The following is a 72,089-nucleotide window of genomic DNA, read 5'->3' as shown; positions in this document are numbered from 1 at the left end:
TCACCTGTTATTGCACTGCATGTGCAAACATCTTTGTGAGTATTACTCTGAACTGTTAGTTTAGATTCATTTGTAGCCAAGGATCATCTGCACCAGAGCGCCTCTTCTTTTTTTGTTTCTTTATAGAACGCAAGTCATCTATTTAAAATAAATACAAATTTGCCTGTGGAATAAAAATAAAACCTAAGCTAGCTACAATATAACTATTAGTAATATTGTAGCTAGCTTAGGTTTTATTTTACAGGTAAGTATTTAGTTTTAAATAGGAATTATTTAGGTATTAATTGTAATATTTATTTAGATATATTTTCATTATATTAAAGTTAGGGGGTGTTAGAGTTAGACTTAGGGTTAGGTTTAGGGGTTAATAACTTTAGTATAGTGGCTGTGATTTTGGGGCCAGCAGATTAGGGGTTAATAACAGTAATGTAGGTTGTGGCGATGTTAGGGACAGCAGATTAGGGTTAATAATATTTAACTAGTGTTTACGATGCGGGAGAGCATCGGTTTAGGGGTTAATATGGTTATTATAGTGGTGGCGATGTCCAGAGTGGCATATTAGGGGTTAATAATTTTATTTTAGTGTTTGCGATGCGGAAGGGCCTCGGTTTAGGGGTTAATAAGTTTATGGGTGTTAGTGTACTTTTTAGCACTTTAGTTATGAGTTTTATGTTACGGCTTTGTAGTGTAACACCCATAACTACTGACTTTCAGTTTACGGTATGGATCTTGTAGTTTTAGGCTGTACCGCTCACTATTTGGCCTCCAAGGCAGACTTGTAATACCGGCGCTATGGAAGTCCCATTGAAAAAGGACTTTTTGAAAGCTGCAGTAGTTATGTTGCGTTACGACCAAAAAAGTGTGCGGTGCAGCTAAACCTGCAAGACTCGTAATACCAGCGATAGTGAAAAAGAGCCATAACGCTGCTTTTAAACTCATACCGCAAAACTCGTAATCTAGCCAATAGTCATTTACAAGATTAACAATGTCTACGCTGTATTTCTGATCAATTTTATTTTATTTTAAAGCATGAAAAAAAATTGCTATATTTAAAAAACAAGGACATTTTTATGTTTATGTACACTGTTTATGTACACTTCTGAGCCCTTTCCAGTAAAACACTTTGACATATACCATATTCCATTAAAACCATTTTTAAATATTTTTTCAGTAATAAACTTATACATGTATTAAATGTGTTTATATATGATTGTAATACTTTATTTAAATATATTTTACATGTGTTTTAAAAAACTTTTTTTGCAGCCCTTACACTTTATTCAGGTTTCACTAATTCTTCTAACGCTATTTTTGCTTTTATTCAAACGCAACACAAAACTTTGGAGTTTTATAATGTGAAGCCAGCTTGATAGCCGATTCAATGGGCTGGTTATAGGCCTGGGCATACTGGTGGCATGGTCAGGATTTTTTAACGTTTAGTCACTGTGGTGTTACCTGGTTGAGGAGTGGCATGGAGGTGTTAATTGTATTAATTATTTTTTTTCAGTTTAACATTGCGCAGCCCAATAAATTATTCACAATGACTCTTCAAATGAGTAAACATTGGGAAGAAAATGCAGCCAATTTAAAGTACCTCTAAAATTGGCAAACATTCCAGTGACACTAATCTCAGTGTACAAACCTGGATAGATTACTGTGGATATCAACATTTTGTGGATTACGCTATAAAACTGTGACTCTCAATTTACACACATTTATAAGTTTATATTGCTTTTTCTGTCCCCATTTGTGTAATTATTATTTACATAAAGTGGTCATGTGGGAAATATCAACATATCTTTTGTGTTTAGATCAGAAAGGTATTTAATACGTCTAATACACATGGTGATCAAACATTACTTGGGTTACACTTAATAAAGCTCTTTCATGACAAGAAATCCTATTCTTAATATTTCTTAATTGTATTATTATCTTTTATTTTTAGATTCTGCAGATATTTCTGTGCCACTATATAAGGGAATGGAACAGAAGAATATTTGCTTTTTTTTTAGGGAAAAATAATCCTTTCATATGAACATTCAGTGTATCTAATAATATTTGTTGATTCAAAGCAGAAACATTTTAATGATGTTTTCAAGTGTAATGTAAAATATCTAAAACTGTGTCTTAAAAAATATGACAAACTTAATCCTCCTCACAATCGTACTGAATCCTGAAATTATACATACACAATAAACATGCCATGAGAAATTGTACCTTGTATTGTGGACACATTTTGTATTTATATCACTATGTAAATGCTATATTTATGAGTTATCAGGATGGAACTTCAAGCATTTTTGGAAGGACGCTAAAATTCTTTGTGTTAAAAATTACTAAACATTTCCAAAGACGTAATGATACATATATATTAATACTGTATATATAAAATTATACATGCTGTACATACTGTAAAACTATTTTTGGTCATAACTGAATATCGTGTCTTATAGTATTCTATCCCATAATAATACTAAATGTAGCTAGACCAATATTTTATTTGATGTTAAGTAGTCATTAGAATAAGACTGCTGGCATAGCTTCTAGAGAGCAAGCTATTTCTTCTCGTGTAGAATATTTTTTTTTTAGCATTTGCCAAATACTGCATTAAACATACAGGACTAGATTTCAAGGGAAAAACAAAAATATTAGCGCTACAGTGAGTTAACATCACTTGGGTGCAATTAATAATGCTTCTATGTTTGCGCTCAAATTACTAACCCAGTTATTTTGTATTGCACAAGCGAAAGTCCAGGGTGTGCTAACACCTGCATGTTGAATAGCTTGTGTGCGCTAAATTCTTCACATTAGAGACCTCTATGGAAGCATGCAGTAAAATTCATGTTAAATATCAAGCAGAGGGTGCGTAATGCCAATGATGTTAGACTATTAATTATAATCGTTTACTTCAGATCTTAAAAAATGCCAAATTTTACATCAGTATTTTGTTTTCAGCTCGAGAACAACACTTAAAGGGTGTAATGCTTGTGGGATATTTCCCTTTTAGACCAAACTTGGCCAGTAGTCTTCTTATCCCGGCGTCAAGTGGAAGGATAAGGAAATATCCCAGAACAAGAGAATAAATAAGTAAATGAGGTAACAGTACTCACGGTAGAGGGGCTATCTGCACTACAGGGAATAACTGGAGAGTAGTAAGGCAAGCAGAGTTCGGCAACAATGAGGCAACCCACAGTAACAGCAGTTCTGGGGTTAATCAGAAGAGTGGTCAGTGGCAAGCAGAGTTCAGCAGTAGTAAGGCAATTCGGCAGTTCAGGGGTTAAACAACAGAGTGGTCAGACAGGCAGAGTTTAGTAACAATTAGGCAATCCAGCAATTAAGGGTTTAAACAGGCAGAGTGGTCAGACAGGCAGAGTTCAGTAACAATTAGGCAACAGCGGTTCAGTAAAATATAAGCACCAAGGAGTACACACAGTATCACCTATATTTGGGCAAAGATGAGAGCAACTGAGGTACTTACATAGGAGGCAGGATTCGCGCCAACGTGAGCACAGGTGAGATCCGGACCAGCATCAGGAAAGACAGGGCATGCAGTGATGACATCATCGCCATGCACCTGAAGCAACTGCTGCGTCCATGGCAACGGCCATGACAATGAATCGGCGACTGGAACCGGAGACAGAGGAGCGGCGTGACAAAAGGACAGCCTACCCCAGAATTTTTATTGTTTTATAAAATAGATAATCCCTTTATTACCCATTCCCCAGATTTGCATAACCAACACTGTTATATTAATATACTTTTTACCTCTGTGATTACCTTGTATCTAAGTAGTATCTAAAAAGTTATCTCTGCTTGAAATGCTTGGGTTAAAAATTTTCACCATTCACGTGTTATACTAGGTTGTGTGGTACTCTTTGTGCAAAGTCACTCAAAAGATAACAAAACAGTGCTCCAATTGTATTCTAGCCTACAGTATAATACATATATTTATATATGTAATTATACTATTATATATATAATAAGTACTGTAACGCATATATCCTAAATCAAAATAATACAACATAGTTGAATTAGTTATTGTGATATTAAATATAACATGGCAAGACAATGAGAACACATGTGAGAACGAGTGGCGAGCTGAAACAAAACCGGCATCCGCATAGTCAGCTAAACTGTAATAGCCTGTAGTCATGGCAATTTTCAACAAAGAACTTGCTTGGCCAATCAAAGAACCCAACATATTCAGCGAGTGCCAAAGCATCAGGACTATTAGAAAAGCTGTCAATAACAAAATAATACAATAGTAGAGAACATAACAAGATGGATTGTGTAATGTAGTACATTACATACGCATAGAAACATAAAATGGGATAAGTGTTCGTAGTACAGAAAGAGCATAACATATAACTATTGGATGCGCAACACAGTTAGGGCAATAAACACAACTCATATCAAAGACTGCATATCTCACAGCAGCCAATCAAAGGAGGCCAGAGTATGTGTCAATAATAAACAACAACAGCACATTGAGTAGTCAGTAAGTGTAATTGTGTAACCAAGACTCTCCACTCTTTTTGCTTGTTATCGCAACCAGTGATACACCTACCCCGTTAACCTCTGATGACTTCACTGGTTGAGGACAGATGAGAGCAGAGGGATACTCTGAATGAAGACGCCACAAGAGGTGAAGACACTACAGTCTAACATTGCCCGGCGCAGAAAGGCAAAGGTATCCAGCTCTTTAGTCATAGCTCCTGGTGTTTGGAGGATCGAGATATTATCTTCTTTTTCCACTTACATTTGCACCTGAGGGGTGGGTCTGTCCCATTTGGTGATCACTGTGTGTGTGATGCACTGGAGGTGCATGTGCAGCTGGTACGGGACTTTCTCTTTTGTTACTTTAAGTATGTATCCCACATTATGTTTCTTGTATTACCCGGTCCAAGCTGTGTTTAGGGTATACTTTATTGGCCATATTATTTACATATTATGCATTTATTACTGATGAAATAGTGTTGAACACTGAGAAACGCGTTGCTGTTGTTTTTAATTTGGAATAAATTTTATTACATTTTAACTCTCTATCTGCCGCATCATTTTTGGCCTAAGCCAATTTTATACCATTACCATCCATATGGTTTTTTTGGGACTTTCTGGTATGAACCATATTGGATACTAACTTGCTCCCATCACACCACTTTTGATTTCCCTGGACTCTCCCTGGTGAGACGAGGAATCCCACTTGACGACATCTCTTGAAAGAGGTCTACCGGACGACGTGTGGTTCCGGACTGCGAATACTGCACATTAGTGCTCTATACTGTGTCAGTAGGATTCTTGTGATCCATTTGCTGTTGTTTTTATTTATTTTTTGATCTGCACCATGTGGCGCCCTCTATCCTTCCTTTCCTAGATATATCCCACATTATGTTTCATGTATTACCCGGTCCAAGCTGTGTTTAGGGTATACTTTATTGGCCATATTATTTACATATTATGCATTTATTACTTTAACGCCGTGGGTACCTGGATCTATCATAGCTCTGATGATTACTGCATTGGCTTATTTGTCTATGTGCTCTTTATTGGTTACGCAGTTACACTTACTGGCTACGCAATGTGCTGTTGTTGTTTATTATTGACACATACTCTGGCCTCCTTTGATTGGCTGCTGTGAGATATGCCGTCTTTGATATGAGTTGTGTTTATAGCCCTAACTGTGTTGTGCATTCAATAGTTATATTTTATGCTCTTTCTGTACTACGAACACTTATCCCATTTTATGTTTCTATGCGTATACTAATGTACTACATTGCACGATCCATCTTGTTATGTTCTCTACTATTGTATTGTATTATTTTGTTATTGACAGCTTTTCTAATAGTCCTGATGCTTTGGCACTCGCTGAATATATTGGGTTCTTTGATTGGCCAAGCAAGTTCTTTGTTGAAAATTGCCATGACTACAGGCTATTACAGTTTAGCTGACTATGCGGTTGCCGGTTCCGTTTCAGCACACCACTCATTCTCACATGTGTTCTCATTTTCTTGCCATGTTATATTTAATATCACAATAACTAATTGTACTATTTTGTATTTATTTGATTTAGGATATATGCGTTACAGTACTTATTATATTTTGTCCGGGATGGTGACGTCACGTGATGGCGGTTACACATATAACTGGGTGTTTGGTGTTGGGGTAAGTTATACTGTCTTTTTGTATGTCTGAGGAAGGGGCTAAACCCCCCGAAAATGTTCACATCTATGGAATAAATTTGTTAATAAGTCCTGGTGAGTGCACTCTCTTTATTGGTCCGCACAGTTTTCTGTCCAGCTCACTAGATATAAATATATGTATTATACTGTAGGCTAGAATACAATTGGAGCACAGTTTTGCTATCTTTTTAGTGACTTTGCACAAAGAGTACCACACAACCTAGTATAACACGTGAATGGTGAAAATTTTAACAAAAGCATTTCAAGCAGAGATAACTTTTTAGAGCAGCCTATGTTTTTAATGGATAGCACAGAGAATGCTATTGGTGCACCCGTGCCAATATTAAGTGACTAAACCCCAGAAAACATTCACACTTTTGGAATAAATTTGTTAATAAGTCCTGGTGAGTGCATGCTCTTTAATCTACTGTGCTTACTTTGTGTTGCACCCCGGGCAATTTCTACTGGAATCCGGTGTGCTTGTCTGTTTGGTTATATATATATATACAGTATATATATATATATATATATATATATATATATATGTATATATATATATATATATATATATATATATATATATATATATATATATATATATATATATATATATATATATATATATACATATATATTCCAATCAGGGACTGCACTCGCTGGATTTGGATCAAAACTTTATTGATTAATACATTATGGTGACGTTTCGAGGTACACAGATCCCTTCCTCAGACCAGACAACTGTGCAAATGAACACAGTGAAATATAAAGGAGCTAAGCCCCACCCATCAACCTAAGAATTGCGCCAAAATTAGGCAGTCATGGCAACACCATGGTTGCTAAGTAACAATATCAACACACATACGGCTAGATTATGAGTTTGGCGTTAGCCTTAAAAAGCAGCGTTGAGAGGTCCCAACGCTGCTTTTTAACGCCCGCTGGTATTACGAGTCTGGCAGGTACAGGTGTACCGCTCACTTTTCTACCGCGACTTTTGGCTACCGCAAATCCCCTTACGTCAATTGCGTATCCTATCTTTTTAATGGGATTTGCCTAACGCTGGTATTACGAGTCTTGGAAGAAGTGAGCGGTAGACCCTCTCCTGTCAAGACTTCTACCCCATTTAAAAGTCAGTAGTTAAGAGTTTTATGGGCTAACACCGGAACATAAAACTCTTAACTAAATTGCTACAAAGTACAATAACACCCATAAACTACCTATGAACCCCTAAACCGAGCCCCCCCCCTCCACATTGCAAACCCTAAAATAAAATTATTTAACCCCTAATCTGCCGACCGGACATCGCCGCCAGTTTAATTAATGTATTAACCCCTAAACCGCTGCACTACCGCCTCGCAAACACTAGTTAAATTTTATTAACCCCTAATCTGCCGTCCCTAACATCGCCGACACCTATCTACATTTATTAACCCCTAATCTTCCAACCCCAATGTCGCCGCTACTATAATAAATTTATTAACCCCTAAACCTAAGTCTAACCCTAAGTCTAACCTCCCCTAACTTAAATATAATTTAAATTAAACAAAATAAATTTACTACAATTAAATAAATTAATCCTATTTAAAACTAAATACTTACCGATAAAATAAACCCTAACCGTTAGATTTGGAGTTTTGTCGGTAACGACCCGAAAAACTTACGCTGGCTTTTTTCTGGCCGCACCATAAAAATAACTCTGGTATTGAGAGTCCACATAAAGGCTGCGTTAGGCTCCAAAAAAGGAACATTTTTAACGCAGCTTCAACTCTCAATACCAGCGGTGCTTACGGACGCGGCCAGCCTCAAAAACGTGTTCGTGCATGATTCCCCCATAGGAAACAATGGGGCTGTTTGAGCTGAAAAAAAACCTAACACCTGCAAAAAAGCCGTGTTCAGCTCTTAACGCAGCCCCATTGTTTGCTATGGGGAAACACTTCCTACGTCTGCACCTAACACTCTAACATGTACCCCGAGTCTAAACACCCCTAACCTTACACTTATTAACCCCTAATCTGCCGCCCCCACTATCGCTGACACCTGCATTTTATTTTTAACCCCTAATCTGCCGCTCCGTAAACCGCCGCTACTTACATTATCCCTATGTACCCCTAATCTGCTGCCCCTAACACCGCCGACCCCTATATTATATTTATTAATCCCTAATCTGCCCCCCACAACGTCGCCTCCACCTGCCTACACTTATTAACCCCTAATCTGCCGACCGGAGCTCACCGCTATTCTAATAAATGTATTAACCCCTAAAGCTAAGTCTAACCCTAACACTAACACCCCCCTAAGTTAAATATAATTTACATCTAACGAAATTAATTAACTCTTATTAAATAAATTATTCCTATTTAAAGATAAATACTTACCTGTAAAATAAATCCTAATATAGCTACAATATAAATTATAATTATATTGTAGCTATTTTAGGATTAATATTTATTTTACAGGCAACTTTGTAATTATTTTAACCAGGTACAATAGCTATTAAATAGTTAAGAACTGTTTAATAGCTAAAATAGTTAAAATAATTACAAAATTACCTGTAAAATAAATCCTAACCTAAGTTACAATTAAACCTAACACTACACTATCAATAAATTAATTAAATAAACTACCTACAATTACCTACAATTAACCTAACACTACACTATCAATAAATGAATTAAATACAATTCCTACAAATAAATACAATTAAATAAACTAGCTAAAGTACAAAAAATAAAAAAGAACTAAGTTACAAAAAATAAAAAAATATTTACAAACATAAGAAAAATATTACAACAATTTTAAACTAATTACACCTACTCTAAGCCCCCTAATAAAACAACAAAGCCCCCCAAAATAAAAAATGCCCTACCCTATTCTAAATTACTAAAGTTAAAAGCTCTTTTACCTTACCAGCCCTGAACAGGGCCCTTTGCAGGACATGCCCCAAGAAGTTCAGCTCTTTTGCCTGTAAAAAAAAACATACAATACCCCCCCAACATTACAACCCACCACCCACATACCCCTAATCTAACCCAAACCCCCCTTAAATAAACCTAACACTAAGCCCCTGAAGATCATCCTACCTTGTCTTCACCTCACCGGGTATCACCGATCGGTCCTGGCTCCGATATCTTCATCCAACCCAAGCGGGGGCTAGACATCCACTGAAGAAGTCCAGAAGAGGGTCCAAAGTCTTCATCCAGCCGGGAAGAAGAGGCGATCCGGACCGGCAACCATCTTCATCCAAGCGGCATCTTCTATCTTCATCCGATGACGACCGGCTCCATCCTGAAGACCTCCACCGCGGACCCATCTTCTTCCGGCGACGTCCAACTGAAGAATGACGGTTCCTTTAAGGGACGTCATCCAAGATGGCGTCCCTCGAATTCTGATTGGCTGATAGGATTCTATCAGCCAATCGGAATTAAGGTAGGAATATTCTGATTGGCTGATGGAATCAGCCAATCAGAATCAAGTTCAATCCGATTGGCTGATCCAATCAGCCAATCAGATTGAGCTCGCATTCTATTGGCTGTTCCGATCAGCCAAAAGAATGCGAGCTCAATCTGATTGGCTGATTGGATCAGCCAATCGGATTGAACTTGATTCTGATTGGCTGATTCCATCAGCCAATCAGAATATTCCTACCTTAATTCCGATTGGCTGATAGAATCCTATCAGCCAATCGGAATTCGAGGGATGCCATCTTGGATGATGTCCCTTAAAGGAACCGTCATTCTTCAGTTGGACGTCACCGGAAGAAGATGGGTCCGCGGTAGAGGTCTTCAGGATGGAGCCGGTCGTCATCGGATGAAGATAGAAGATGCCGCTTGGATCAAGATGGTTGCCGGTCTGGATCGCCTCTTCTTCCCGGATAGGATGAAGACTTTGGACCCTCTTCTGGACTTCTTCAGTGGATGTCTAGCCCCCGCTTGGGTTGGATAAAGATATCGGAGCCAGGACCGATCGGTGATACCCGGTGAGGTGAAGACAAGGTAGGATGATCTTCAGGGGCTTAGTGTTAGGTTTCTTTAAGGGGGGTTTGGGTTAGATTAGGGGTATGTGGGTGGTGGGTTGTAATGTTGGGGGGGGTATTGTATGTTTTTTTTTACAGGCAAAAGAGCTGAACTTCTTGGGGCATGCCCCGCAAAGGGCCCTGTTCAGGGCTGGTAAGGTAAAAGAGCTTTTAACTTTAGTAATTTAGAATAGGGTAGGGCATTTTTTATTTTGGGGGGCTTTGTTGTTTTATTAGGGGGCTTAGAGTAGGTGTAATTAGTTTAAAATTGTTGTAATATTTTTCTTATGTTTGTAAATATTTTTTTATTTTTTGTAACTTAGTTCTTTTTTATTTTTTGTACTTTAGCTAGTTTATTTAATTGTATTTATTTGTAGGAATTGTATTTAATTAATTTATTGATAGTGTAGTGTTAGGTTAATTGTAGGTAATTGTAGGTAGTTTATTTAATTAATTTATTGATAGTGTAGTGTTAGGTTTAATTGTAACTTAGGTTAGGATTTATTTTACAGGTAATTTTGAAATTATTTTAACTATTTTAGCTATTAAATAGTTCTTAACTATTTAATAGCTATTGTACCTGGTTAAAATAATTACAAAGTTGCCTGTAAAATAAATATTAATCCTAAAATAGCTACAATATAATTATAATTTATATTGTAGCTATATTAGGATTTATTTTACAGGTAAGTATTTAGCTTTAAATAGGAAAAATTTATTTTATAAGAGTTAATTAATTTCGTTAGATGTAAATTATATTTAATTTAGGGGGGTGTTAGTGTTAGGGTTAGACTTAGCTTTAGGGGTTAATACATTTATTAGAATAGCGGTGAGCTCCGGTCGGCAGATTAGGGGTTAATAATTGAAGTTAGGTGTCGGCGATGTTAGGGAGGGCAGATTAGGGGTTAATACTATTTATTATAGGGTTAGTGATGCGGATTAGGGGTTAATAACTTTATTATAGTAGCGCTCAGGTCCGCTCGGCAGATTAGGGGTTAATAAGTGTAGGCAGGTGGAGGCGACGTTGTGGGGGCAGATTAGGGGTTAATAAATATAATATAGGGGTCGGCGGTGTTAGGGGCAGCAGATTAGGGGTACATAAGGATAACTTTGTTGGCGGCGCTTTGCGGTCGGCAGATTAGGGGTTAATAAGTGTAGGCAGATGGAGGCGATGTTGAGGGGGCAGATTAGGGGTTAATAAATATAATACAGGGGTCGGCGGTGTTAGGGGGAGCAGATTAGGGGTACATAAGGATAACGTAGGTGGCGGTGGCAGATTAGGGGTTAAAAAAATTTATTCGAGTGTCGGCGATGTGGGGGGACCTCGGTTTAGGGGTACATAGGTAGTTTATGGGTGTTAGTGTACTTTAGAGTACAGTAGTTAAGAGCTTTAGAAACCGGCGTTAGCCCAGAAAGCTCTTAACTACTGACTTTTTTCCTGCGGCTGGAGTTTTGTCGTTAGATGTCTAACGCTCACTTCAGCCATGACTCTAAATACCGGAGTTATAAAAATCCCATTGAAAAGATAGGATACGCAATTTACGTAAGGGGATCTGCGGTATGGAAAAGTCGCGGCTGAAAAGTGAGCGTTAGACCCTATTTTGAGTGACTCCAAATACCGGCGGTAGCCTAAAACCAGCGTTAGGAGCCTCTAACGCTGGTTTTCACGGCTACCGCCAAACTCCAAATCTAGGTCTAAGATAGCTACAATATAACTAATAATTACATTGTAGCTAGTTTAGGATTTATTTTTATTTTACAGGCAACTTTGTATTTATTTTAACTAGGTACAATAGTTATTAAATAGTTATTAACTATTTAATAACTACCTAGATAAAATAAGTACAAAATTACCTGTAAAATAAATCTTAACCTAAGTTACAATTACACCTAACACTACTCTATAAATAAATACATTAACTAAATTAAACTAATTACAATTAAATGAAATAAACTAAATTACGAAAAAAACAAACACTAAATTACAGAAAATAAAAAAAGAATTACAAGAATTTTAAGCTAATTACACCTAATCTAATCCCCCTAATAAAATAAAAAAGCCCCCCAAAATAATAAAATTCCCTACCCTATACTAAATTACAAATAGCCCTTAAAAGGGCCTTTTGCGGGGCATTGCCCCAAAGTAATCATCTCTTTTATCTGTAAATAAAAAATACAATACCCCCCCAACATTACAACCCACCACCCACATACCCCTACTCTAAAACCCACCCAATCCCCCCTTAAAAAAAACTAACACTAACTCCCTGAAGATCACCCTACCTTGAGGCGTCGTCACCCAGCCGGGCACAAGTGGTCCTCCATACGGCAGAAGTCTTTATCCAATCGGGGCAGAAGAGGTCGTCCAGACGGCAGAAGGCTTCATCCAGGCTGCATCTTCTATCTTCATCCTTCCGGCGCAGAGCGGGTCCATCTTCCATCCAGCCGACGCGGAGCATCCTCTTCAATCGAAGTCCAAGCGAAGAATGAAGGTTCCTTTAAATGACGTCATCCAAGATGGCATTCCTCGAATTCCGATTCGCTGATCGGATTCTATCAGCCAATCAGAATTAAGGTAGGAAAAATCCGATTGGCTGATGCTATCAGCCAATCGGATTGAAGTTCAATCCGATTGGCTGATCCAATCAACCAATAGGATTGACCTCGCATTCTATAGTAGCACACACGTTCACCAATCCCAATCAACGTGTGAATATGCTAATTAGCCATGAGGTTTGCCCTAACACACGTAGCCATCAGACTCGTTCGTCCGCGCCTATTCTCTAACAAACAAGTAGGTTGCCTAGTGATATACGGAAATCACGCCAGACAGAAGCTATTCCAGCTACGAATTTAACACTGGGAAGAGCACAATGCCCTGAGACAAGTAAGGGGAATATACTATACGTTTTGGTTAGCGAAAAGCACTACAACGCTGAACTCGTATATAACGCGGCTAGTACTTTAAAGTGGGTCTTTTTGCATACCGCTATATTTAAGCATAGCGCACGGTCTTGGTCATTTGTCCACATAAACACAATCTTTAGGCATCATGCTTGACTAGGCTATCTGTCCCCACAACATATTCCCAGGGAGCCCAAAATATAATCGCTAGGTTTTGTCTGACAAGTGGATTGCTCTTTACACACCTATGCTAGACTGATGTAATGTATAAATACACGATTCTGTGATACTTTGTGACACATGGTGTACACATAAGGTTTTATTTATTTCTTCTTTTTCTCTTTTTGTTTCTATTTATGATTTTAAATTGTATGGCTACATGGATATAATGTTTAGATATACACAGCTATAGTAGATGTGAATGAAGTCATACATGTATAGGTTAATTGAGAGAGATATATATGGTTTTATTTTAATTTTATTTTATATTGGTGGTATCTATGTGTGTTGATATTGTTACTTAGCAACCATGGTGTTGCCATGACTAACTAATTTTGGCGCAATTCTTAGGTTGATGGGTGTGGCTTAGCTCCTTTATATTTCACTGAGTTCATTTGCACTGTTGTCTGGTCTAAGGAAGGGGTCTGTGTACCTCGAAACGTCACCATAATGTATTAATACATTAAGTTTTGATCCAAATCCAGCGAGTGCAGTCCCTGATTGGAATATACTGTGAATATAACTGACTATGCACCCTGGTATTTGGAGTCAGTCATTAAAGGGTCTAACGCTCACTTTGCAGCCTCGACTTTTCCATACCGCAGATCCCCCTACGCCAATTGCGTATCCTATCTTTTCAATGGGATCTTTCTAACGCCGGTATTTAGAGTCGTGGCTGAAGTGAGCTTTAGAACTCTAACGACAAAACTCCAGCTGCAGAAAAAAGCCAGGAGTTAAGAACTTTTTGGGCTAACGCCGGTTCATAAAGCTCTTAACTACTGTGCTCTAAAGTACACTAACACCCATAAACTACCTATGTACCCCTAAACCGAGGCCCCCCCACATCGCCGCCACTCGATTACATTTTTTTAACCCCTAATCTGCCGACCGCACACCGCCGCCACCTACGTTATACTTATGTACCCCTAATCTGCTGCCCCTAACACCGCCGACCCCTATATTATATTTACTAACCCCTAATCTGCCCCCCTCAAAGTCGCCGACACCTACCTACACTTATTAACCCCTAATCTGCCGACCGGACCTCGCCGCTACTATAATAAAGTTATTAACCCCTAATCCGCCCCTAACCTCACCGACACCTAACTTCAAGTATTAACCCCTAATCTGCCGACCGGACCTCACCGCTACTATAATAAATGTATTAACCCCTAAAGCTAAGTCTAACCCTAACACTAACACCCCCTAAGTTAAAAATAATTTAAATCTAACGAAATAAATTAACTCTTATTAAATAAATTATTCCTATTTAAAGCTAAATACTTACCTGTAAAATAAACCCTAATATAGCTACAATATAACGAATAATTATATTGTAGCTATTTTAGGATTAATATTTATTTTACAGGCAACTTTGTAATTATTTTAACCAGGTACAATAGCTATTAAATAGTTAATAACTATTTAATAGCTACCTAGTTAAAATAATTACAAAATTACCTGGAAAATAAATCCTAACCTAAGTTACAATTAAACCTAACACTACACTATCAATAAATTACTTAAATAAAATACCTACAATTATCTACAATTAAACCTAACACTACACTATCAATAAATTAATTAAATACAATACCTACAAATAAATACAATTAAATAAACTAACTAAAGTACAAAAAATAAAAAAGAACTAAGTTACAAAAAATAAAAAAATATTTACAAACATTTGAAAAATATTACAACAATTTTAAACTAATTACACCTACTCTAAACCCCCTAATAAAATAACAAAGCCCCCCAAAATAAAAAAATGCCCTACCCTATTCTAAAATTAAAATAGAAAACCTCTTTTACCTTACCAGCCCTTAAAAGGGCCCTTTGCAGGGCATGCCCCAAAGAATTCAGCTCTTTTGCCTGTAAAAAAAAAACATACACTACCCCCCCCAACATTACAACCCACCACCGACATACCCCTAATCTAACCCAAACCCCCCTTAAATAAGCCTAACACTAAGCCCCTGAAGATCTCCCTACCTTGTCTTCACCACACCGGCTCCCGATCGGTCCAGAAGAGCCTCCGAAATCTTCATCCAAGCCCAAGCGGGGGCTGAAGAGTGACGTCCATCCTCCGGCTGAAGTCTGGATCCAAGCGACGGCTAAAGAATTCCATCTTCGGGCAGAAGTCTTCATCCTATCCGGGCAGAAGAGTCAATCCGGACCGGCAAACATCTTCATCCAAGCCGCATCTTCTATGTTCTTCCATCCGATGACGACCGGCTCCATCTTGAAGACCTCCGGCGCAGATCCATCCTCTTCTTGCGACGTCCTAAGTCCGAATGAAGGTTCCTTTAAATGACGTCATCCAAGATGGCGTCCCTCAAATTCCGATTGGCTGATAGGATTCTATCAGCCAATCGGAATTAAGGTAGGAAAATTCTGATTGGCTGATGGAATCAGCCAATCAGAATCAAGTTCAATCCGATTGGCTGATCTGATCAGCCAATCAGATTGAGCTCGCATTCTATTGGCTGATCGGAACAGCCAATAGAATGCGAGCTCAATCTGATTGGCTGATCGGATCAGCCAATCGGATTGAACTTGAATCTGATTGGCTGATTCCATCAGCCAATCAGAATTGTCCTACCTTAACTCCGATTGGCTGATCCTATCAGCCAATCGGAATTCGAGGGACGCCATCTTGAATGACGTCATTTAAAGGAACCTTCATTCGGACTTAGGACATCGCGAGAAGAGGATGGATCCACGCCGGAGGTCTTCAAGATGGAGCCGCTTGTCACCGCTTGGAAGAAGATGGTTGCCGGTCTGGATCTACTCTTCTGCCCGGATAGGATGAAGACTTTGGAGCCTCTTCTGGACCTCTTCAGCCGCCGCTTGATAGAAGACTTCAACCGGATGATGGATCTCCAGCCCTCGCTTGGGCTTGGATGAAGACTTCGGAGCACGGAGCGATCGGTGATACCTGGCATGGTGAAGACAAGGTAGGAAGATCTTCAGGGGCTTAGTGTTAGGTTTATTTAAGGGGGGTTTGGGTTAGATTAGGGGTATGTGGGTGGTGGGTTGTAATGTTGGGGGGGGTATTGTATGGTTTTTTTTTACAGGCAAAAGAGCTGAATTCTTTGGGGTATGCCCCGCAAAAGGCCCTTTTAATGGCTGGTAAGGTAAAAGAGCTTTTCTATTTTAATTTTAGAATAGGGTAGGGCATTTTTTTATTTTGGGGGGCTTTGTTATTTTATTAGGGGGCTTAGAGTAGGTGTAATTAGTTTAAAATTGTTGTAATATTTTTATTATGTTTGTAATTAATTTTTTTATTTTTTGTAACTTAGCTTTTTTTATTTTTTGTACTTTATTTAGTTTATTTAATTGTATTTATTTGTAGGTATTTTATTTAATTTATTTATTGATAGTGTAGTGTTAGGTTTAATTGTAGATAATTGTAGGTATTTTATTTAATTAATTTATTGCTAGTGTAATGTTAGGTTTAATTGTAACTTAGGTTAGGATTTATTTTACAGGTAATTTTGTAATTATTTTAACTAGGTAGCTATTAAATAGTTATTAACTATTTAATAGCTATTGTACCTGGTTAAAATAAATACAAAGTTGCCTGTAAAATAAATATAAATCCTAAAATAGCTACAATATAATTATAATTTATATTGTAGATATATTAGGGTTTATTTTACAGGTAAGTATTTAGCTTTAAATAGGAATACTTTATTTAATAAGAGTTAATTTATTTTGTTAGATTTAAATTATATTTAGGGGGGTGTTAGGGTTAGACTTAGCTTTAGGGGTTAAAAAATTTATTAGAGTAGCGGTGAGGTCCGGTTGGCAGATTAGGGGTTAATACTTGAAGTTAGGTGTCGGCGATGTTAGGGAGGGCAGATTAGGGGTTAATACTATTTATTATAGGGTTAGTGAGGCGGATTAGGGGTTAATACATTTATTATAGTAGCGGTGAGGTCCGGTCGGCAGATTAGGGGTTAATAATTGTAGGTAGGTGGAGGTGACATTTTGGGGGGCAGATTAGGGGTTAATAAACATAATATAGGGTTCGTCGGTGTTATGGGCAGCAGATTAGGGGTACATAGGTATAATGTAGGTTGCGGCGGTGTACGGAGCGGCAGATTAGGGGTTAATAATAATATGCAGGGGTCAGCGATAGTGGGGATGGCAGATTAGGGGTTAATAAGTGTAAGGTTAGGGGTGTTTTGACTCGGGGTACATGTTAGGGTGTTAGGTGCAGATATAGGAAGTGTTTCCCCATAGGAAACAATGGGGCTGCGTTAGGAGCTGAACGCTGCTTTTTTGCAGGTGTTAGGCTTTTTTTCAGCTCAAACTGTCCCATTGTTTCCTATGGGGGAATTGTGCACGAGCACGTTTTTGAAGCTGGCCGCGTCCGTAAGCACCGCTGGTATTGAGAGTTGCAGTGGCTGTAAATTATGCTCTACGCTCCCTTTTTGGAGCCTAACGCACTGAAAACCCAGCCATTCTGTGAACTCTAAATACCAGCGGTATTTAAAAGGTGCGGCCAAAAAAAAAGCATGCGTAGCTAACGCACCCCTTCTAACGCAAAACTCCAAATCTAGGCCAAAATATTTATACCATGAACCTTAAATAATGTTATCTTATTTTCTGAGTTAACAATCTTGATCTGAAAGTGTATAATGTGTTTTCCAAAGAAAATACGTCACTTCCCTTTTCTCAACACTCATATTATTTCACGTTATGGGAACTCCTTTTAGGGAAGTAAAGAATGCTGGTCTTTAACAGAAACTCTGTAAAGCAGGATAAAGTAACAGATGTAGAATGACAGTCCCTAATAACCCACTATAATCCCTTTTATCTTGAAAAAAAACACCTATATAACTCACTGTTCCAACACCCAGAATATAACAAAGTTCCTATACATTTGCTTCAAAGTAATATATAGAGCAGTGTGCTGTAAAGTCATTCTGTTCCTTGCCTCTTGTAATTATTAACTTAAAGCCTTTGTTTTAGTGGCTTATACTAGTATAGTTTAGAATCTTGTTAGTTTTTTTTTATCTCTTATTTATTTATTTATTTTAATTACAAACTTTTACAACCAATTCAAGTAACTGCAGTAAGATGTGTGATAAAGAATATTGATAGAGAATTAACATAAAAAAGAAGGAAACCAGTTAAAAATTACTCACAAATAATATAGGGCTACATTACGAGTGGAGCACGCTTGCACGTTAACTCCGCTAGAAATAAGCTTTTTTGTGCAAGTCAGGTAGCGCGTCTATTACAAGTTGAAAGTAAAAAGTTTTTGCACGAGTGCTAACTCGATGTATGCCAAAAGCCAAACTTAGAATATCACAACAGTGTTAATATATTTCTATATAGGGGTCAATTCAGGCTCGCCAGAAAAAGAAGTTATGAAGCAGCGGTCTAAAGACTACTGCCAATGGCCCTTAAAAGTGCCTTTTGTGGGGCATTGCCCCAAAGAATTCAGCTCTTTTACCTGTAAAAGAAAATACAAACAACCCCCCACAGTAATCCCCCCCACCCCCACAACAAACCCCCCTAAATAAAATAACTATCTAAAAAAACCTAAGCTCCCCATTGCCCTGAAAATGGCATTTGTATGGGCATTGCCCTTAAAAGAGCATTTAGCTCTTTTACATGTCTAGACCCTAATCTAAAAATAAAACCCACCCAAAAAAACCTTAAATAAACCTAACACTAACCCCCGATGATCCACTTACAGTTATTGAAGTCCCGCTTGAAGGATCCATCCAGCCGGCAAGAAGTCTTCATCCAGGCAGCCTCTTCGATCCTCATCCAGCCGGCGAAATCCTCATCCAGGCAGCAAGAAGTCTTTATCCAGATGGCATCTTCTATCTGGAGTGGGTCCATCCTGAAGACATCCGGCGCGGAGCATCCTCTTCATACGGTCGCCGCCGTAAACTGGAACTTCAATGCTGGATGAGAGCTCAATATTATTGGCTGATTGGAACAGCCAATTTGATGAGAGTTGCTTAAATCCTATTGGCTGATTGGAACAGCCAATAGGATTTTAGCAGCTCTAATCCTATTGACTGATTGAAATCTTTCAGCCAATAGGAATGCAAGGGACACCATCTTGGATGACGTCACTTGCATTGAAGTTCCAGTTTACAGCAGCGACCGTAAAGAGGATGCTCCGTGCCAGATGTCTTCAGGATGGACCCGCTCCGCGCCAGATGGATGAAGATAGAAGATGCCGTCTGGATGAAGACTTCTTGCCACCTGGATGAGGACTTTGCTGGCTGGATGAAGATCGAAGAGGCCGTCTGGATGAAGACTTCTTGCCGGCTGGATGGATCCTCCAAGCGGGATTTCAATAACTGTAAGTGGATCCACGGGGTTGGTGTTAGGTTTGTTTAAGGGTTTTTTGGTGGGTTTTATTTTTAGATTAGGGTCTGGGCATGTAAAAGAGCTAAATGTCCTTTTAAGGGCAATGCCCATACAAATACCCTTTTCAGGGCAATGAGGGGGCTTAGGTTTTTTTAGATAGTTATTTTATTTGGGGGGGTTGGTTATGGGGATGGTGGGTTTTACTGTTGGGGGGGTGTTTGTATTTTTTTTACAGGTAAAAGAGCTGAATTCTTTGGGGCAATGCCCCACAAAAGGCCCTTTTAAGGGCCATTTATAGTTTATTGTAGGCTAGGTTTTTTTTGTTTTATTTTGTGGGGCTTTTTTATTTTGATAGGGCTATTAGATTAGGTGTAATTCATTTTTATTTTTGATAATTTGTTTCTTATTTTTCATAATTTAGTGTTTGTTTTTTTTGTAATTTATTTTTTTTGGTAATTAGATACTTTTTTAATTTTTAGAGTAGTGTTAGAATTTTTTTAATGTGTAGTTTAGTTTAATTGTAGTTTAATAATTATCTTAGTTTAATTGTTAGTTTAAAATTAATTTATTTAATTTGACAGGTAAGTTTTAATTTAATTTAAGATAGGGAAATTGTAATTTTAATATAAAGTTAGGGGTTCATTAGGTTTAGGGGTCAATAGTTTATTTTAGTATATTTCGTTGTGGGGGCTCTCGGTTTGGGGGTTAATAGTTTATTTAAGTATATTTCGTTGTGCGGGCTTGCGGTTTAGGGGTTAATAGGTTTATTATAGCGGCGGTTAGGGGTTAATCATATTTAAATAGTGTTTGCAATGTGGGAGGGTGGCGGTTCAGGGGTTAATAGGTTTATTATAGTGGCGACGATGTCGGGTAGCGGTGGAATAGGGGTTAATACATTTTAATAGTGGCGGCGATGTCCGGAGTGGCAGATTAGGGGTTAATAAATTTATTACAGTGTTTGCAATGTGAGAGGGCCTCGGTTTAGGGGTTAATAGGTTTATTATAGTAGTGACGATGTTGGGGAGCGGCGGAATAGGGGTTAATACATTTTAATAGTGGCGGCGATGTCCAGAGCAGCAGATTAGGGGTTAATAAATTTATTATAGTGTTTGCGATGCGGGAGGGCCTCGGTTTAGGGGTTAATAGGTAGTTTATGGGTGTTAGTGTACTTTTTAACACTTTAGTTATGAGTTTTATGCTACAGATTTGTAACGTAAAACTCATAACTACTGACTTTAGATGGCGGTACGGATCTTGTCAGTATAGGGTGTACCGCTCACTTTTTGGCCTCCCAGGCAAACTCGTAATACCGGCGCTATGGGAGTCCCATTGAAAAAGGACTTTTTTTAAAGTGCGGTACTGACGTTGCGTGACTGGCTAAAAGGTGTGCAGTACACCCATACCTACAAGACTTGTCATAGAGGCGTTAGGGAAAAGCAGCGTTATGTGCCATAACGCTGCTTTTTAAATCATAATGCCAAACTCGTAATCTAGCTGTCTATGAATTGCAACAGCATCTGAAACTGGATCTCCTATAAAAAGAATAACTTAAAATGCTGTCTTAATTGTATGAAAAGTTAAAAAAAAAAATGTTTTACATAGCATAATGTACACGACTAACCGTGCTACATAAGATAATTATTAGTAGTAGTAGTAGGTATTTGTAGAGTGCCAACAGATTCTATTGTGATTTTCAATCAAAATAATCCTTGTCAACATATCACCTGTAAGCAGAATATTAGTTGCATGCTCCATGTATGACAGACAAAAAAAACATAATTTCTATCTGCTTTTAGATGGCACTCAATGAAAACAAATTGTATAGTGAGCAAGAAATCTAAACTTTTATATCATACAGCTATTTACCTGAATACACATCCATTTGTATATCAGTTTCTGACCATTACCAGAATTCCAAGATCCTTTAGGAGAATCACAGTAACAAAGGTCTGAAATTGTAATGTTAGACTGTGGTTCCAAAAGCTGTCGTCATGGAGGCCTGACAGGAACAAATTTGTATACAATAATACTCTAATCACAAATGGCTCTTTATAGACTAACTTAAATTTGTTGAAAGCCCTGTTTGCAGGAACAAATCATTTTAAATCCTAGACTGTAAAGTTCCTCTGAATAAAGACTTGGAGACAATAGTTTTAGATTGCTTTTGTTGTTATTGTATGTTTTTATGTGTATAATGCAATTAAATGCTGTTCCCAGCCACCTTTCTTCTGCTGTGGGGCAATCTTTTCTAATGTGATTGACTCATTTAGCTCAGTGCCATAAATTTAGTGGCATGACATTATGATTTTTTTTTTTTTAAAACCAAGTGGCCAGTATGGTTTTAATTATTTATTTTCTTACCCCCGGTGAAGTCTGCCCATGCTACAAAAATACTAATTCATTCCTTCATTTTGTCATGCAATTTATTATTAAAATCTACTTCTAAATGGCCTTCCACAACACCACCTCTCCTCCCTCCAATCTATTATGAATGCTTCTGCTAGACTCATCCACCTAAGTTGACGATCTACATCAGCTGCACCGCTCTTCCAGTCTCTACAATGGCTCCCCACACACTCCAGAATACAATTTAAAGTATTAACTTGAACTTACAAAGCACTCAACAGTCTAACTCCCAACTATATTTCCTCTCTCATCGTGAAATATTCACCATCCCGTCCTCTTCGATAAACCTCTGACCTATGTCTCTCCACTTCTGTTATCTCTACATCCCACTCCCATCTCCAAGCCTTCTTACGTGCTGCTCCAGTCCTCTGGAACTCTCTACCCCGCTCCCTAAGACCGTCTCCAACCTTGTATAGCTTCAGACGCTCCTTGAAAACCCACCTATTCAGAGAGGCTTACCTGAACTGTCCCTTTAATTGAAGAAAAATTAACCCCCAGAAATTTTCTGTTAGCATGTTTAATTGCTCAGGCACGCATCTACATGGCCGCTTTAATAACAAATACGAGGAGTAATTTACTGCTCGCTTGAAATTTGCTACCTCCATGTAAGCATGCTTGTAATTACGTAATCGCATTCCACACATTCTTTTAAAACATATATTGAGTATGATTAAGTAACTGTGCGCATGTGCACGTCCAAGTAGCAAATCTTGACAAATCAGCAAATTTTTCTAAAGAAAACTGGCAAATTAATGATCCAGTTTTGGGGATCAGGCTGACAATAGTGTTTCATTAGTGAGAAGGACCCCCTGTGCAGCAGTGACTCTGGTTTTCTGTCTGATGAGCATTAGCCACATGTACTCCTATTAAGTGCATATGTTATCAGGGATTTTTACTGTAAATCTGAGGTGCAGTCTATTTGTTGTTTCAGATCAAAATAGTTTTAGAGTGCTTCTTTTGCTGTTCCCAGCCACCTTTCTTTCTCTGTCGGGCAATCTTTTTCTAATGTGATTAACTTATATGTAGCTCAGTAGCATACAATTATCCCAGGCCAGAGGCAATGTGAGCCAGAAGACACCATTTAAAAAAAAAAAAACAACAACAAAAAAACAGGAATCCAGTTCAAATCAGGAGGACGAAATTAAGTCATGTCATATAAGTTGTTAGGGTAAGTGGCAAAAAGTGTAATTGCTGACAGGTTTCAAAGTAAGATGACCCAAAAAAATTCAGTTGTGTTGTAAGAATTATGTGTCAATTAAAAACATAGAGGAGCAAACATATTTCTCCTAAGACTTCTCAAAACATGCAGCCCCCACAAGGCAGATGTGTTGCTGGACGGATGTGCTCTCTCTTTAAAAGGAACATTGTCATCTCTCTTTTTATAGATCTTTTACAAAGCAAAAGATGTTCCCCTGGGAGACCACAGACACTACAATGGAATGTGAGCATTAGTCCTTGGTTGTTTGAGCTGCACTCTACAGCCTATCTTCCTGACCTGGCCTGCTAGCTATAATTTGACTGGCCATTACCTGCCAAATAAGACTTTCTAGATATTACCTTTAAAAACTAACTATGCTCTGACCCCCATTTTTTCTGCACATATGTGTGTACATTTAACTTATATTAATAAAATGTATTTAAGTTTTAATTGGAGCTCCGCTCCGCCTCCTTTTTGCACTTTAAAAACTGCTGCCATATCCTATTAGTTCATAATCAGACATTCTTTCAGGCCTTTATCACGTGTCCCCTTCTGGATTCATTCCTTCACGTTCCACTACATATATCCTGTGTCTTTTCTTATCTTCTCTATATGTAGCTATTTCCATTGTTCCCATATTGACCTTCATCACTTGCTATATTTATTTATCCAGCTGCCTCTGCCTTAAAAATATTAGAAAACCTTGTAAATATGGATAAATTACAAAAACAAAACCTTTTTAACCCCTTGCATCCACAGAAAAAAGGCCAAATAACTAAAAACCAGCTCCGTCAAAGGGGTGTAAAAATGTCTCAGCAGTGAAAGGGTTAAACTACATCCTACTTGTCTAGTTGTTCCTGGCCTTATGTCATCCGCCTCCAGCAAACTGACTAATCACATCCTATGTCTTATAAGAGATTCTCAACATAAGATAATCACAATAGGTGTTTTGCATCAAGTTGAGTAAAACAGATTAGATTGCTCAGGAAATAATAAAATACTCTTAACCCCTGACAGTGTCAGAGCACAGCCTTGTCACTAATTGTGTAATGATATAGAATTTCATAACTGGAGGAGAAGAAGATAATTTATTTGATCTGCTATGCTTGATGTTTTCAACTATGGGGCAGGATGTTTTTTTTAATCCATGTTCTGTCTAAACTATGAATGTTTTATTCGTACTTTACTGCACCATTAATAATCTGTAAATACTTGTAAATAATGATTAAAGGGGATTGTTCAAAATGTATTAAATCTTCTTTACTGATCCCAATGGCACAAAAGAAAACCAAAGACATTATTAGGAACAGTTAAAAAAAAGAAAAGAAAAAAAGAATATATTAAATATTACATATATCATCAACATTTAGGTTCCCTATATATTTGGAAATACACTGAAATAGTTTAAATAAACCTGAGAGGGGCTGCCTTATAGCTACAATCATTGTTAGAAGTACAAAATACACCACAGGCAGAAAGACTTCAAATCTAAAGGAAAACAACTCTATAATTCCTCTTTTGAAAGTAAGTAAAGAAAGGTAACAAACCAGCATTAAATCTGTTTATTAACTCCAAAATAAAAATAGGAAGAGGAACTGTAGAGGCTTCATACATTCTCTCTAAACAATGGAAGAAGAAAAGTAATGAAGAAACAGTAACCATGGCAATAAACATGTTGTCATTCAACAATGGGCAATATGATTAATGAACAACAATATGCTATATACCATTCACAACACGAATACCAAGAGGTAAATCAAGTTAAAGGGACATGAAACCCAATTTTTTTCTTTCATGATTCAGACAAAGCATGTGATTTTAAAACAACTTTTCAATTTACTTTTGATATCTAATTTGTTTAGTTCTCTTGGTATCTTATGTTTAAAACTATACCTAGGTAGGCTCAGGAGCTGTTGATTGGTGGCTGCACATATATGCCTCATGTTATTGGCTCACCCATGTGCATTGCTGTTTCTTTAGCAAATGACACCAGGAAAATAAAGCAAATTAGATAATATAAGTAAATTGGAAAGTTTTGTAAAATTGCATGTTCTATTTGAATTACAAAAGATACATTTTGGGTTTCATATCCCTTTAAAGGGACACTGAACCCAAATTTTTTCTTTCTTGATTCATATAGAGCATGCAATTTTAAGCAACTTTCTAATTTACTCCTATTATCAATTTTTCTACGTTCTCTTGTTATCTTTATTTAAAAAAGAAGGCATCTAAGCTAAGGAGCCAGTCAATTGTTGTTTCAGAACCCTGGAGAGCACATGTTTATTGGTGCTGTCCAATCAGCAAGGACAACCCAGGTTGTTCACCAAAAATGGGCCGCATCTAAACTTACATTCTTGCTTTTCAAATGAAGATACCAAGAGAATGAAGAAAATTTGATAGTTGGAGTAACTTAGAAAGTTGCTTAAAATTGCATGCTCTATCTAAATCACAAAAGAAAAAATTTGGGTACAGTGTCCCTTTAAGGAGGTGTGGATGGGAAAATATTTGAGCCCAATTTTTAATAAAATCATGATCGTTATGCCAAAGTTAGAATATCTTATATTTTATTACAAGGCAGGAGGATATAAATTAGCATATTAAATGGAAGAAAAACATGTTTGAAACACATTTAAAAGTTAAATCCTGTGACCAAAAGCAGAGTGAAAAATTTCGCCTTGTGCTAAAGTGTCATAAAGATGCAATAAAAATAAATGCTATCATGCATCAGAGCATTTTCTTATTGCACTATTTTGTTCCTATAGCTATATAGTAAAATTGTTAAAAGAACATTAAAGTACTTTTTATGGTTATGCACAAAAAAATGATTCTCTGCATTGCAAAAGATTTGTTGACAAGAAATTACATCTTTAATTTTACACGTGGTCATCATCTGCACAGTGTATTTAGAGTGGATGGGGGGATAGCTTTGGGAGCTCATTGCTCCCCCTGCAGTTACCCCCCATCACTGGTGGTTTACGACTATGGGCATTCCTTGGGGAATACAGGGATGCCGGTGACATCACTGTGCTTGAGACCCCCAAGACCCACTATCTGAAAGCTAACCACACCTGCACTTTCAAAAGGGGGCGTCCTAGGGTTAAAGAGATCTGTGCATATCCTAAAAGGGCTAATTAATTTAAAATAGTTTGCATAAAAAAATAGTTAGAAAATTGATGGCAAGTATTTTAAAATCATTTTCAAAAATAAGCAAAATTAATTACATAGCTAAGCTGCCTGGAGCAGCTAACTCCACCCCTCTTATCAGTGTTTAAACATAAGCATTGTATTTCAACTGAGTTCACAGCTTCTAGGCATGCTCCAGCAGATACTCCCTATTCACGTTTGCATTCTACCAAAAGAACAATAAACATAGATACAGCCATAGAAGGAAATGTGTGGGGGAAGTTAGAACTTTACAATTCAGAAACTAAAAAGAAAGAGTTAATGGCGAGGCACTGCAGTATAAATTTGCAGGTAAAGTAATTAAAGTACATATTATATTATTTTCTCTCTATCCCAACTTGTTTTATGTCCCTTTAAGCACCTTTAAAAAAACAACAACAAAAAAACCCCACTTTTATTATAAACTTAATATATATATATATATATATCCAAACATGAAGAAAAAACCAGCGAGCCTCAGGTAGAGTTTAAATAAACTTTTATTCCTCTTATCACAGGATACTACATGTCAGGTAGTAAAAACTGCACAGAGGCAGTGCTGTTTAGCGTAGCATCTGACGTGTTTCGGCTAGTATGCCTTAATCGTAGATGCTTACTGGTGGCCAATCAACTTTTAAATAGCCACCCTAATCAAATTAATACAAAAACACTGTGGCAGAATTTCTAAAAAACAGACCTCGGATAGATACTGGGCATGTGTTGGGGTAAATGGATACACTCAGAATGTGGTTACATAATAATCAGTGAAGCACATCAATGCAAACAGAAACACAAATATTTCATAAACTACCAACATCTCCCTGTTTAATTGAGCCTTAAAGAATTAGCCAAGTATAAAACATTATGCATATGTTAAAATTAATTGATTAATATAAATTCTCTTGGCTAATACATGTCTTATAAAGCGGACTCTATTCCTCTCTGTAAGTCACCCAACTTAGGCTCATTGATGTGGAGAAAAATATTTCTTGTACTAGAAAATTTACTAATGACACTGGTGTTTATACTCTTTGCCAAAAATTGATTATGTCGCCACTAATATTAAACCCTTGAGGTTTTCTAGTTCTCAATAAGAATATCCAAAAGGCTTCTCTATAAAACATTTTCACTGTTTTATCACCTCCCCTGGGACCTACTTTTATACGTTCAATTACACACCAGTTAAAGGTGGTAACTTTTTTGTTGTGCTCTTGTATAAAATGTCGCACAAGATCTGAACAATCTATTTCTTGCTCAATATTGTTAAGGTGCTCCCTTATCCGTGAGCGCACCTCCCTTGAGGTGCACCCCACGTACTGTAATTTACATTGGGAGCATTCTGCAAGATAGATCGCAAATTTTGTGCGACAGTTCGTGCACTCACTTAGATCAAATACTCTTTGGGTTACATAAGATTGGAAGTGTTTAGTGGGTCTCATATGATTACAAGCTATGCATTGTGAAAAATTACATTTGTAGTGACCTTTGGAGGTAAGCCAGCTACTAGTTCTCGTATGCTTACTTTGTAACATAGATGGAGATAGTATGTTGCCTAATGTTGTGCCCCTCTTAGAAATGAAGCTGCATCCCTTTGACACATAATCCTTTAAACTGTCTTCTCCTGTCACTATTGATAGATGTCTTTTCACAATATTGCATATTTCTTCAAACTGTGGACTATAAGTTGTAACAAAACAGGGTCTATCTTCCTGAGATCTATATTTGCTTTTAGTTTTGGAGCCCTGTAGTAGTGAATCCCTGTCTAGTCTCTTAACTTCAAGCAAAGCCCTATTTATTGTCTTTTTTGAGTACCCTCTCTCCAATAATTGATCCCTCAGTTTGTCTGCCTCAACTAGAAAATCTGACTCAAGAGTACAATTGCGCTTGAGTCTGATGAACTGGCCTTTGGCTACGCCAAATCCAGTGTGTTTTGGATGTGAGGACTTTGCATGGAGGATAGTATTGGAAGATATAGGCTTTCTATACAGACCAGTAGTTACTTTGCCTGTAGAAACCGACCCTTTAAGGATTACATCTAAATATGGTATATCCACAGTTCCTGATTCTGCAGTAAATCTGAGGTTGACTTGATTCTTGTTTAGATACTTGATGAAATCTGCCTTTGCTTCGGTACCTCCTGTCCATACAAACAAGACATCATCAATAAATCTCTTGTATGTCTTAATTCTGGACCTAAATGGGTTCTGTTCCCCAAAGACGTGGGACCGCTCCCACCAACCCATAAACAGGTTGGCATAGGAAGGGGCAAATTTAGCCCCCATAGCGGTCCCACGTCTTTGTAGGTAGAAGCCATCCCCGAACTTAAAGTAGTTGTGTTCTAGAAGGAATTTGATGACCCTCAACACAAATCCTTTCAGATTTTCATCATAAGTAGTATACATGTCTAGAGAAAATTTAATTGCCTCTAATCCATCTTCGTGTGGTATAGTGGAGTAAAGGCTGACCACATCAACGGTCAGCCATTCACACTCCTCATCCCAGGAGATTTTATCCAGGCTATTAAGTAGGTGGGTGGTATCCTTCAAATAAGAAGGTAACTGGTAGACAATGGGCTGGAGTAGAGACTCTATCCAACCTGAGAGGTTTTCAAATAGAGAACCTATTCCTGAAACAATCGGTCTTCCCTTTACCTCCTCCAAGGATTTATGAACCTTGGGGAGGTGATGGAAGATAGGAATGACCGGTGATTGAACATTTAGAAAATCAAATGTTGCTTGATCCAGAATCCCCATCTCCAGCCCATCGTCCAGCAAATCCACCAGCTCTCGCTTAAAATCTGCTGTGGGGTCTTTGTGTAAATTAATATACACTTCAGGATCATTAATCTGACGTTCTGCCTCTTGGGTATATGACAGTCTGTCCATGACAACAATGCTACCGCCCTTGTCAGCCTGTCTGATGACAATCGTATCTCTTTCTTTCAGGCTGTCAAGGGCACGCAGCTGTTCCACGGATAGATTATTGTGATCTCTCTTATGATATTTAGTCAATTTAATCAAGTCTTCTTCCACCCTATGGTGAAAGGCCTCCAAAAAGGGGCCTCTCTCCTTAGTGGGGTAGAAGACGGACTTGGGTTTAAACCCTTTGTGTCTAGATTTGATAGAGAAGTGTTGAGAAGTGGAGGATTCTGCATAGAGACCCTGTAGGGCAAAATAATCACAACCCTCATTGAAATCTATGATATCATGGATGTTGTGTTGGTCATAATCAGGATACTCAGGTGAGGAACCATTAGGTGCCTGAGTTAAATATAGTGATTCTTTATTAGAAAAAAACTTTTTTAGGGTGAGATCCCTAACCAATCTGTTGACATCAATAATGGTTTCAAAGAGGTTAAACTTCTTTGTTGGCACAAATCCTAGGCCCATTCCTATATATAATGCTTTTTTGTAAAAGAAAAGGTGCCGGTACTCATTGATTATTGATTGATAAATTCTGCTCAGTAACTTTGAGAAAAACAAAGGTGCAAGATTATTTACAATGTTTGATGTATTTTGCAGCCCCCTCTTGTGAAATCTAGAGAATTTACATGATGATTACAAATATTGCCTGTTATGAGTTGACAGAGATGGGGGTACTCAGTACCGGTGAGTACCCCCACAAAAAAAGCCTTGTAAATATATATATATACATTGGCGAGTGGAAATTTAACGCTGCTGAGTGAAAGTTAGTGAGGGAATGTCTACAAATATTATCTAAAGTGATATTATAAATCCATGAAAGGGCAAGGATATGTTATTCATCTAGAGCTATAGGGACCCATTAGTGCTTAGACTGCTACTTCTGAGAGGGTAAATAGGGGCAGAGAGAGATTGGAGAAAAAGATAGCGCTAAGAGTGGAGAAAAAAAGAGTGAAGAGATATGAGATAGACAAGAGAAAGAATGTAAAGAGAAGATATGGCCTGAGAGAGAAAGGAGGGCATAAAAATAGAGATTGAAGAGAGCAGGGAGTGGAGAAAGATAGATAAGAGATGATAATTATAAAAAAAAAAAATTCCAGGTCTGCTATGACCTCACATTAATGTCAACACTCTCTTCTTTCTCTCAGTTCAACAACTCCCTTTTTCTGTTCAGCTGTTCCCCAGAACTCTAGTTAATGTTGCTATATACTGCTATGCACTTATTTTTGTTAATTTATTACTATATATATATATATATATATATATATATACAGGTGGCCCTCCTTTTACAACGGTTCAATTTACACCGTTTCAGAATAACAACCTTTTTTTCCAGTCATGTGTCTGCTATTGAAAAGCATTGAGAAACAGTGCATTTATTAAAATAGCCGGTAGGTGGAGCTGTCCGCTTGTGTTGCAGCAAAGCCAAGCAAGCTGAAATTAATCAGTTTAACCAGAATTGAGCTATTGAGCAAATTTCAAAGGAACAAGATCTTCCTGTCTATAAATCAGTCCAGATTGGAATGCATAGAAAGAACTGTTTGCAGAAAAATGCAAGTGAAGTCTGTGTTGTGTGATTATATTATTAGGTTTATAATGCTGTTTAGCAAATGTTTTTGTTCATTTAACTTAGTTTAATTATATATTCTGTGTTGTGTGATTATTTTATTAGGTTTATAATGCTGTTTAGCTTTTAAAGTCTTCATTTCAAAGCTTTAAAAATAATGTATTAGGTGTTACTTATGACAATTTTGAGAGGGGCCTGGAACCTATCTCCCTCACCTCCCATTGACTTACATTATAAACTGGGTTTCAATTTACAACGGTTTCGATTTACAACCATTCCTTCTGGAACCTAACCCCGGCGTAAACTGAGGGCTACCTGTATATATATAATTTAATTTATTATAATTTAATTTATGGTATAAAACAAAAAAGAATATAAAAAAATACTTCACAATAAGGTGATTCACATTGGCTAAACATATGCAAAGAATGGGGGGGTTAATGTAATGGTTGTGGTGTGGGTAGGATCAAAAGTGGCGAGTAACATTTTGGATTGGCTAGTAGCTTAGGGCTTGAAATGTTGAGCTATATATATATATATATATATATACCCATATAATAGGCCATAAAAAGGCCTAGAGACCCCCAAGACCCCTTATTTTAAAGCCCCTTAGCCCCTATATATGTTATTAGCCAGGTGATCACTATGGTAATAGTGATCACTAAGCATGAATAAATGTGTCATGGGAACCACTATGTGCAGATCAAAGTTACATAACTATACTGAAAGGTCCATATTTATAAGAGGATAACCCCTACTTTTTAAAGGGATACTAAACCCAAAATAATAATTTCATGACTCGGATAGAGCAGGCAATTTTTAGCAACTATCTATCTAATTTTCTTAATTCTCTTGGTATCTTTATTTGAAAAGCAGGAATGTAAAGCTTAGAGCCGGACCATTTTTGGTTTAGCACCTGGGTGGGTAGCGCTTGATGATTGAACGAAGAAAAATTTAAAATAGGAGTAAATTAGAAAGTTGCTTAAAATTGCAGGCTCTATCTGAATTATCAAAGAAAAAAAATGGGTTTAGTATCCCTTTAACTATAGAGTTTAGGAATAAAAAAAAACACACACACACTTGTTTATTAAAATCTTAATTAAAAAAAAAATACGTTTCTCACTGAAAAATAGCCTACAATAGGGCCTAAATTTGAGCAGCATCTAAAAACTGCAAAATATCCCAGCACATGGGTGGAAATGGCTCAGCGGTAACCAGTTAGGGGAAGATACTAAAAGCTTCTGAATACATCAAACAATCACTCCATAAGATGTAGGGGTGTCACAATTCTATAGTTCAAGGTGTGTATTTTAGCCTCAGGGTTACGTTACAGGGAAGGCCAGTGAAATAAGGATGTGAGCACTCTGTAGGTTTGACTGTACCACTTAGACACTGTGTGCATGGTGTGAGCTGTTCCTTCTAAGTTTTGTGACTTTCTTTACCAAGACCCAGTGCTATGATATCACATACCTTTGTGACCCTATTTTTATGCTTGGTCTGAAAATGTCTGAAGTAATATACAACAAGAAATGTCTGTGTACTTTATTCCTGATTGTAGTCAAACTTGAAAGTGTTGTAAAAGAAAATAACGCACACATACAACACACAGACTCTCAAGTAACACACACACACACTCTCTCATACAACACACACACATAACACACACACTCTCATACAACACACACACTCTCTCATACAACACACACACATAACACACACACTCTCATACAACACACACACACATAACACATACACTCTCATACAACACACACACTCTCATACAACACACACACACATAACACATACACTCTCATACAACACACGCATAACACACACACTTTCATACAACACACACTCTCATACAACACACACACATAACACCCACACTTTCATACAACACACAAACACACTCATACAACACACACACTCTCATACAACACACACACATAACACATACACTCTCATACAACACACACACACATAACACATACACTCTCATGCAACACACACACACTCTCATACAACACACACACATAACACACACACTCTCATACAACACACACATAACACATACACTCTAATACAACACACACTCTCATACAACACACACACACACAAGTCACAACTCGCAACCCAGTAAACATGGTGTCGCAACCCAGTAATGGATCCTGACCCGGGTTTGAAGAACCCTGTCTAGATCAACCTTTGACTTATGTCTGTCTACTCTTTTTATATTTAGGTCCCTCTCCCGCCTCCACGATTTCCCACATGGTGCTCCTGTTCTATGGAACTCTCTATGACCCCATAAAAATGTCTCCAGCCTTGTATAGCTTCAGACGCTATTTGAAAACACACCTATTCAGAGAGGCTTACCATCTCTCCTCTGTTTATGATCCTACCCAAAATAATTCATCAAAGGGATAGGTAACCACAGCATTAAAAACATTGTGAAAAGCATTTTAAAAATGCAACTAACATGCATTACGTTTTTTTTTTTTTAAGTTCTCCTGTATTTTCCATTTGAAAATCGTATTGATGCCCAACCCCTCGGTTTTCTCATTATGCCCAGCGTATTACAGAGTTCTACCTGAGTAGAACAATCATAGCAGCCCGCATGCGTAGTTTTAATAGATGTGCTTCGGATTACTCCGGGGTAGGCACGTCATCACCCTAGGTGGGAGGGGCGCACCCGAGCACAGAACACGGAGTGGGCTCCAGTTGATGCAGTGATGTCAGAGTTAGAGGATGACACGGATCGTCAGCATCTAATCGGATTTAGGTATTATAACCACCCCATGACTGCCGAGCAAAACTACACATCATTAGGATTAACAAAGATGTCAAATTAGCGTTTTACTCACAAGTCTGCATGCGATGTGTTCATACATAACATATTATAAATAAGTGGGCGCAATACGCAGTGATTGGATGTTGCATAGCCATATATTTTTATATTGCTCTGCCTACTTTTATGGGCGACCGTCGCATCTTGTTTTATGAAAGATATAAACTATTGTTTTTTTTATATTTAGAAGCTTAAATTCATTGTCAAACTAGGTATGTTTTATTTGATGTATATTTCTAATTATTATAATGTATTTGAAAGAAGTATTTTTAGACTTCTAACCCTTTAACTGCCTTGACTTACTCCTGCAACTACAATCCATGTGACAAGCTACCCTTATGTCTCTGCACCCTAAACCTGTAGAATGTAAGCTCTTCAGAACCGGGCCCTCTTCCTCTTGTACTAGATCTCTGTAGTCTGTTATCTTATCACAAGCCCTTGTCATTTTATACCCCTACCTCTGTACCCAGCGCTATGGAATTTCGTGGCGCTATTCAAATAAATGATAATAATAAGTGTGGTGTGACTTGCTCTTAAAGGCTTTGTGGGTTTTGTGTGCCTGTCCCTTTAAGACTGTGAGCATGCGGTGAGTTGTACTTTTACTGCCAGGGTGACTTTAAAAAAGCAGTTATAAATGTCTCAAATTCTGCTGAAATGTATAAAAAATGTAGGCTGAGGGGTTCATATAATGCATTCATGTATGTGAGAAGAGCTCATGTGTGAGCACTGGCTGGCTGGGGAAGATCTATTGGGACAACACAACAGGCATTTTACACCCCAAAATATGTCTCCTTTTTTGTTGTTGGGAGACACAATCACTGCTTTAATGTTGGTAGCCGCATGTAATCCACATATCTATATTTGATGTAAAATAATGACGTATTATACGTTTCACATAATAAATTAATGCTTATACCATATAGATATTTTATATAGGCTTACCAGAAGTCCCACTTTTACTGGGATTGTCCCGGTTTGGAGGCGCTGTCCCAGTGTCCCACCCAGTTGTTCATTCTGTCCCAGTAGGGTTGCCACCTCCAGGTTTCAAATCATGTGTCCGGTTTTCAGACCACCTGAAACCCGGACACATTATTCAAAATGACTGGACTGTGGCTCTCCAGCATAGTTGGATGCTGGTACTTTGTTACATACAGCCCTGCTTAGCTTAACGTTCGTGTCCTTCAAAGTTTACATTTAGTAATACAGGCTGAGTGAGCAGCATAGGTTTGTTTTATTTTGTAATACTACTTGGTTTATTTTTCTAGGAATTTAACAACCCCCCCGACCCCTGGTGACATCACCGATGATACACGTTTAGGGGAATCATATGGGTATGACTAGGAAGTACAGACAGGCAGGATTTTTGGCCTGGATCTTGCTTTACTTCATGCAGGATAGTATGTTGGCTATAATCTTCCTGCATTATGGTATAGAGTAGCCTCTTAAACAGCTTTAGCAGGTACGTGTTTCTTTTTTACTTTCATTCAATGTTGTATTTATGCCTTATCAGTATTTGGCTCTGTTCCTTAATTAGACACATAAAACACATATTACACTGCAGATATTAAATTGTGAAATTGATAATTATGAAAGCAATAATTATGCTTGATGTTTGGCATTATTTAGCATCTGAGATTTAGATTAATGATTTATTTGCCATGACAACGTAATGGTGTCTTTTTCACTAGGGGGTGGTGTTATGGTCTATTTAAACTGTGTGATTCACTTGTTTGACTGAGGAAGGGTAGAGTATCCATGAAACATTACACACATAAAAGCTACTACTTTAAAAGGACCGGTAATTGCCACGCCCCCTTGACCACGCTTCTGACCACACCCCCACTGGCACCGCACCAGGTGGTCCCAGTTTCACCTCTAAAAATTATGGTAAGCCTAATTTTATAGATTTTCTAAACCTAAATATTTTCAATGGCGCAGAAATAGAATTTCTAAACATAACACAATTATTCCGTTTTTCCTTGGAGAAAGGAAACAATTTTCTATTTGCAAATAGAAACCTGATAAGTAAAACTTCCTAAACTTCTGTAAAGCACATGTATGCTGCGCCTTCCATCACTGTATATAGCCAGAGCCTACGTCACATTACAAAAGGAAACAAAAGGTACTAGAAGAAAAAAATCCACAAGTCACTTGTGAAACAACTCAGTCTTCTTATGTCATTTCCCTTCAACCAGTCAACCTCAGACAGGGAAATTCCGGTAAAGGGGGAGGGGGAAAGCCTGTTTGTTAAACTTCTAAAATGGGAGTGGACTTCATATAAAAAATCCTTTGAAGGTAGTGGTGAACAGCAGAATAAAGTTGTTGGTTGAACACAGCAGAGGAGTTATTGAGAGCATTTGTATAAGAGTAAAAAGAAAAACAAAATCACAGGCAACAGACAAAGAAGCTTGGAGCAAAACACAGAATCATTCATTTAAGAGATCCAGGGATCGCGTGTTGGGACTAAATCACACACAAATAATGAATCGGATTGTGTTGCTCGTTGCCATGCTGCTGTCTGCAGTTGCAGCAGAGTCGGTAAGTAAAGTTTGTCTATAATGTGCATTCATCTATATGAATATGTGTTAGCTATGGGGAATGTGATCAGGAACAAAGTTAGTTCTGTAGACTTGCGTGCTTGCTATGGAGCCGAGTGGCCACATAGCGCGCATTCCTTAGTAATGGGTTACTGGTTGTTGAATGTACAGTAAAATGAAGCAGACAACTTGCCAACCACTGTAGCGAGTTTCAGCTTAGTTCAGAACGTTCAGTGATTTAGAGAATCTCATACTTCCCATGGTTTAGAAAGGCACAAGTTTATTTTTAAATGATATCAGCTTTTGCTTAGAGAATTACAAGATCAGTATGGTAGTTGTAATGTATATTGTAACTTAGGAATGCAGTGATTACAAATAGCTGGACTGTACAAGGCAGTTTCATTAATTATGTTACACTGTATTCAAATAAAGAAGAAAAATGTTTTCCAAAACTATCAGTAACAATTTTAGCAGCATACAATGTAAATATATATATATTCAATGGTGATGATGTTATGAACAATGGTGGGGTTAGCACATGAAAGATCAAATAGTTTCTATTGTTTTAAAAGCACAAACTAGTTAGAAATAACCACAGTTACGATCCATGCTTTCAGATATTTAGAAATGGGGCAGTAGTGCAGGAAATACCTTAAATGTCTGTAATTGTGATTATTATTATTTTTTTATTTTTTTTGGACCAAGTATATAATTCCTCGTTCTACATCCTAAACTTGATGAAATGTTTTCACTGACAAATGGGGGTCCTGGAAACTGGAGGGTTCAAGAACAATGAAACCATTTCAACAAGACAGCATATTTTATTATTACAACTAAAACATTATTGCAATATACATTCATTATTTATCTTGCTTACCTTTTTTTTATTGTAAAATTAATCTGAAATTTGTACTTTGTACAACTTTCTCCCATGGAGGTTTGAGTTTATGCTTTTAGATAATTTTTATCTATGGACTTTTATTTACCCCAATTCTCTCACCATGCTCTATTGTAATTTGCACTTTTAAGGTGGATTATTAGTTTTGCTTCAATAATCACAGTAGTATAGGTCTAAATAATATTGTGTGTGTTTGTGTATATGTATGTGTGTGTGTGTGTGTATATATATATATGTGTGTATGTATGTGTGTGTGTGTATATATATATATTTTAGAAAGTTATGTCTGTTTAACCTTTAAGCGCTGTTATGATGTTCTATTCCGTCCTAACCTCGTCAGGCTTCAGCGGTCTGGAGGGCGTGCCTAGCGTCATAGGGACGCCCCCTGACCCGATCCCATAATTGAAATCTAATGTTTGCGTGCACGATATCGGGATTTCAATTTGTCTATATAGGAACGTTCCGATTTAGACAAATTAACCCTGTCGTCAAAGGGTTAAATACTTGTTTATTATATTGTTATAATTAAGTAACTAAGCTGAATCAGAGCTAAACCACCTAAAGTATCCTCTAGATCAATAATTGTCTTTCAACTAAATAGGCTGTTACCCCAAGGACTATAGTCTGTGTCCCTTGAATGTCTAAACAAGAGTCTCCTTTTAAACACATCTCTTGTCTCTTGACTGTCTCTGAACCACAGAGCATGAGAGAGGAACTCTGACCTGTCTCATTGTTATGTGGGAATTCCAGCACCTTTCTTGCTGATGTAATTCGCTTGGTTAATGGGCTGTGGATAAAGTTCTTTAAAAACATTTTTTTCTTTTATTTGCCAACCTCTTGTCCCACCCGTCTGGCATCACAATTTGTGAAGAATGTGCTTTTTTACGTTTGGCTACTACTATTATTCAGATAGTTTTGTTCAAATGGACGGTTTGTAGAAGTAATTGTAGTAGTGGGGAAATTATTAAAATTACTCTGTTAATCTTCCTTATAAATTTATTCTAGAAGTTTCACTTTAATAATATTGTAATTTCCTTATCCAGTTTGGCGTCTGTGATACCTTTTTTTTTTTTTTATCCCTGGAGCATTGATCCCAACACAACAATATGAATTGCACCACTGAATTTAATACTTATCTTTAAGTGAAATTCTCATTGTTGTGTGATCAAAAGAAAGTCCCCTCATCCTTGAAGGGTGGCTGCTCTGAGGAACTTACCTCATCAGTATTAAGACATTTGATTAATTATGTAATATGATCCAGCTCCATATCATCAGTTTTATTGAATACTGCTACTTTTTGTACTTTCCCCCCCCCCCCCTTCTCTTTTTTTCCCCCCCATTTTAAAAACTCATTATACTGTTTTACATAATTTTATTGCATAGTTAAGTCAACATAAAGCATGTTACAATAATACACACTATTGTTAAGCTTTATACTGGGAACCCCTTTCAAATGGCAACAGATAATGAGGCATTTCTGTAATGGCCTTTCCTACTGTTGACTGCATGACATAGTTGTTGTATCATTAAAGGTTAGTAAATCATAGGCCCCAGCACATTCAACATAAAATACAAGAGCTGATGGAAGATGAAAAAACAGTTGAATCCCTACCTACGTCTTGTAGAGACACTCTCTCCTATTTGGGGCATTAGAGATAACCTGAAGATCATTTTGTTAGCCTTTAAAGGGATATGAAACCCAACTTTTTTCTTTCTTTCATGATTTAGACAGAGCATACAATTTTAAACAACTTTTCAATTTACTTCTATTATTTAATTTGATTAATTCTCTTGTTATCCTTTGCTGAAAGATTTATCTAGGTAAGCTCAGGAGCGGCAAAGGATCAATGTTCTAGCTGCTGATTGGTGAATATATATATATATATATATATATATATATATCTTCTAACTGAAACGCGTTAGACTGGGAAGTTGTCTAACATTGCACCTACCTGGCTTGCACGCCGTTAGTTTTAAATGTTTCCTGAATAAACACATCTAATTTTTATGCTGGAGCCTCGTTTGGATGTGATATATATGTGTGTGTCTGTCATTGGCTCACCCATGTGTTCAGTTAAAAACCAGTAGTGCATTACTGCTCCTTCAACAAATGATACCAAGAGAATGAAGCAAATAGAAGTAAACTGGAAAGTTGTTTAAAATGATATATTCTACCTAAATCATAAAAGAAACATTTTGGATTTCATGTCCCTTTTTAAAGTTCAAATAAATGCCACAAATTAAACTTGTTGCAAACAAGGTGACATTGTTTGTTTGATTTCTTGATTGTTGACTGAGTTTCCCTAATGGCTACCTTTATCATGTATTATAATGTAGATACATAAGACCTAGGAGCAGTCAATAAACAAAGAACAATAAATAAACTACTTTGTTTTCTGTGCTCTATCACACACACGTCTGGTGTTTTAAAATGATTCTTTTATTCTTAGTATATATCTATCTCTAGGGGCTAGATGTACTATCCCTGCAGGTGGACAGGTATGCAAGACGTGAACCTGTCTGCCTGCAATTGTCACTTGAGCTATTGCATTGCACAACAAAATTTTCATTGCTTAAGAAGATTCTTGTGCAATTCTGCCCCTGCTTTGGTGCAGCCAATTGTGGTAGAGCAGGGAATGTCAATTGATCTCGTCACCTCTGAGGTGACAGAGAGGAATATGAAGCGGTTTCTGCTTCTTAAAGGGACACTCAAGTCAAAACAAACTTTGATTCAGAAAGAAGATGCAATTTTAAGACATTGTCTAATTTACTTCCATTATCAAACTTTGCTCAGTCTTTTTATATATTCACACTTTCTGGGGAACAAGATCCTACCGAGCATGTGCACAAGCTCCCAGGGTATACATATACTAGTTTGTGATTGGCTGATGGCTGTCACATGATACAGTGGGCCGGAAAATGGTGAGAAAAGAAATTTGTCAGAAAAAAAATCTAGTGTTTATTTGAAATTCAGAGTAAGTGTTATTGCATTGTCTTTTTATTATGCACTTGATAATTATACAATTCTACTGAATTTCGTGGTCCTTTAAATATGTGGCAGCAGGTTGGCTTACGCAAACGTACTCCACATAGCCGAAAAAGCTGCTAATGCAGCTCAATAAAGAAGTCAGCAAAACGCAAAATAGCATCCAAATGGAGTTCTGTTTTCTGAATATTTATATAATTAGAAGTTTCAGAAAACTCTATATAGGGTACAGAGGAAAAGTTTTTGGAAGCCACCAGAGTAAACGTTTTATTTGTACCCACCACATAATTTTATTCCTGAGAATGCATGGTAACTAATCACAGGCTGCTCCAGCAATCAGTAATGAGTTGGCTTTGATGTTTCCACGCGTCATTGTACGTTACTGTTGCAACATGGGCCTTCTGCATATTGCGTAAGGCCTCATGCAGAACTTTTTTTTTTTTTTTTTCGTATCCAAAAATGGATATCCTTCCTCTGAACTCCCCCCTCCTTCCCATTGCTGTGCAATACATAATGTTTCAAGTTACTTTCTTGTACAGTTGTGATATAGTGGAAGTTTAATGCTGGAATTTTTTGTTTTGGTTAATCCTTTTTTTTTTTTTTTTTTTTTTTTTTTTTTTTATTATTTCTGAACTGGTGAAAAAGCTTTTTATCTTTGCAGCTTGGAATATCCTGTGAGCCAGGATTTATACAAATAAAAATCTATACATCAGTTCTACATTAATTGTAATCTAATTATTCTTACGGCTTTTCTGTTACTTTTTTATTAAATCTCTCTGATCTATTGACATCTAGAATGCTGGGCTGATTTGAATGCATGCTTCAGTAATTCCTTAAATTGTCAAATTGTACCAGTTCAAAACAACACCAGGGCTTGCAAAGTCAGATTGCCAGTTTGAGAGAGGAAAAAAAAAAGACATTTATATGGTGAGGCCCCTTTTGGGTAATTGTTCCTTAAGGCCCCTCGTTTACATATAAATGGGGCTGTTTTTAAAGTCTATTTTGTAAGTGAGGAATTCTCTCCCCCTGCCTGCTTTCTGTTGACTCCATTTCCTACACAATGATTGAATTGCCTTAATTGAAAGTGCAAACATATACCTTCTGTTTTAATAGATGAACCTTTAATTACTTCCTTATGAAATTATCTAGTAACTAGAAGTTCTTTTTTCTTGGCTGAGTGTCTTTTTCCACTGAACTGTTTTTTTATGACTCATTTATTTGACTTACTATAGGATGCAAAAAAATCTAAGACTACATTGTTAGCCTTTCTGCCCCCCCCCCCCTTTTTTATTCTAAGCACAGTCATTTTACAATCTTTATAGCTGATATGTTTCATAAAAGAAATCTATAACTTAAAAATGTCTAACAATCTTTAAACTGGTCTCATGCCGTAGAACTTTGTTTGCAACTAGTTATGATTGTTTAAACAAGCCCTCCAATTTCCTGCATGACCCTGAAGGGTCCCCTGTATGGAATGTGTCTAATATTTTAACATTACACATAAAGGGCATACAAGTGATCACGATCCAGAATCTTGGGAGTGTGTATCTTAAAGGGACATACAACACTCTTTCATGATTCAGAAAGAGCTTTTAGTTTTAAATAACGTTACAATTTACTTTTGTTATCTAGTTTGCTTTGTTCTTTAAAAAACGTAATTAGGTAGGCTCAGGAGCTGCAGTGCACTACTGAGAGCTAGCTGGTGATTGGTAGTGGCACATATATGCCTCTTTGGCACACCTATTGCTCAGCTCGCTCCCAGTAGTGCATTGCTGATCCTACAACAAAGGATACCAAGTGAATGAAGCACATTTGATATTAGAAGAAACTGGAAAGTTATTTAAAATTGTATGTTCAATCTGAATCATGAAGAGAAAAAAATGTTTATGTCCCTTTTAATGTTTTTAACTTCAGGAGTAAATTTAAAATTTGCATCCTATGTAAAAAAAAAACAAAAAAACAAAAACCTGTAAATGTTAAATGTACTCCTGAACTTTAGTTTAAAGGGACACTGAACCCAAATTTTTTCTTTCGTGATTCAGATAGAGCATGCAATTTTAAACAACTTTCTAATTTACTCCTGTTATCAATCTTTCTTCATTCTATTGGTATGTTTATTTGAAAAGCAAGAATGTAAGTTTACATGCCGGTCCATTTTTGGTGAACAAACTGGGTTGTCCTTGCTGATTGGACAGCACCAATATACTATGCTGTTCATGGTTCTGAAGAAACAATTTGCTGGCTCCTTAGCTTAGATGCCTTCTTTTTCAAATAAAGATAGCAAGAGAACAAAGAAATTGATAATAGGAGTAAATTAGAAAATTGCTTAAAATTGCATGCTCTATCTGAATCATGAAAGAAAACATTTGGGTTCAGTGTCCCTTTAAGATGCTATATGCAGAAAGCAGCTCAATGTGATTTGTTCTTGATGCAAGTTTTATTTTGTAAAGCACCCCCCTGCTAACTTCGCTCTACCCAGCAGAGTTTCCCTTTCCAGCAAGCTCCATTACTTTCTAAAGGAGACATCTCAGCACTCGCAGGAACTTTCCCTTTGATAAGATAATTCCATGAGTACAGACCCTGCGAGGGTCAGCGTGAAAAAACTTGTCAGAACCGTCACAGTTGTAATAATCGGGCCCTAAGACTGATGCTGTTTTGTCATTGTGACTAACCTGTTTTGTCCTCATTTTAAAAGACTAGTGTGTGAACTTGCAGTATTATGTCTTTCCCCTTTCACTTAGAAATGTTACATGTGCATGACAGATCTCTTCAGCAAGTGAACAGCTGCTATGTTATGCATCGGTGTCTAGGTCAGTTTATTTGCAGGGCACACTGGAATATCATTATGGCAGAAGAGTGGGGTTACAGGTGAATATGCACACAAACACCTCTACATCTAACATTGTAAATAATGTTGTCCCTTTTGCTTTAGAAGCTGTTGCTTCTGGCATTTAAACCCCAGTTTAAAAACTGAATCTCCAGCAGTGAATCCTGTAAAATTTAGTTACCACCAACTAGATGCAGTGTTACTGTGTTTTAACTCTTTTTAAGCCATCTAGGAGCTAGTTGGTTATTGACATTGTAAGTTGCCAATTTGATCATGTGGAGCTATTTATTTAGCATAACTATCAAGTCAGTGAAATAGACTTGTTGCTTATTTTCAAATAGATCACACATATAAAGTTTATATTTAAATTTCTTCTTTCATTCATAAAATTGTGTCTTCTATATATTTGTATAAGGGCTTGGTGTCTGTCTCACGCATTTATGTTACAGTGCACGTAATATTGGTAGATTACACTGTCCAGTCAGCATTGCTCACTGTCTCAAATTAAACTATTTATCTTCATGGTTTTTACATATGAGTCAGCTTTTTAGTGACATATGACTAATACTTATGTCACAATTTTGTCCACTTCTTCAGACTGGTGACTTTACAAACATTTGTGAAAGTTTGCAGTGTAAGATTATTTTTATGACTAAACCTTAACCAACTGACTCATCTAAGGTTTGGTTTCTTTGTTTGATTTTACTCTAAATTTTAATTAGTTTAAATTTTTAATTTTAGATAGTCTAATGTTCGTTACTGTTCTTCTAAGGAGTGTTACTTTTTTTATAGGAGCCCACTTTTCATTTAAAAAAAAAAAAATATTTAAAGGGACAAACTAAGCATTTTATTTTTATGACTAAGTATAGTCTAATAATTGTCACTTTACTGCTCTTACTCTACATTTTTACGCATAAAAACAGAAAGAGACTAGGGCGCCTAATAGTTAAATATGTCAGAAAACAATGATGAATAATGCTCACAAATTTATAAGCACATTAAGATGTGCTGAACCATTCAAAACTGTCCAGCAAGCCATGTGTGACTGAACCCTCAGTCAGGAATATTGTATCGTTGGGATATCACCCCGAAGATTAAAGGTACGACCTTGACCCCCACACTGATAGTGTATACTTATAGTGAGGGTGCCCGCAGGAGCTGTAAAACAAGTTTCCTTTCGCCAACAGGAACTCGGAATGTGGCAAAAATGTATAGAATTATTTTTAACCCTTTAAGGACGCAGCTTTCAGTTTGCTCAATTGTTTTATGACGGAAAAATTCCGTCATATGTCCTTAAGAGGTTAATATAAAATAGTAAACAATGACCATTAAAAACAATGTCTCAAATTTGTATGCATAACTTAACCCCTGAACTTGAAATACCAACACACTGGCCACCCTGTTGCACAAATTATTTTTTGCATAAACTTGCTAGCGGGCGGTGCAGCCAATCAGAAGTGTGTCAATTGCACCATTGACCTTAATCAAAGCACGCTTCAGATCCTGTGCTCAATGTATTTACAGCATTAAAAAAACAACAACTTTACAGTTCGTTGCTATTTTCTATTGGAATGCTTTGCTTAAACTTCAATGCTTTCCATGAGAACATACTGAATGAGGTCCAGGAATGCTCACGTCATAATAAAGACAGAGCACACAATTTTCAGGTTACTTCTATTAAATTTTCTTTGTATTAGTACCCATTACCGAAAAGCATTAATAGCAGCAATGCACTACCGGAGCTTTCTTCTGATTGGTGATTGTAAATATGCTTTTTTTTTTTATTGGCTCACCTGATGATGTTCAGCAAACTCTCAATAGTGCATTGCAGACGACCCTTCAATAAAGAGAATGAAGCATATTTCCTAATAAAAGCAAACTGGACAGTTGTTTGAAATTTGTATGCTCTATATGAATCGCAAAAGAACAATGTTCGGTTTGTGTCTCTCAATCCTGGTAATTATTAATTTAATTTGAAGTTTCCTCCAGTGTTTTTATATACAATATATTGCTGCTTACGTATTTCCAAACTTGAATCAGAAGAGTTGCTTTGCTCATAGATGATTTGTTTCTCTTATAGTGGTTAGTCAACCAATATCTAGTACCAGCGTGTTTCATTATTCTAGTTACACAAGGCGATGAATGGGTCTATTATATTGGGTGTGTTTTGTTATAACAGGTGTTTGTACTGATTTTAAATTACCTTCTCGTTTACTGCTTCAGCTGAATTTGTTTATGGCAGTCCATGTTATAAAATTGTCTTAGGTTCAGTTTGTTCTCGGGCAAAGGATATATTTGTTGAAAACAGGGTACAGCAGTTCTGGGAAACACATCTACTATAATTTCAAGTGTGTTATTAATTTATTTTGTTACTTATTTACAACGCTGTATACATGCACACTTCCATAATTACTTTGAAAATCTTAAAAATCCATAGTAGGCTTGGTAAAGGAGCAGAATTCTCAACATTCAAATGAGCCTGAATGCATTTATTTTGAATATATGTACTTGTTTTGTATTATTTAAAAAAAAACCTCTAATTAAAGGTATTGATTTATTCAGAACATAAGAGGTATTTCCCCAGGGCACAAACCACCCCTGAATCTCTAAACAGACTCTGTGTATTGCAAAAAAATGCTTCTATTCAAAACTGAAATGGACTGTTATTTTGTATACATCAAGGGGCAGTGTCTTCAGGGCATTTCATCTGCCATTTTGTTTGTGAAATTTGCATCATTTTGTAGTCCAGGAGCAAATCCTTTTTGAAAGCCCTCCTATGTTTGTTTTTGCTATGGTCATTTAGGGACAGATATAAATAAGCTTGTGAACGGAGCAGACAATTGCTGTATAGTATGTTGCCTGGGCAAGGGCATAGTTCTGAATCCTGCGCAGTGCACTCCAAACCCTGAGGAAGTTGAATAAACACAATTCTCAACGTTAATATACAGAGAAATGGTTGAAAATAAATAATGAACACATTGCAAATTAATTTATTATGCATGTTCACACATTTAAATGGGAATTTCAATTTTACTGTAATGTCTTTCTTAAAGGGACAGTCAAGTATAAATTAAACTTTCATTATTCAGTTAGGACTTTTTTAATTTTAATTGACTTTCCAATTAACTTTTATCATCAAATTTGCTTTTTTCTCTTGGTATTCTTAGTTTAAACTAAACATAGGTAGGCTCATATGCTAATTTCTAAGCCTTTGAGGGCTGCCTCTTATCACATGCTTTTTAAATTCCATTTCAACGCAAAGAGACAGAAAGTACACATGGGCTATATAGATAACACTGTGTTCAGGCACAGGGGGTTATTTAAGATCTAGCACAAAACAATGCTAAATTTGAGACAATAGATAATAAACAGTCGCAGTCATGTGATCAGGGGGCTGGAAGAAGGTTCCTAGATACAAGGTAATCACAGAGGTAAAAAGTATATTAATATAACTGCGTTGGTTATGCAAAACTGGAGAATGAGTAATAAAGGGATTATCTATCTTTTAAAACAATAACAATTCTATGGTTGACTGTCCCTTTAATGTTGCATGTCCAAGTCTAAAAAGCTTTTCAGAAATCGGTTTACATGAACATAGTCTACTGCTCCATACATGGTCACAGGACAGCCCAGAATTGCTCAGTTCTGCTGTTCCTCTTTCAACGCCAAGATTACCTACACGTTGGCCCTGTGCACACAATCCCAGGTTATAGATGTTAAATATCTAGATATACTTGACCAACGTGTTGTCATTTGCTGGATCTATCAGTTTGTCTCCCCGACCTATAACAGACATTTTATACTGTGATAGGTAAATGCATGTTATTTTGAGGAGGATTAACTAACCATATAAATAGATATAAGAAGTAATTATTAGCATTTTCTCTTGCTTTGTTTTCTCAGGTGAACCTTTGTTCAGCATTTTGACCCCTGCATTGTAATCTTAGGTGCTGTCCAGAGCAAGAATCCTAACCACATTCTGTACATGCCAGAAGAGTACCTACTCATTAGTGCAGACTATGCTTGTGATTTATTCTCTTGGGTTCTTTCAAACTTCAAGAATTAAAAATATCAAATTTATTAAAAATAACTTTATGAACTTTGTTTTCCTTATTGTATCATTTTATAGGCTATATGTATTAGACCAAGTAAACTTGCTGCTTATAGCATTAGAAATGTAGTGTGTAAAAAGACTCAGCAGCAGAAATTCATATTAAAGGGATAAGAAGATTTATGAATTGTTTAATTAAGACAGAGCATACAATTTACTTCTATCATCAGATTTGCTTTGCTCTCATGTTATTCTTTGTTGGATAGATACCTAGGTAGGTGGGTGGAGCACTAAATCGCAGGAAATAGTGTTGCCATCTAGTGTTCTTGCAAAACTGCTGCTATATAGTGCTCCAGGCACGTGCATGCTCCTGAGCTTGTCTGGTTTTCAACAAAAGATACCTAGAAAACAAAGAAAATTTGATAATTGAAGTAAATCAGAAAGTTGTTTAAAATCGCATGCTCTATCTGAATCCTGAAAGAAAAAGTGTAGGTTTTATGTCTTAATGTTCATTCTACTTTCCCCAAACCTTCTAATTGGCTTTTAAACCTGAAACTTTAGATCATGCCAAAATGTTAGATTCTGGTCTACTGGTCGTCCCTTAATTTCCCTGTTTCTGTAGTGGTTGTTTGCCCAATAGTTAAAAGGAAATGTGTAAATGGGATTTGCATAAATGTGTGCTCCACTGCATCATGTAATGCAACATTTATGTTTTCAAGAGAACTATAAGCTGACATACTACAAGCACACATGCATATGGGCAAAGAACACACATGCGTGTATATACATGCGCTCTCTCTCACTCACTCACTCACTCACTATAAATATCTGTCTCAGTGCTTGACAAATATTTTCAAAATCTAGGAGCCAGGTATTTTATATATATATATATATATATATATATATATATATATATATATATATATATATATACACACACTGAGACCCACCCACTTATTTAAAGCACACAAGATTTCAATAATACATTTTATACTTGCAAATGTTATAATAAATCAAGGTGCACCCATTGGAGACCTCTAGAAAAACATAAACCTTTTAGAAACAATAGCACCTAATCATGTAGCATGTCAATGCTAGCAGAATGGTCTGCCTCCTTTCTTAGGCATCCATATTTTTTTTTATTATAAACTTTAACTAGGAACATAATGTTTGAAGAGATTTTTGTTTGCAAGCTATGCTTAATATTGTAGTTAAGCCTTCATTGCTTTTTTAAATTCTATTTTGAAAACGCTTTAATCTTACCGGTTATACCTGTCCTAGAGTACACTCCCTAAGCTATGTATATGTATGTGTACATTTGGGGTCAACTTAATGTAAAAATATCATATAAGCTCTTGTGGAGAATGTCTGAGTAATATGAAGTTACAAAGATCATGCTCAATATTATAAGGGCCTCTCTTTGGTGGACACAATAACTGACTTGAGGAACAATTGCTATATTAATGTTTTGTGCTAATAAAAGTCCATAAGGTTCTGATATTGCACTAAACACAATGGGCTAGATTATAAATTGTGCACTAATGATCGCAAGCAACTTGATGTTAAATAGGTTAGCGTGGTTGACATTGCTCTAGCACAATCTATACTTCCAATAGATATTGCGGCCGTTCTTAATAACACTAATTTTACCAGTTCAAAATTATAGGTAGTGCTAGAGTGAAAGCCGAAACTCTGTCACAATATTTAGCGCAACTTGAGACCTGAAGTTAAGTGTAAGGGTTAAAAAAAAAAAAAAGTTGCTCAAACACATTTTAAAACGTATTAATGTATTAGTCCTATATATGCACATTGTTATTAAAAATTATCAATTTAATATTGAAAAAAGTTTTAAAAGGGATGATATATGCCAAGGTGTTTGACAGGAAAGGGCTCAAAGGTGTGTATGCATGTATGTGTGTGTGTGTATATGTATGTATGTATGTGTGTGTGTGTATATGTGTGTATATATATATATATATATATATATATATATATATATATATATATATATATATATATATATATATATATATATATATATATATATATATATATAAAATTTCCCACAATGAGTGTGTCTGCTGAAATCAACTTTTATTCAAACTTTTTTTTTTTCTCTAATTGACAAGGTAACTGAATGCGAACCTCCTACAAAATACATCTTTGGTGTTTATTTCTCATCTGTTTTTCCCAGCATTTCATATGAGAACCGGTTAAGACAAGCTATTCAAACTTTTTTTTTTTTTAAGCCAGAAAAGTAGTTTTCCCTGAGGCTTTTTTGTAAAGATTTTTGATCATCAGTAACTGAGACATTTCCTGTTCTAGAAAGAGAAAAAAAAAAAGTTTTTTCCTCATTCTCATAATCTATATCATGTTTCACACCTAGTTTCCACTTTCATTGCTCTCTGATCATGGCGTTCTTAGATAAAGAATAAGCAGGACTGAATTAAAGCCATGTGCTCTGTTCAAAATGAAGGAGAAACCACATCTCCGTGATAACGTAACTCTCAAATCAGTTACTGGGATTTTTGTAATATCTAACAATGTCGTGTACTACCTTGAGATATTCCTATTTTCTCATGGTTATGTCTAAGTAAAAAGTATTGACAGTTAATCAACCTCCTTGTATGTATTGTTAGTCTAATGCCTGTGAGGCAGTTTATGAAAGGCCTTTCCTCCATATTTTTTAAGGTTGTGTTGGAAAAAAATTAAGTCATAAATATAGCATAACAATTGCTGCTGAAGTGTCATTTGTCATCTTTCAAGTAATACTTGGTGCTTAAAAAATTGTGTTTTTCAAGGGGTCGAACATTTTAAATTCTGTATATGAATAAGTACCATTTAAAAATAACCTTTTCTTTTTTTATTTGAATTTATTTTTTATTTAAATGGGATTAAACGTTTTGCGTACGTCAAACTGCCCCTGGTATTGTCCAATTGACCAAGCCTTTCTCCTATTTTTAGCTTTAGGAAAGATTCTTGGAAAAAGGAATACACCAGAAATATTTCACAAAATGGTGGTTTAAAGGGACAGTCTACACCAAAATAGTTATTATATAAAAAGATAGAGAATGCCTTTACTACCCATTCCCCAGCTTTGCATAACCAACATTGTTGTAAATATACTTTATAACCTTTAAACCTCTCTATTTCTGTGTACTGAAAATGTACAAATGCTGCGTTTGTGTACATACTTAAGTGGTTTCTTTATCTTACAGAGCTGTTAGAAACAAGACTTTTTGGCCTCTGTGAAATCTAATCTATATTTCAGATTGATACAATTTAACCTAGTGTACATTACTTAAATGAGCATTCATATTTATGTGCCTAGTGTGTATGTATTTTAGAACTTTGCTTAGAAAATGTGTATGGTTTTGCAAATGCAAAACGGTTAAGGGATGTACCCCTTGGAGGACTTGTTGAATATTTTCCTGTTTACTTTGACCAGTCATAGGGCCTCTTTCAAGGGCTGCCAAAATAAATAAATACAGTTTAAAAAGAGATATTTGTAATTTAAAAAAACAATCCTGAGGGTTTTTAATATATACCCCTTCATTTCTAATCACATTCACAGGTGAATTCTGTTTTGTAGATGATTGTTTCCTTGTTTAATTGCAATGTCTAATTATAGTGACTAGGCCCTGACTATTATTGTGTGAAGGACAGGTGAACGGGTGTTAGTGTTTACATTGTATCACAGCAATGACATTGCAAAGAGCTGCAAAAGAAGACCCTTGTTTGTTAGCATATGCCCAGTAAACTAATATTGCAACCCTGAGTAAACAATCCACCTCATCATGTCCAGCAGGGAACGAGTGATGTCAGCCTTTAAAGGGATATTAAACCATACTCCTTTGATAAAACCAAAAATGTTATATCAAAGTAAATATATATTAAAAAAAAAATATTGTGTAAAAAGCAGCAAATAACTTACCTGTTTTCTTGCAAAATTAGAAATTATCAGTGTAGCCCTGCCCCCCAGTGTTTGTGTGTGTTTTTTTTTTTAATTCTGCCAATTCTGGACATGAGCAAAACTGACTCCCTGTTATCTACTCTATTCACTAGCCTAGAAGTGCTTAGTGCTTTTTTTATTAAACATCTGTTTAAATTCTAGTTAAATAGCATAATCAACAAATGCGCAATGAAGACAATGCAGAAACATTTAAATACGTAAACTAAACTTTAACATTTGTTAGAAAAATCTACTAATTTTCATTCCTGCTGCATCATGTGACAGCCATCAGCCAATCGGAAAAAGTATATACATATAGACTGTGAATTTGTTCAGATGCTCAGTAGGAGCAGGTGCCTCAAAGTATGCATATAAAAAGATTGTGCACATTTTGATAGTTGAAGTGATTTCTAAGGTTGAATGGCGTGTTCTATATGAATCATAAAAGTTTAATTATGACTTTTTTGTATTTGAATCAATGGACTACAGCTCCTAGAACGTCCTTTTTTTTTTTTTTTTTTTTTTTAACATTTTGGAATACTCTGAAGCTTCTTTTTTGGTTTCTAAATTTGTAAGCCATTGACCTAGAGTGCTTTTCTTACCTTCCTCAAATATGTTTTCAGAGATTTACAATATCTGATCTCTTCAATCTAAACTTTATCCTTTTGGGATTCGTCTGACTAAACGTGTAATAAGGAACTAGGCTTTCATTAGTGAAACCAAAAAAAAATATTATCTGACTTTGATTTGTGGGCACAAATACATTATTATTATTATTATTATTAGTTATTTGTAGAGCGCCAATGGATTCTGCAGATAAACAAAGTGGGAGTACAACAAAACATTTATAGGGATCAAATGGGTAGAGGGCCCTGCCAAGGGCTGACTACAACAGTGCAACTCTTAAGAAGGTGATCTACAAACAGCTGGATTCTTAGGCTTATTTGCTAAGGGGGTTCAGGGGATAGCAATGGAGGAGAGGAACTGGTATAAAGAAAGGTTAGTGTAGGTTGTATGCATCCCTGAACAGTAGAGTCTTTAGGGAGCACTTAAAGGGTTCAAAACTAGGGGAGAGTCTTGTGGAGTGAGGCAGAGAGTTCCACAAGATGGGAGCCAGTCTTGAGAAGTCCTGTAAAGGGAAATGTGAGGAAGTAACGAGAGGAGGAGAGTAGGAGGTCATGAGCAGAGCGAAGGGGACGGGAGGGAGAGTATCTGGAGACAAGGTCTGAGATATAGGGGAGAGCAGTGCAGTTGGGGGGCTTTGTATGTTAGTTTAGCTGCCATTTTATGGACAGTTTTTGCTGCAGTTGTGAATACATTTTGAAGCACACGCACTTGCTCTTAATTGAAAGGGGCATAAAAACCCAATTATTTTCTCTCATTATTCAGATAGAACTTGTAATTATGAACAACTTTTCATTTTATTTCCATTATCTAAGTTGTTTTGTTCTCTTGGTATCCTTTGTTGAAAAGCATACTCAGGAGCTGTTGATTGGTGGGTGCACATATATGCGTCATGTTATTGACTCACCCATGTGCATTGCTTTTTCTTCAACCAAGGATATCAAGAGAATTAAAACAAATTAGACAAAAGTAAATAGTAAAGTTGTTTACAACTCTGTTCTATATCTGAATAATGAATTGAAAAAAATTGGGTTTCGTGTCCCTTTAATTTATGGTCCCCTTTGGTATTCTGACTACATATTACCATTTATTATTAAAGCAGTTGAGTGCCATAAAATAAGACACAAGCTGTCTGAAGCTACACTTAACAATCTGTGAGCAAATCATAAGTTATGAGTGCGTTTCTGATAACGGGGCAGAACAACCACCATGTTATAAGCCAATGAGAAGCAATTTGTGCTCATACAGATATGGGCTTACTACATAATGACCATAAGATTTCAGAACACACCACAATATTTTTATTTTTTGGTCAAACATCCAAGCTTCCAATGTAGAAGTGAGCACTGTGCATGTTGTGGCCCTTTTACCTCATGTGCATATGTGTGGTAACGTTTTGCTAGTGCTTACCTATGCACTCTTCTGCTCTGATGTTTAGCTCATTAATCATTCAGCTCTATCTGTATGAACATACTAGCATGGCTGCGCATCCTTTCTGCAAACTCTTCTGCGTATACACATGAAGTCTTTCTATTAGTCATGTGAGGTAGAAGTAAACGTGTTTTTTTGTTTTTGTTTTTTTCCCCTCCCCAAAGCCTTTAATCTGTAAGATATTTCCCGCCCTATTAATGTTTAAGGTCTAAAAAGTGTAGGTAGTGCACCTGCAAGGTCAACTAAGATCATTTCAGTTTGATGATTCCTTTTGATCTTCGATATGTGTTGTGCACACAGTCAATGCAAGGGCAACACTGCTCATTACCTATCGCATTACTCACTGTTATTTGCTGCTTGTTTTTTTTTTTTCCAATATATTTTTTCAAGACCCATGACCAGTTTTTTTTTTTATATACATATTTTTGTTATCTCTGCCTAAAAATGCCATTTTTCTTTTAACAACTAAAACATTCTATATTTAAAATCTTTTTTTTTTTATATTTGTCTTTGGCAACCACAAATGTATATTTCCATGGCTGTGTGTGTGTATCTATCTATTTTCTTCATTAAAAAAACAATGCTTTTGACTAGGTTAGGTTGTACAGAAGTATATTTGCTGGCAGCCTAAGGGCACCGTCAACAAAAAGCTCACCTGACAGGGCAGTAGTAAAGAGAACAGCTTTGCACTGTTAAAGCTGCCTTTGTAACCTTACTACAAAGTCATTTTCTAACAAAGCCCTTAAACGACATTGGGAAAATCATGTTTTATGCTGCAACTTTGAAAATACTTTAACTTTTTTTAATTTTTTTTTTTTAATATTTCAGGTGGCCAGACCATTAAAGGGACAGTGTACTGTAAACATTTTATCCCCTTTTTTAAATCTGTTCCCATTTGTCATTTTACCTGTTAGAGTGTATTACATTGTTTACAAATAGCTCATTTGACCTTTTTTATATTGGCTTTTGAAATAGCTCAATTTGCCTGTGATATCCCTCACCTATACTGAAAATGTTAAAGGGACAGTCAATCAAAATTAAACTTTCATTATTCAGATAGAGCATGCAATTGTAAACAACTTTCCAATTTTTCCATTAACAAAATGTGCACAGTCTTTTTATATATAAAGATTTGAGTCACTAGTTCCTACTGAGCATGTACAAGAATAAGTGTGTATGCATTTGTGAATGGCTGATTGCAGTCACATGGTACGTGTATGCATTTGTGATTGGTTGATGGCTGTCACATGGTACAGGGAGAGTGGAAAAAGTCAAAACTTTTAAAATTGTCAGAATAAAAATAACTACTACTCATTTGAAGTTTACTAAGTGCTATTGCATTGTCTTGTTATCTTGCATTTGATTATGCAAATCTACAGTGTTGACTGGTCCTTTAATACTTGGCTTTTCTATAGCCAATACTTATGTAAACAACAGAAGAAATTACACTCCCAGTGGGAGGTAGGATAGATAAGTAATACAATGTTAATTTTCAATTGTTCTCTCTAATTATTGGGCTTTTGTATACAGACAGAGATAAGATAAAGAAGCGTGTTTGCATTGAAAGTGATACAATAAGATCTATTTTTCCATGCAAGTTCAGCCTATTTTAATTGATGTATGGTCCTAAAGTACTATGCCATCTATTTTATATACAAAAATAAACCTATATTGTTAATGTATCATTAGTTTTATACTCTGCAGCTGCTATAACAGTTAATTGGAAACACATTAAAGAGAAAACTATTTTTTACAGTACACTGTAAACGAGCAGTATGTGGTTTTGTTTTGGGTTTTTTTTTCTGACAGATTTAGCTTCCTTTTAAATTCCCTGTCCCTTGTATCATGTGACAGCCATCAGCCAGTCACTGAATCTTATATTAATTGAAATCTGTTAATTTTTCTCCCCTCTTGAAAACTTCAAAAGAGGTCTGCCTTGGGGACAAAAAGGAATACTTCCATACTTTTTCTGCTGTTGCTGGATCAGTACAGCTCTGCTTTGCCCAAGCCAGAGAATTCTGTAATTTCATTGACCAAAGTACAAACCCATGCCAGTTTTAGAATTTATTCTGAGTGGTCAACTCCCCTTTAAATATCACTATTTTGCTGTATGGAAAAAACTAGCATTATCTGCTGCTTAATATAGAATAGCATGACATCTCCTCCATAATGACGCTTTCATTTCTGTTTGATGTGACTGGCTTCAATTCAGATGGTTAATTAACAGTGACACAGATATTTTGGTATTTGAAGAGCTCAGTTTCTTTCTGTCTGCAACTGCTCTTCTAAGAACTAAGACAGACGTTTTGGAACTTAAAGAGCTCAGAACAAAACCATGACAGCCTCACAAAAGTTACTGTCTTACATCCGATTTTATCATTAACGTTCTTAGCTGGGATCTTTATCATTTTTACACACCAGATCTGTTTTCTACATTAGATACATTTTTAATGTGAAAAACAATTCTAGGATGATACTTGGAAAGGCAAATGATTAACCTGTTATCAGTTCGGTTGAATATGTTGACCTTGCACTAAAAACCACTAATCCTCCCTGCAGATGCATCTCAATTTATGATCTCATGGGCAGGGCCTGCCATTAGCACAGATCAAATTTACCCCTTAGCTGGACCTATGCTTTATAAAACTGCCCTATGCTACAGGTAGAAAAGGCCACTCCTCTTTTTCATATTTATCTACTGATATAATTTTGTGGTTTCACAAGAATCATCTTTGTTTTTAAATGGACACTGTATTGTATCCCCCCCCCCCATGTGTTCCAAATTGTTATTGTATGGATATTGTCTGTTATTTTTATATTTGATATAGCTTATTTTGATCATTAAAACCATCACCTATTGTTCTTCAGGATATGTCCATTTAAATGGTCTGGCCATGCAGAAAGCAAAGTCCTGGTCTTATCTCTTTTTGTACACGGAGTCTAATTATTTCAGATGCACAAATATCTATCTTTATCCCCCCAACCCACACACGCGCGCACACACACACACACACACGCATGTTAATTTAAAGGTTATCTTCTGTTTATATCTATTTGCATGCTCTGTAGAAAAACAATTGTATTTATTATAAGTGGCCATTTCAATGGGCAAAATCAGCTATTTTAACTTACAAAATAAAGGTAAAGGAGCTGTCTGCAAGCAATTTAATACAACCAGCAGGTAAAAATGGATCGGGTGGAACATAATCCTTTAAGGATTTAGATTGTGTTGCTGAAATTTAAGACACCATAAATACTGGCACAACAAACAGACCTTTTCATCTGCTAAATTATACAAGACAGTAGTTCTGTAGCCATTTTCCCCCTGATCTATTGTGTGATTCTGTATTCATTTTTTTTTTTTTTGTTTCTTTATGAAAAGCTGATCAGTGAATCGGGATTACTGCTCTAGACCCTTTAATTGCATTTACTAAAGAGACATTAAACACTAAATACATTATGCAAAGTATTGAGGTCATTCCCCGCCTTCTATTCATGGATGGTCCCATGTTGTAATCTAGCGCTTGCTGCATTCTAGTGCTAATGTGTTCATTTGTGCAGCAACTCTCATTCAGATACCTGCAGGGAAACCTAAGATCTAACATTTATTATTATTATTATTATTATTATTATTTTTGCTTTGAACATTATTTGTTTTGTATTGTAAATGCAAAATCAGCTTGTGTCACCTGCCACAAACTGATTAATGTATGACAATCAGATAACACGAGTGTGATTAGATAAAATGAAAGTTGTCTTGCAGATATGGAAAGTTGCAATTCTGATCCCAAAAGCACTGATTTTGTTTGTCTTTCCAGACTTTGTACATTGCTTATGAGCAGACAGCAGGCCAATTGGATCATGCTCTATTGGCCTTCTCAAGTACAGAGGCTTTTTACAGAAAAGATGGGGTTTGGGGGGGTGGAGAGAATTAAAATTAAAAATGTAAAGGAAAAAACAGCAGTGACCTTTAAACTTTAAATAAAAAACAATTTTAATGGATATTTTTTTTTTTTTAATTTTATTTAAAAAAGGTGAATGTTAAGACAGTAACAGCTTGCGAGTACACAATATGTGCTTTCTTTAGGTATTCTTTTCATGTGTGTTTTTTTATATATATATATATATATATATATATATATATATATATATATATATATATATATATATATATATATATACACACACACTTAAAATATTGCAAAGCTTCATGTCTGTCTATCTTTTATGTTATTATTAATGTTTATACCTTCTTTGTTTTTTCTCTTTAAGATAAGAGAAACAGAGACTATGGACCCAAGAGGTATTTTTAACAGCTTTGAGGGGTCTGGCTCATTGCCAGATGATGAGGATTTTAAGGACCCCGATGACTATACTGAGGAATTGGATAGCGAAGAATATGATTCTTCTGAAGACTTTTCTGGTTCTGGAGATATAGGTATGAAGTCAGTCAGGCAATCACTGCTTACATTAAAAGTACCTAACTAGCTTGCTTTCTTCAACTGTGCTTAGTTGGTCAGTGACATTTTTCTATTTTATTTTCTCTTGTTTTAACATTTTATTAGGAATGTTTGTGAGTTATTGGTATTGTTTTTATATTTTGATTTTTCTCACGCTGACTTCAGAAAGCAGTTTGATGCGCACACACAAAAAAAGCCATACATAATTATCTCTGATCCCATCTCTTTTTAATAGACTAACTAGTCATAGAAATGTTGAGCTGAATAAGAAAATGTCATAGGTTTTTCCCACATATATCTCACTTATTCCGTCCTTTTGTTTTCAGAATAGCTACAGGTAAATTGCCCCTCATTTATGTCAACTACAATATTTTTTTTTCCCCATGTATATGTAATCTGTAGACTTGATGAAAATATCTGGCTGCTCAAATAACTGTTGTGAAACAGGTTGAGACAGATTTTCTTTATAAATTGCATAGGAAAAACACACAAGGTGTGGCAGCTCTCAGACTATGAAAAACAAGTTCTTAGTGTATATAGAGCAACCTCTATGCTATATTATTAATGTGTTACTCATACTTGTTTGGTATGAAATGTTTTAGTATTCGTTCTAGAAGTTTTTAGCAAATGTTTCCAGGTATTTTTTACTTTTAATTTTCCACTGAAAATCAACATTCTCATTTTTTTTTTTTTTTTTACAAAATTGATGTGTGTGCAGTATTTTAGGTTTCTTCCAAGATACATAATATAGGGGATTTATTAGGGTGGTGTAATATATCTGCAATAGACTATTTATTTAAAGGGACATTATAACCAAATTGTATTCCCCATGGATTCATTTCAGTTTTGAATAGAATCATTTTTGTAATATACATGTATTAGCAAAAATGCTTCTAATAAAAGCTATAACTGTTTCAAAAGTGTATTTAAGTATGCACCGTGCACCAGCATTTTAAACATAGCATTTGCTCAGAGAGCCTAAGGTGCTTGTTCCATCTGGTAATAACTCAATTTGTTAATTGCTGACATGATACAAGCCCTACTGGCTCTCTAAACTACTGCAGTATTTAAAATGCAGGCGCACTGAGAATATCTAGCTATTCTTCACATGCACGGGCAGAGAAAAATGTTAACCTTTCTATTTAAAGATATAATTAATCTATGTGCATTTAAATTTTGTCCGGAATGTCCATTTTAAGAGGCAAATTCTGCAGTTATAAACCTCTGTAGTGAGTAGAATAAGCATAAGGCTTGTGACTGTAGAGACAACGCACCGTAATAGACACCTCCTCTGATTTGTTGGCAGTTTAAAGCTATATTCATGGATAGGAATGAGTACGTTACACAGCTACTGTAAACAAATCTCTGCAGTATAAAGTATATTTTTATTGCGACTAGTCCCTAAACTGTGTGAAAGCTAGATACCCCCACCCTTTTTTTTTTTGTCCCTCTCTTAACACTATTGTTTTTTAATGTATTCAACCCTTACATAAATACACATTTTTTCACTTTTTATAGATGACTTTGATACGGATACAACTTTGAAAACTCCAACTGTAAGTGATTTGTTTGTATGTCACTTTGACTTTTTCCCCTCTCTCAAACTTTTTCTTTTAATAAAAAATACTTTTTTTTTTCACCAACTTCTCATATATCTCCCCCCCCCTTTTTTTATAGGTAACACTGGGCAACAGAATTCCTGAAGATGATGGTGGATCCCGTATAAAGAAATTAAATGTTGATGATAACAAACTAAATGGCAATGACATAATCACTTTTGAAAATGGCCTTAAATATGGAGACCTCAATCCTTCAAATGAAATTCCAATGCCCATTACAGCTAAAGATGGCCTCTTCCAAAGAGCAGAAGTTATCGCTGGTAAGATTGGTTCTATATTTAATTCTATCCAAATATGTAGAACAAAGACCAGTTAAATCCATGCTTTAATATTTATCAGACATGTTTATACTATTTTTAAGTTGAATAGGGAAATCTCATTAGTTTCCTTCCCTCTCCAGACCAAAATGCTGAACTTGGGAATAGTTATACATTATTAAAGGGACCATGTACCCAAATTTTCATATAACTGCATATAATAGATACTACTATAAAGACGAATATAAACAGATACTGATCTAAAATCCAGTATAAAACCTTTTAAAAACCTACTTAGAAGCTCCAAGGTTAGCACTTTTTATTAGGTTTGGCTGGGAGTCTGGGACACCAAATAAAAGGGGCTGGGAAAACAAAAAGAGCAGACACCCCCTCCCATTCCCTACATATAAAAAGACAACCTAAACAGGAGTCTGTAAACGTGTGTATACATCTGACACTCTGGGGCTTGGTTAGGAGTCTGAAAATCAGCACAATGTTATTTTAAAAAAAAAAAAAAAACTATACATTTTTACAAAAACACTCCCAGATGGGCTACATAAATGGATCCTGTACAAAACAATTTATACAAAGAAAAATCTAGTATACAATGTCCCTTAAAAGTGACAATGAAGCAGTTTGTATTGATGCATAGTATATATCAGTCATGACAACTGCATTACAAAAGTCATGCATTTGAAATAAATGTTTTAAAAGGATTAAAATTATACCGTGAACTTAAATGTGCAGAATTATGTAACATTTTTTAAGTTTACTGTCTCTTTAACTCTATATAAACCTTGCTCACAGATCTAGAGAGCTTTACTGAGAGTGCAAATTTCAGCTACTGGTGTCTGCAGCTCCTGATTTAGTGCAGCAAGTTGAAGTAATGACAGCCGTGCTAAGGGGGCAAGGGAACCTACACACACTCTTTATTTCTCTTTAAATCTTACTTATCCCTATTTTTTTTCACTTGCTGTAATTTCACAAGCAGCCTGTGATGTCAGCTGATATTCTATTCAACTAGGGACTGTAAAAAAACATCTAGCTGTGTGAGGAGTGTAAATTACGTATGCACATGAAACCTGCTGCCAGGAGTACAAAAGCAGAACACTTTTATCATTTTTTAGTAATTTTGGTTTTAAATATTTAATGTGTCAATATCACATTGTGTGTATATATACATTATTCCTTATTAAAATATTGTATTTTAATGTTTGACTACACTGTCCAATTAATGGGATAGTAAACATCTTGTAATTAATGTGTTGGCGCTCTACAAATAACCGCTAATAATAATTACAATATTTCTTAATTGCTGTCTAACAATAGATTAAGATATCAACATTCACAACAATATTAGAACAGATTACCCCCTTGTTTGCTACAATTGTTTTTCAATGATCAAATTCTACCCATCACTTTCTTTAATTGGAGGAGACAATCTGGACTTACTCAATTTTTGACCAGAAAAAGGGATGAAAGTGTTTTGCAAAGTTCTTTAACTATGCACAATTATTTATTTTACACGATTGTTTCAAAACTGTTTATTGTCCCTTTAACTGGACACTAAAGTCAAAATTAACATTGCATGATTTAGATAGAATATGCAATTGTAAGAGACTTTCTAATTTGCACAGTGTGATAAGAAATCCTTTTTATATGCACACAAATCAGAGAGCTGTTTTTTCAGAATTGGAGATGGTTTTAGTTACTACAATTTATTGTAAATCGTCACATTTTTTAAATTTAGTGGTTAGTAGGTAATGCTATTTGTTGTATTGAATAGGTTTACATTGGGATGCCTCGTTTAAAAGCAAGCTTTAATGTTTAAAAGCTGCAAGCACATAGTAAAAGGCATGCTCTTTATAAGAATGTGTCTAGTTAACCAGACATGCAGATCTATTTTTTTTTTTTTTTAATCACTAGCCACATGCTTAGTGAAGAGGCAGAATGGTGTTTTGGGAGCACAACTTCGAAAATGATTATGATAAAAAAAATAAGAATAACGTATTCAAATTAAAATAGGGCATTTTATTTAAGCATTAGGATGGCCCTTTCAAATTTGATGTGTGCTAATAACTGGCAAAGTAGTTACCATTTAAGGTAATTTAGCAGTCTATATAAATAGATTTGCTATTCAGAGTGATCTCATTGTGTGTGTTGGCATAGAGGAGGAGCATGGGAAATCTCAGGTATAATTCCCTAATTATATTTCACAAATTGCTTCCTCATTCCTATAGGAAGTTTGTTCCGCCATCTGTTGCATTTTTTTTGTTTAACAATAGGTTATGTTTTGTCCAGATGTACAGATGCTTCCATTTTTACATGCAATGATAAACTTTGAATTGGACAAAAACAAAACCATATAAGGAGCAGTAACCTTGCAAAACCATAGCTCAATTCAGTACAAAAGACCCCTTTGTTTCATCCCTTGCAATAAAAGTGATTAGTAAGGCGTTAGGCATGCTGAGATCAATACCACTGCTCACAGATCTTGCTGCCATGGGTTTGTCAAGTCCTATGTCACATGATACAAAGTGAGATGTAAAGGGCATGAAAGCTAATATTAAACCTGCTGATGGTTTAGATCAGTGATTTTTAACCTTTTTTTTGCCGTGGCACACTTTTTTACATTAAAAAATCCTGTGGCACACCACCATCCCAAAATTTAAAAAAAAATCACACATTGTAGCCTAATACAGCATATATATATATATACATACACACACATACTGTATGTATTGTGCTGTTATGCCATGCCTCCTACAAACTACCCCTGCACTGGGAGTAAAAAACAAGCAAAGTTTAAAAAATATGTCACACTGTTGTCATTCTGCCGTGGCACACCTGAGGATCTCTCACGGCACACTAGTGTGCCATGACACACTGGTTGAAAAACACTGGTTTAGATAGTATAGTAGGAGTGTGCCATTTTCTTTTAAAGGGACATGAAACCCAACATTTTTCTTTCAGTAATCAGATAAGCATGTCATTTTTAAACAATTTTCCAATTTACTTCCGTTATCAAATTTGCTTCATTCTCTTGGTATCCTGTTGAAGGAGCAGCAATGCACTACTGGGATCTACCTAACACATTGGGAGAGCCAGTGATGACAACATATGTGCAGCCACCAATCAGCAGCTAGTTTTTACCAAAGGATACCAAGAAAATTAAGCAAATTTAAATTAATTGAAGTAAACTGGAATGTTGATTAAAATTACATGCTCTATCGGAATCATGTTTCACTCAATTGACTTCTATTATAACATTTTTTCTTTCTTCTGTTATCATTCATTGAAAAGTATACCAAGGTAGGCTCAGTGCACTGCTGGGAGCTAGCTGGTGATTGGTCTCTACACACACATGCTTCTTGTCATTGGCTTATCAGAACCGCTTTTTCTCAGTAGTACATTGCTGTCCTGGATCTAATGTTAATAGGAGTGTCTCTTAAAGGGACAGTTTACTCAAAAAAAAAAATCTCCCCTATTATTTGTTCCCAATTAACCACTTTACCTGCTGGATTGTATTAAATGGTTTACATGTATTTCCTTTACCTTTTTTATATTGGCATTTTAAATTGTTGAGTTTAGCCTGTGGTATATCCACCTATTCTGAAAGTTTCTGGCCTTAGGTCCAAACACAGCCAGCAGAAAGAATTATACTCCAGTGGGGTATAGAAGAGATAAGCTAATAAAAAGTTTATTTTCTTTTGTTCTCTCCAAGTATTGGTCTTTGGTTTATGAACACATATAAGATAAATAATCATGTATATGTACACACGATGATAAAGTAATGAGATCTGATTATACCTACAAGCTCAACCCATTTTATTAGCTGGTTTTGTGTTTTGAAGCCACAACCTAATTCATAGACACAAATAAGCCTTAAAGCAAATCTCATACAGTTTATACAGTTGGTAAAAAAAAAAAAGTCATTGGAAACACATTAAGGCAAAAACAATTTTACAGGGTACTGTCCCTTTCATAAAATGTGATGATTGTAAGGATAGTATGCCAAGCATTTGTATTTTGTTTTAATGCTTTGTATTTGTATAATGTTTCATATACTAATCTTTATTTGTTTCTCCCTAGTTGTCGTTGCTGGTGGACTTGTCGGCTTAATTGTTGCAGTGCTCATTATTGTGTTCCTGTATATGCGTACATGCAATGCTAATAAAAATCCAAATGACCCTGTCAAGAAACCTATCTACACTAAAGCACCAGTATGCGAAGCATAAAAAACCCCACAAGGCTGATGACCTCTACAGACTTTTTAAATGCATTTGAAAGCTGAGACATTCTTGGTGTATATTACAAATGCATTACTAGCCCACAATATCAAATGATTTTTACAAAATCTTAAATGACTCACCTTTGACAAAATATGTATATATATATTAAAAAAAATAAGCTGTAATACATAGTTTAGAGAACTTTAAGCTACAGTGATCACCACCTTTTTGGTTCTTTGATTTTGAAAGTGGGGAAAATGATTCCAAACATAAATGACTGCAGAGACTTATTTAAATGAAGAGTTAAGTGGCTGTAAGGCCGGAAGCAACATAACAATAAAAGATGTTCATTTTTTTATGTAAACACTAATGATTGTAATTAGATTATTTAATGAAAACCATATCACAAAGACTGTATGTACTTCCTTTTTTTTCTCTATTCATCACCACCCTTTCAGTGGCATATATTGTGTTTTTTATGTAATGGCTAATCATATAATTGTTTTCCATGTTGTCCTGAATATGGTGATGGAGGTGGTACGATCTGTTTATATATAGAATGATTGATTGATTTGTGACACCTGGCAAATATATGGGAAATATATTAAAAGTAAAAAAGTAAAGTGTTTTTTTTGTTTGTTTGTTTGTTTGTTTTTTACAATGAAAAATAATTTGCTATGTTGTGTTTTAGAATAAAAAGCTAGAACCAGGTTTAACTAGCACATATTATTATCTTTTGTAATAACTGTATGTAGATTTTTTTTTTTTTTTTTCTAAATAAATTTCTACTTTTTTAATTTAATTTTGTTTCATCCTATATTACACATGTACAGTCCTCCCTTTTTTTTGTTCAACCTGTTATGGAGTCATTTAATGTAGTCCCTATTTTGAAATGTTATATTTAAAATATTAAAATGTAATTGTTTCAGTTTTTAGTATGTGTTCTATAGGTTCCTTTTTATTTTTTGTTACATATATATATTTTGTAACTGCTATATTAAAATATTTGTATACTGTTAAACTATTTATATTTTCATTTTGTTTGTAGTTTCTTTATTCCTTTTTATTTTTTGTTGTGTGCGTTTTTAAAAAAAAAAAATTATTATTGTAATAGGTTAAATTGTATGGTGTAAACATACTTGGGCATAATCGGTATTAACAACATATTGCAGATCAAAGTATTTTCTACTAATTACCTTTTAAAGATATATAGATATAATGCATACAGAATTGTCTGAGTACACCATAACCAACTGGTTTTATGTGATCATTTAATTTATTAAAAAGTAGTAAAATATTACAATCAGTTGATACTTATTATTGAACACTGAGAAAAATTAGTTTTTTATGTCCTTGTTTAATCTTTTATATGATATTGCCATTTATATAAATATTCTCTGCACACACCATCTGCGTATACATTTTCAAAACTCTACAGATTTAATTCAAAGGGTAACATCCTAGTACACGTGAGTTATGTTTGCCATTTACTTATAGGGACATTGCACTGTGTAATGTTTCTCCCTTTTAATATTTTCCCAGTGATCCATTTTAACTGCCGAAGTGTATTAAATTGTTTGCAAATAGTTCCTTTTACTTTTTTATAATTTTGAAAGAGCTGCTTCTACCTGTTAAAATATTCAGTTTATATGCTGGTTTTTAATATTGCACTATGGACTATAGAAAAGTTATGTTAAAAAGAGGCATTGGCAGAAAACAGCCTCACAATAAAGGGACACTGAACCCAAATCTTTTCCTTCATGATTCAGACAGAGCATGCAATTTTAAGCAACTTTCTAATTTACTCCTATTATCAATTTTTTATCATTCTCTTGCTATCTTTATTTGAAAATCATGTAAATCTTAGCAGCCAGCCCATTTTTGGTTCAGCACCATGGATAGCGCTTGCTTATTAGAGGGTGACATTTACCCACCAATAAGCAAGCGTAACCCAAGGTCTCAACCAAAAATGGGCCGGCTCCTATGCATCACATTCCTGCCTTTTTTTAAATAAAGATAGCAAGAGAACAATGAAAAATTGATAATAGGAGTAAATTAGAAAGTTGATTAAAATTGCATGCTTTATCAGAATCATTAAAGAGAAAATATGGGCTCAGTGTCCCTTTAAGGTGAAATGGAGCTAAGACCATTTAACAGGGTGTTCCTGCAGCTGCTTACCTGTGTACATTGTATTTTAACATCTTTTTACTTATTTTATTATTAATATAGTCCTGCTAGTGCTTCAACTAGTGTCCTTTTGCTTTGCTGAGCTCATATAACATGAGTACAAAAAGTTATTTCCACCAATGTCCATTTTCAATTGGACAAGTTATTCCACAAAACTACCAGTGCCAAATCACAGCTACATTGTCTATTTTGAATGGGGTAGTATAATGCATATAGAGAAGGTTTTCTGAAACCAAATCCTTTTTTTAACCAAAGCAAAAGTGACTGAGCCATCAGAAGACCATTTTATCAAGCTAACATCACTGTATAATGGAACCGCATCTACATGCATAATTCAAGCCCAGCTGTAGCTTCCTACCCCAGTAAGCAAAAGCACAGCCCAAGGACAACTGGCAATGCACTGTTTTCATGGGAGAGGGTCAGTCTCTAAACCAATTCTGCAAAAAACATTTAGCATGTTTCAAACAATACACAAATGTCACCAGTAAATAAAGTCCCCATGAAAAGAATGGGTCCAGACAAAGGTGCCTCCCTTGGCTACTGTTGATAAAAGCAAGATACCAGGATCAGCTCTTCTCCAAAATGTGATATCCAGATACTGAAATGAAAAGAAGAAGGTGCTCGAGTGGTACTGATTATAAGAAACGGTCTCCCAAACCATGTCCCACGAGTAACCACACTGATGACATATACTCACAAAGTTGTTGCACTATATGAAGTGCAAATCACGCAGGCTTGGACGTATTACAGCCCCCCCCCCAGCTGGCTACCTCTGGTATGAGGGCATACAGGTTCAGCAGACAGTAAATGGTTATTCTCCACCATATAATTCACCACACAGTAGAAAACTAAATATAACCCCTAAAAATTCAGTTGAGTTTGACATAAATAAATGTCAAAATGGAATGCTGGAAAAGTCCTTTTTGCAGCCATACATTTAAAATGTTTTATTTGTCCAGTAATTATGTGAAGAAAGTATGGCATGAGAAGCTACCACAATGCGTAAAACCTACAATTAAATATGGTGCAGAAAATATTCAAGTGTAATGGATACTTTGCCTATTCAGGAGTTGGTGACTTGCACAAGATCAACTATGCTTTGGCCAAAGACAAATAGAGCTCTGTTCTTTAGAGGCATGCCCTCTCATCTGGCTTAATGTTGTGTGGAAGAGGATTCATTTTCCAGCAGGGTAGTGATCCTAAACCAACACTGAAACTGTGCCAGGTGTATCTGAAATGCAAGGGGAGCTAATTTGCATGGCTTTCCTTTCACAATCACTGGGCCAAAAACGCATTGATATCTTTGGGAATGATTCAAAAAGGGAAACACACTGACATATATAGAGTAGACACATTTTTAGATTTATATGGAATGCACAATTCTGCATAAAGTTGTAGAATAATTTGCAAGAGTCAAATGGTTGTTGTACCAAATACTATGTGTGTGTATGTAATGTGTATGTATGTGTGTGTGTGTGTATATATATATATATATATATATATATATATATATATATATATATATATATATATATATATATATATATATATAAAAAAAATTCTTGAAATTTATTTTTTAGTGGGAATTATATATGTGTGAAATGCTGTATATTTTGTAAAATTTCTTCAGAAATGATAAAATGAAAGCAACCCCAATTGTGTGTGTGTGTGTGTGTGTGTGTGTGTATGTGTGTATATATATATATATATATATATATATATACATATAGATATATATATATATATATATATATACACACACAACACAGCACTCTCAGGCCGGACTGGGTACACATCCTATGACCCTGCAACATGCACAGCCCTGGGTGCAAACCAGGACTCTCAGGAAGCTGCACTGTCACCAGAGTCACAGGCAGTTAACCCCAGACAGGCCTGGGTGCAAGGCCCAAACAGGGAAAATTACAAAAAAATAATACATTAATATAACACATAGAAAAAGTCCAGCACTCACTCACAAGCTCTCAACTAAGATAAAAAGCAGCAATGGAAGAGTTAGTTACCGCATCTGGCCAAATGGGAAAAGCCCAGGTACCTCATCAAGGTCTCTTCCAAAAAAACCTGGGTCCTTAAGCAGCCACACAATGCAGGCTCACAATCAAACAACTGTGAAAAAAAGCAACTGTGAAAAAATGGGGGGTGCACAGGCTTATGTAATATCCCCAAACATATACAAAACACGGGTGGGGTCAGCACTCTCAGGCCGGACTGGGTACACATCCCATGACCCTGCAACATTCACAGCCCTGGGTGCAAACCAGTACTCTCAGGAAGCTGCACTGTCACCAGAGCCACAGGCAGTTAACTCCAGACGGGCCAGGGTGCAAGGCCCAAACAGGGAAAATTACAAAAAAATAATACATTAATATAACACATAGAAAAAGTCCAGCACTCACTCACAAGCTCTCAACTAAGATAAAAAGCAGCAATGGAAGAGTTACCGCATCTGGCCAAACGGGAAAAGCCCAAGTACCTCGTCAAGGTCTCTTCCAAAAAAACCTGGGTCCCTAAGCAGCCACACAATGCAGTCTCACAATCAAACAACTGTGAAAAAATGGAAGGTGCACAGGTTTATGTAATCTCCCCAAACATATACAAAACATGGGTGGGGTCAGCACTCTCAGGCCGGACCGGGCACACATCCAATGACCCTGCAACATGCACAGCCCTATATATATATATATATATATATATATATATATATATATATTATTATTTATATGTCTGCTAGCTAAACAAGAATCAAAACTGAAAGGGATTAAAATAACAATTCAATGTTGTTTCAAGAGATAATCCACCAGTAAAAGTAATAATTAAAAAAAATGAGTCACTTTTTTTTAATGGTTTTAATTTTTTTTACATTTTGGATATTTAAGGGATGTCTGATGATTAAGCAGTTTATTTTACCACTGAACACAATAGAATAGCATAAGTAATAAAAAGACAATGCAAAAACACAATTTACATTTCAAATGAGTAGTAGATTTCTTTTTCTGACAAATGTCATTTACATTTTCCTTCTTAATGCAACATGTGACAGCCATCAACCAATCACAAACTTCAAATACATATTTATTTCATGTAATTGGCAAGAGTCCATGAGCTAGTGATGTATGGGATATACAATCCTACCAGGAGGGGCAAAGTTTCCCAAACCTCAAAATGCCTATAAATACACACCTCACCACACCCACAATTCAGTTTTACAAACTTTGCCTCCTATGGAGGTGGTGAAGCAAGTTTGTGCTAAGATTTCTACGTTGACATGCGCTTCTCAGCATTTTGAAGCCCGATTCCTCTGAGTACAGCGAATGTCAGAGGAATGTGAAGGGAGTATCACCTATTGAATGCAATGATTTCCCTAATGGGGGTCTATTTCATAGGTTCTCTGTTATCGGTCGTAGAGATTCATCTCCTACCTCCCTTTTCAGAGCGACGATATACTCTCATATACCATTACCTCTACTGATAACTGTTTCAGTACTGGTTTGGCTATCTGCTATATGTGGATGGGTGTCTTTTTGGTAAGTATGTTTTTTATTACTTAAGACACCCCAGCTATGGTTTGGCACTTTATGCATTTATATAAAGTTCTAAATATATGTATTGTACTTATATTTGCCATGAGTCAGGTTCATGTATTTCCTTGTGCAGACTGTCAGTTTCATATTTGGGAAATAAAACATATTAAGAAATATTTTTTTCTTACCTGGGGTTTAGTCTTTTTTTTCAAATTGATTACTTTTTACTTACAAATTGCGGGCAGCATTAGGCCCGCGGGTGCGCCAAATACTAGACTTTATTGCATCATTCTTGGCGCGAGAATTTTTTTGGCGAGAAAAAGTACGTCCGTTGACGCAAGTTTGTCACTTCCGGCGTCGTAGTTGATGCGGAAGCCTTACACATGGTTGCGTCGTTAGTGACGCAAGTGTGTTATTTCCGAATTTTTCATTATTTTTATACCCCACTGCTGTTTGCCTCTTGCCTTCTCTATGTCAGAGGGCTATGCTGTTTGCATTTTTTCCCATTCCTGAAACTGTCATATAAGGAAATTGATAATTTTGCTTTATATGTTTTTCTTTTACATTTTGCAAGATGTCTCAATCTGATCCTGCCTCAGAAGTATCTGTTGGAACTTTGCTGCCTGACTGACATCGGTTCTACCAAAGCTAAGTGCATTTGTTGTAAGATTGTGGAAATTATATCTCCGAATATCATTTGTAATGTTTGTCATGATAAACTTTTACATGCAGAGAATGTATCCATCAGTAATAGTGCATTGCCAGTTGCAGTTCCTTCAACTTCTAATGTACATGATATACCTATGAATTTTAAAGAATTTGTTACTGATTCTATTAAGAAGGCTTTGTCTGCATTTCCGCCTTCTAATAAACGTAAAATGTCTTTTAAAACTTCTCATAAAGTTGATGAAATTTCAAATGACCGACAACATAATGATTTATCCTACTCTGATGAGGATCTATCTTATTCAGAATATCCCCCCTCAGATATTGACACTGACAAATCTACTTATTTGTTTAAAATAGAGTATATTCGTTCTTTGTTAAAAGAAGTGTTAATTACTTTGGATATAGAGGAAGCTAGTCCTCTTGATATTAAGACTAGTAAGCGTTTAAATGTTGTTTTTAGACCACCTGTGTTTACTCCAGAGGTTTTTTCTATTCCTGATGCTATTTCTGATATGATTTCTAAGGAATGGAATAAGCCAGGTACTCCTTTTAATCCTTCTTCAAGGTTTAAAAAATTGTATCCTTTACCAGCAATTTCTATAGAGTTTTGGGAAAAGATCCCCAAAGTTTATGGGGCTATTTCTTCTCTTGCTAAACGTACCACTATTCCTATGGAAGATAGTACTTCTTTTAAAGATCCTTTAGATAGGAAACTTGAATCCTATCTAAGGAAAGCCTATATATATTCAGGTTATCTTCTCAAGCCTGCAATTTCTTTGGCTGATGTTGCGGCTGCATCAACTTTTTGGTTGGAGAATTTAGCGCAACAAGAATTGGATTCTGACATATCTAGTATTGTTCTTTTACTACAACATGTTAATCATTTTATTTGTGATGCCATTTTTGATAATATCAAAATTGATGTTAGATCCATGTCTTTAGCTATTTTAGCTAGAAGAGCTTTGTGGCTCAAATCTTGGAATGCTGATATGACATCTAAGTCTAGATTATTATCTCTCTCTTTCCAAGGTAATAATTTATTTGGTTCTCGTTTGTATTCTATTATTTCAACTGTTACTGAGGAAAGGTTTTTTTTCTGCCTCAGGATAAAAAACCTAAAGGTAAATCTAGGGCTTCCAACCGTTTTCGTTCCTTTCGTCAAAATAAGGAACAAAAATCTAATCCATCCCCCAAGGAATCTGTTTCCAATTGGAAGCCTTCCTCAAATTGGAATAAATCCATGCCTTTTAAAGAACCAAAATCAGCCCCTAAGTCCGCATGAAGGTGCGGCCCTCATTCTTGCTCAGCTGGTAGGGGGCAGATTAAGGTTTTTCAAGGATTTTTGGATAAATTCTGTCCAAAATCAATGGATTCAGAGCATTGTCTCTCAAGGGTATCAAATAGGATTCAGAGAAAGACCTCCTGTGAGAAGATTTTTTTCTCTCACGTATTCCAGCAAATCCAGTAAAAGCTCAGGTTTTCCTGAAGTGTGTTCCAGACCTGGAGTCTTCAGGGGTAATCATGCCAGTTCCTTTTCAGGAACAAGGTCTGGGGTTTTATTCAAATCTATTCATTGTCCCTAAGAAGGAAAATTCATTCAAACCAGTTCTGGATCTGAAAATTTTGAATCGTTATGTAAGAGTACCAACTTTCAAGATGGTGACTATAAGGACTATTCTGTCTTTTGTTCAGCAAAGACATTATATGTCTACAATAGACTTGCAGGATGCATACCTTCATATTCCAATTCATCCAGAACATTATCAGTTCCTGAGATTCTCTTTTCTAGACAAGCATTACCAGTTTGATGCTCTTCCATTTGGCCTACCAACAGCTCCAAGAATCGTTTTCAAGGTTCTAGGTGCCCTACTCTCTGTAATCAGAGAGCAGGGTATTGCAGTGTTTCATTATTTGGACGATATCTTGGTACTAGCCCAGTCTTTATGTTCTGCAGAATCTCACACAAATCAACTAGTGTTGTTTCTTCAAAAACATGGTTGGAGGATCAATTTACCAAAAGGTTTCTTGATTCCACAGACAAGGGTCACCTTTTCAGGTTTCCAGA

General features: G+C 36.0%; 1 protein-coding gene across 1 annotated transcript; it reads left to right on the top strand.

Annotated features, from left to right (window-relative positions):
• The first annotated feature begins 35,968 nt into the window (after positions 1–35,968).
• LOC128666016 (syndecan 4-B) lies at positions 35,969–64,257 on the top strand. The gene is made up of 5 exons (XM_053720406.1): positions 35,969–36,293; positions 57,334–57,499; positions 59,040–59,077; positions 59,199–59,400; positions 63,490–64,257. The coding sequence occupies exons 1-5, from the start codon at positions 36,237–36,239 to the stop codon at positions 63,633–63,635; spliced, it is 609 nt and encodes a 202-aa protein (XP_053576381.1). The 5' UTR covers positions 35,969–36,236; the 3' UTR covers positions 63,636–64,257.
• The last annotated feature ends 7,832 nt before the right edge of the window (positions 64,258–72,089 follow it).

This window comes from Bombina bombina, chromosome 1, assembly GCF_027579735.1.
Source record: "Bombina bombina isolate aBomBom1 chromosome 1, aBomBom1.pri, whole genome shotgun sequence".
Lineage (NCBI taxonomy): Eukaryota > Metazoa > Chordata > Amphibia > Anura > Bombinatoridae > Bombina > Bombina bombina.
This window is presented reverse-complemented; position numbering and strand designations above follow the sequence as displayed.

Excerpts from the sequence above, each read along its gene's own strand:
- LOC128666016 (XM_053720406.1), top strand. The coding sequence starts at position 36,237 with ATGAATCGGATTGTGTTGCTCGTTGCCATGCTGCTGTCTGCAGTTGCA. Across the intron at positions 57,500-59,039 it reads TTCTGGTTCTGGAGATATAG|ATGACTTTGATACGGATACA; the intron begins GTATGAAGTCAG and ends CACTTTTTATAG. Across the intron at positions 59,401-63,489 it reads AAGAGCAGAAGTTATCGCTG|TTGTCGTTGCTGGTGGACTT; the intron begins GTAAGATTGGTT and ends GTTTCTCCCTAG.